The following is a 72089-nucleotide window of genomic DNA, read 5'->3' on the forward strand; positions in this document are numbered from 1 at the left end:
ATTCAGGTACACTTGAAAAGTGTAGCCAAAAGTGAAAAAAATGATGCCTTAGACTACGGCTACGCTTTTTTGGGCTACGGCTACGCTTTTTGGGGTGATTCCTATTCGGTCGTTGCCTATTCTCAAAGGCTACACTTTTCTGCACCAAGGGCTACGCTTTTGGCGTTTGGGAATAGGCTATGCTTTTCAAGTGATGCTGTCCATGACCAAAGGCTACGCTTTTCAGCTTTCGTTCTTCCAGAATAGGCTACGCTTTTCAACGCTACTGCATCACTTGTAAAGCGTAGCCACATTGTATACCATAGCTACTTTTTATAAGCGTAGCCTTAGGTCCCTCTTTTTTTTTTTGTATACTATAGCTACTGTATATAAGTGTAGCCTTAGGTCTCGTTTTTTTTTTCTGTATACTATAGCTACTGTATATAAGTGTAGCCTTAGGTCTCGTTTTTTTTTTGTATACTATAGCTACTGTACATATAAGTGTAGCCTTAGGTCTTTTTTTTTTGTATATATATATATATATTATCTAATAATTATTAATACAACATAATAGTTAATATGATTACATGTATAAATGAATTGAATATTACAAAATAAAAATAAATACATAATTATACTAAATAATTTCTTTATATAATAAAAATTGTCTCTAACCAAAATATATTTATAACATTGATCCAAAAGTACTAGAATGAAGTTAACTGTAAAAATTCATACAACTCAAACTAAAGTAAGCATAGCCATATCAAAACCATAATATCACTTAGCCAATAAAAGTATCTTCTAATAAAAATCATTAGTCAACCATACATGTAAAGATTCTAAATAGCACTCTATCTTAGCCAATAAATCACAATAATAGTCAGCCTAATCTTCATTGCTTAATCTTCATTGTTACCCTGCATAATTATATAGAAAAGTAGTTAAAAAAAATTCATAGTGACATTCGTAATTATAAAAATTAAATGGAACACGTAGTCATAGTAAACCAAGAAAGCATATACTAAAAAAAATAACATGGTCACGGCAGAAGAGGTGAATTCAAGGAATTATGTATTATCTTGTTTCATTCAAACCATAAAAATCTACAGGTGTTTCTTTCTTCCATTTCCTTTAACACAATCCTGATATGTCCCTATAGCATTTTTCATGCACTAATTAACCAGACTTTCACACTTAAATTAGATATAGGGACAAATTCATATGTACCAAGTGCACAAAATCAAAAATACAACCACCAGAATTACACAAACAAATTTCAGCCATAGCAATACAACTTCAGTGTTAATAAAGCCAACAAACATTTTCAGCCATAGCAATTAATGTAAATGCAAGTAAAAAACTATAGAACAAGAAATAGATAAGGACATACCACATCTAAGTTCGGAAAATGTGTTGATCCATGGCCGCTATTCGCATCAATAGGAGACTGTTGGGCGTCTTGTAATAAAGCTTCTAGTTCTTCTGGCCTCATTCCAGGTTTCGATTGCTGCAGTAATAACTTGATCATATTTCGCAACTCATGAATCTCTTCATCTTGTTTTTGCTGTTTGGCCTCTTGTTTTTGCTGTTGGGCCTCCATGTGTCCAAGTTTATCCTTTAGACTGGACACTTCCTCTTTGTGCTGATTCTTGATTTCATTAATTTCAGTATGTTTTTTTAAATCAGTCTTTGTCACAGATCTTCCATACAACCTTACCCGACCTGGTTGTTCTTTCCCGAATAAGGCCTCAAATGCTTCCTCTTCTGTTTCATCAGCAGCTTGGCGGTGTTGGAAGTCTTCCTGCATAGAAGAAACATTTAAAATTGAGTTAGTTACCATATCCTAAATTTGAAATGTAATTATGAATGATTCAATAAACTCTTACAACAGCAGTTTGTGTTTCCTCATCCACTTCTTTCCTCTTCCGACTTCTTCGGGTAGCAATGAACATCTCAAACCTTTTTGTTTCCTCCTTTGTTTCCTTTGTTGCTCGCTGCAAAATAAGATCATACTTCGATTTCTTCCTTCAATTTATGCAAATATAAATTCTAATAAATATAAATCTGCTATTTACCATAGCTACTCGTACTCTTCCGAAATTGATTGGCCCCATGCGATGTGGAAACTTCACATTTTCCTTGTGTTGCTTGTTTCTTTGACTTATTGACTGGAAGTGAATAAAAAGTTAGCATACAGTTACTAAAATGTGCAGCATAATGAGTTAGGAAAATATACTAGCAAGGCTGCATTATTAAGCTAAAGCACTGAACAATACCCAAAAGCAAGCATAAAAGATCTATTTATAATACATTGGAGCACCTGTTCAATTTTTTCACAACTGTAAAAATTCACACTTCACATTATCAAGTAAATTCCAGGGACATATCATCTCGTGTAAAATATGCTTACCCAGACCCCTCATCATTCAATCAATTAATTCCAGTGACCTATGTCGAGTTCAATTTCCCACATAGTAGCATTCTCATTGAACAAGTAAGTATTACCCGGGTATCCCCTAAACCCTGTGAAATTAAAAAAATGAGTGGAGAACTTATAACATATGAATGGAACAAAACTACATAGCTATGAGATCTACAAAGAATAATTATACACATAACACAAGAAACAAAGTATACATGCATATAAGTCAATCCACTAAAAGCAAAATTCAGATGTGGTTTTCATGAGAAAATCTATTACTCAAATTAAATAAAAAAATAATTTGGCAGAAAGTGTTATATCACATTGAAAAATAGAACTTGATAAATGACTATACAAAGGTTTTCAACCACAACTATTTACAGAAGCAACCAAAACCTATGGATAATTCAATTTTTCCAAGTAGTCCACACCACAATTAGTGTTATATCAGTTGCATCCTATACAGAACTGTATCAAATTTATAACTGTTTCCAGATTGAAGGCTTAAAGAATCAGGGTTGAGTTCACAAACTCTTAACTCACTAGAAAGTTCATGAGTATCCAAATTTAGGTCCCCAACTCAAGAAACAGAACAGAACCCCACTTCCAAATCAGAAGCATTAGATGCAGAAAAATTACAAAAGTAAATTCAACGGAAAAAAAAGGAAAAAAGGAGCCATTCACCTTCTCCTCTTCTAAACCATAGATTCAGTATGGTCTAAAAAGCTATTCTGCAATAAGAGATTATGTGTAAGAACTAAAAAGCTAGCTACTCAGATCCTTCATCTGCCAAAATTATTGTATATATTTATATACCAAGAAAAAAAATCATGGGAATTTTGAAAGAAAGAGAAAGAAGCTGTGCATATAACTTTCAGATAAAAAATAATACCTTTGCAATGAGATAAAAAAGTAGCTGGCCAAGTAAAAAGGCATATAGACATCACATATTGCTGAAACACTTAATAAATTTTCTTTTAATAACAATAATTCACATCCAATCAGTAGAGCTGCTTCACATTAATAACTAAATACCATATTGCTCTTTCAATAGTCAAATAGTTTCACATGAAAATTCGATATATATAGTCTTTTACCTGGATTAGAGGATGACTCCAATAATAGATAAATTTTATGAAACCACTTTCTGGTACTTGTGGGGGTCGATTCTTCACCATATCTTCAATAGTATCATAGGGAACGAAGTGCTTTTGCTTAATCTTTCCTTTGAACCGCTTCCAAGCATCTCAAATCGCTTGCATTACCCACTTTTCTCCACTGTCTGGGAGGAGAAACTTGGTCTGCATGATTATAGGTAATTGTTATATGCTCTTGTGCTGAATAAAAAAACTGAAATCAATAATTACCAAGTGTCTTACATTAACATAGTCCTACATGAACTTCTTAGCTTTAGGAGGAACAGCATGCCAACTAGTGTACAAAAGACTAACGAATCTTTTATTTCTACCAATAGTGCCAACAAAACTAGTTAAATTAGAAACACTTTGGTCGGTTGGTCCTACGGGCTGTCCAAGATCAAAAGTGACTTCTTCCCGCTGTTCCATAGTCCTTGCATAAATCTCCTTGCAAGTTATTTTTCCACGGGTTTTCTTTTTCTTTGGCTCTCCTAGTTTCATTCATTGGTCAACATCAGATTATGCTTAATTAACTCGAGCTCAACAAGCATATAAAGCAAACAAGTACACAAATATAAAAATTATAAAAATTATAAATCTGACCTATGTAGTTGATACCATGAAGTGGACAAGTTTTAGCTATTCTAGAAATCGATCAAAGCACACAACTCTTAAGTTCATTCCACATCATGGACTTCACTAAATTACACATTGCAAAACTACATCAATTGCATCCATCAATACACACAAAACTTCAGTTGACTTAACCACTTCAACAAATTCACTAAACTATATTTACCAGCTATATTTACCAACAAATTCAATAAACTATATTTACCAGCTATATTTACCAACTATATTTACCAGCTATACTTAACCACTTCAATCATAGCACACAAACTTTGAATCAACTAACACTATATTTACCAGCTTCAAACAACTAGATCTACCAGTCCAGTTTTTCTATAACAATTTTAAAAAAAAATAAATATTTATCATCAATAGAAACAGAGCAAAACAGTACCTTCTTCATCATCAATGTCCTCCATCACATGTTGATAATAGTCTTTATCAAGTGCCATGCTTTCTTCCCCGTCCTCACTTAGTTCAGTGCTTGGTCCTTCAATTTCCACATCTATCCCATTTTCCTTTAAGAATTCATCAATTATTGTAGCCTTTACTCCTGGCGTCCTCTTACCCTTTTTTAATATTCCTTGCTCCAACATTGCACTTTCATTTTGTGGGGTAGTTTCAGGAGAAGGCAAAGTTGTGTCATCTTGCCCTGTTTTAGTCTCTTCATCTGTGAGTTGAATATTCTGCTGCTGCCCTATGTTGATTGTGAGTTGAGTAGAACTTGAACAACTCCGCTCTTAGCTTAGACTTGTTGACATGTTGACGAGAGGAACTTTTGCATGGTCTAGAAATTTGTGGATAAATCCTCGTTGCAAGTATAGTCTCTAAACCTTCAAAAGTCCTTTCATACAAACGTTTTGGTTATCACAAGTAATAAACCCCTTAAATAAATTGATAATCGAAGTATTCAAACCTCGGGTCGTCTTCTCAAGGAACTGCTGGGAAGTATATTCTTATTATTGGTTATGGAGATTGTAGATTTGGGGTTTCTAGAATGAGGAACGAATATGACAAATAATTTAAATAGCAATTAAAAATAAATAAATAACTGTAAAATAAACTTTTGGCAAGATATGAGAAATTAGAGGTCCTATCCTGGCAATCCTTATCAATGATGATAATAATTGAATCTTAATTCCACTTCGTTAGCCTTTACTAATATAAAGGAAGGTCAAGAGATTAATTGGGTTGATCTTCGGATCCTATTTGTTTCCTAAGAAAAGATTGGGATTATTGAAGTTAAATTCAATTAACAAAGATAACAATTATCAATCATGTTTGAGTTTGATAACTCCAGAGTTACTGATTTCTTAACCAAAATCAAAAGGAGAAGTAAATCTACTGGAATAAAAATATCTTCAAAGTAAAAATAACAATAGCATAAATAAAAGAAATCAATATTAAACTGAAATACCTCAAATAACATTAATAAAAGAGTAATCCGTAACATGAAAGGATTCATAAAGTAACTTGCAAAAGTAAATAAAAGGAATATTGAACCTGATCAAAAGAGATAATCCTAAAAGCGAATAAAAATCCTAAGTCTAAATCCTAATCCTAAAGAGAGAGGAGAGAGCCTCCCTCAAAACTAATTCTAATACATGGGAAGTAAAAATTGGCGAGAGCTCTTTGAATGGATGCATTCCCACACTTTATAGCCTCTAATATGTGTGTTCTGGGCTGAAAACTGGGTCAAAAGCAGCCCAGAAATCGCCCCTGCAATTTTTGTTACGTCCCGGTCGCGGGCAAGTGACGCGGAGGCGTCGTTCATGCGGCCGCACGGGTTGAGGTTCGCAGATGCGATGCGGATGCGTCATTCACGCATTTGCGTCGCCTAACTTCGGCGCAGCTATAGCAAATTATATATCAAATCGAAGCCCCGGACGTTAGCTTTCCAACACAACTAGAACCGCGTCGTTTGGACCTCTGTAACTAACGTTATATCCGTTTGAGTGCAAAGAGGTCAGGCTGGACAGCTTAGCAGTTTCTCCAACTTCTTGTATTCCTTCCACTTTTGCATGCTTCCTTTCCATCCTCTGAGCCATTCCTGCCCTGTAATCTCCGAAAATACTTAGCACACATATCAAGGCATCTAATGGTAATAAGAGAGGATTAATAATAAGCAAATATAAGATCAAAGAAGCATGTTTTCAATCATATCACAAAACCAGGAAGGAAAATGTAAAACATGCAAATAGTATGAATAAGTGGGTAAAGAGTTGATAAAAACCACTCAATTGAGTCCAAGATAAACCATAAAATAGTAGTTTATCAACCTCCCCACACTTAAACAATAGCATGTCCTCATGCTAAGCTCAAGAGAAGCTATAAAGATGAAGAGGAATAGTAGGATGTATGAAATGCAATCCTATCTATATGAATGCAACTACATGAAAAATGTTTCTACCTACTTGGTTTAAAAGTAAACAAGTTCTCCAAGACAAATACAAACTAATTTCCACTAATTCAAATCGTACAATAAAATGCAAGTAAACTTGTAAGAAGACAGCTCATGAAAGCAGGAAACATAGAATCAAGCCTTGAACCCTCACTGGTAGTGTATATCACTCTAATCTCTCAAGTGTATAGGGTTATTCACTCTACTCTTCTCTAGTCATGCTTTCTAAACCTTGTTCTTCATCTAACCAATCAACAAATATTTAATGTACCAATGCAAACATCATGAGGTCTTTTCAAGGTTGTAATGGGGCTGAGGTAAAGGTAAGGATATATGTATAGCCAAGTGAGGTATAATATGAATCTTTAATTAACCTAAGCTCTCACCTAATATACATATACTCTATATACTTTTAAATTCATGCCTAGCTACCCATAATTCCCACTTTTGTATAATTCCCATACTCATGTACCAAATTTTCTTTAATTTTTATCACATGTGCATTGATCTTTTATTAAACTTAATATTGGGGTAATTTTGTCCCCTTATTTATTTACTTATATTATATATATTTTTTCTTTTTCTCTTTTTTTTTCCTCTCTCTCTCTCTCTCTCTTTAAAGCTGAAAAATAAACATAACTTATCAATGCACATAGATTTTTAATTTTTCTGGTCTCACATGAGTAGGTACCTAAATTCCCAATATTTTTTCAGAGTAAAAACTTAATACATTCCTTTATGAACCCATGTTCCCATAATTTCCCCCCACTTAATTGATACAATCTCTATCTTAAGCTAACCAAAGATTCAATTGGTATATTTAATTATTTTTCTGCTTAAGGCTAGTGATGTGGTTATAAAACAGAATAAATGGGGATAAAAAGGCTCAAGGTGGCTAACAAGGGTGATGCAAAAGGTAGGCTATTTGGGATAAGTGAGCTAATAACAAGTAATGACCTCAATCATATGCAAGCATGTAAATACACTAAATAATGGACATATAGAATGGAAAAAATCAAAGATTGCAATTATAGAGAAGAAAACACACAAGAATAAAAATTTATGGTTAAATAATGTAACCATGTAAATAAGCTCAAAATCTCACAGGTTGTGTGTTTTTTGGCTTAAAAACCATGTTCCAAATACAACTTCAAACAAGTTTTAACATAAAAATTTTTCAATTAGTGAAATACTATAAAAATTTCTTGGAAAAGAAAATATTACTTCAACCAAGTAGTAACTGAATGCATAAAATCAAATAAATATGCAAACAAACATGCAAATGCAACAACTAACAAGGAAAATAAAATATTGGTGTTGATAAGAAAATACTAACCCATGGAGATCGGTATCGACCTCCCCACACTTAAAGATTGTACCGTCCTCGGTGCATGCTGAGATGTGCAGGTGGACGGGTTGTTCCAACTGATGCTTTCCTTCAAGGATTGTGCAGATGGACTTGTTTGTCTCCCCTTTTAGAAGTTTTTCCTTTCCCTTCTTTGGTGGCCATCCTGAAGAAAAGAAAAAGAAGAAAAGTAACCAAAAATTAAAGATAGAAAATAAATAAAATATAGGTGTTAATGCCAGATAATAATGGTCTCAATTACATGGAAGCTTCAACATGTACGTGAGAAAAACAATAGAAGCACATGGCATACCAATGGTGCAAAATTTGCAACAATGGGGAAGAGAGTAAGGAAGGAGAGATAATATAAATTCATGTCAATGCAAAAGTAATACAGATATAAAAAATTGGCATTGATTTAAATAATATTACTCAATCAAAATTAAACAAGTCACTAAGCACCAAGAAAATACCAGAAAAGATGTAACAGTGGAATAGGAACATTTGAACACCAATGGTAAAATAATAAAAATATGCAATGAATGAAAGTATGCAAATAAATTAAATAAAATAGAATGGAAGAGAAAAAAATAAGAAAGGAAGAAGAAAGAAATAAGAAAAGAGAAAAAATAAGGATTTGGAAAAGAAAGATATAAGATATTTTGAATGAGTTGCGCGGCGCGAGCGACGCGGCCGCGTGGGCACGCGGTCGCGCGAATTGCGCTTAAACTGATTGACGCGGTCGCGTCGGTCACGCGGTCACGTGACCTATTTTATGCGACTGGCACGAGGGCAGCCTCGCACTCGCACAACTCTTTGTTCAAAATCATTAATTGCCAAATTTTAAGTGATGCGATCGCGTGGGGCATGTGATCGCATGAGTGGGCTTTAGAAGGATATGACGCGGTCGCGTAGGTCACGTGACCGCATGGGAAGGATTATGCGTTCAGCACCAATCCAGCACCACTCTCGCACAACTTTCGGGTGTACACTACTTTGACGTCGAAATCCTGGTCACGCGGCTGCGTGGGGCACGTGGTCACGTGGGAGGCCATTATTCACATATGACGCGGTCGCGTCAGCGATGCGGTCGCGTGGGACGATTTGTGCCATTGGCACGCCTCCAGCGCTGCTCCTGCGTAACTTTCTGTTCATTATTCTCTCCCAATACCTGCGTTTTTTTTATGTAGAATGCAAAATGCAGTATGCAGAATACAATGCTTAATGTGAATGCTATGCATGATTCCAGGTTCAATAAAATAAAAATAAAATTCAAAAACAAACAAAACTAAATAAAATTAAAATTGCAAAAGGAATGATCATACCATGATGGGTTGTCTCCCACCTAGCACTTTTACTTAAAGTGCTTAAGTTGGACATTAGATGAGCTTCCTGTTATGGTGGCTTGTGTTTAAATTCATCCAGAAATCTCCACCAATGTTTGGAATGCCAACAGCCTCCGGGGTTCTAAACTAGGCATGTGAAGCTTCTGAGCAGCTTCAAACAGATTTTCAGGCTCCCGGGGTGATGAATATGAGAATATTTTCCAGGATCCCAAACTTTGGTTCTAAATCCGCCTTCGTTTTGATCTATACATTTCCATCCGGGCGGTTTGGAAATTAGATTCTCACCAAGATGACCAAACATTTTCCGAGATCCATTCGATTGAACGTGATACCAATCCGTGCGCTTCGAGTTGAAGCGTGGAACCTTATTGAACCTTGTGCACCAGCTCTGAGTGCGAGCCATTTCCCTCTTACTCTTAAAGCCGCAGAGAGCTCTAAGCTGGCCATCTGTTTCAAGCAAACCATATTCAAGTGGAAAAGTAAAGATTAAAGCTAAGGATTGTACCCACTTGAAGCTTGTATTAGGTGGTAATGGCCTTGGGATAGGTGTTTTCGGTGGTTCTGTAAGTTCTACTCCCTTGTGCTCTTCTATGAATTCCTCCACTTCTTTGCAAGAATCTTCAAATGCATCTGTGTCCTGATCAAAGTCTTCTATGTCTTCCTCATCACTTGAGTCATAGACTGGAGGTTGAGAGAAGTCTACCTCCGCATCATCTTCGTATTCACTTGGGGAAGATTCTTCGATCTCAGAGAATTCACTTGCGGATGCAAGTTCATTACTAAGAGAGCTAGACTTGTGACTGTCATCATCAAGAGAATTTGCTTCTTGGATTATTCCGTCTGATTCTTCAGAAACGACTTGCCTTGGGGATTGTGCACTATTCTCCTTAGCATCAACTGTAACGTCCTTGATGGAGTTCTCCTCAGCTTTGGATTTCCATGGAGGTTCAGCATCTCCTAGATCTTCAACCAACTCTTCTTCTTGCATAATGACAGCTTCTTCTACTTGTTCTAGTACAAATTCATTCTCTGTCTTGTCCACTGGAGTTTCTAGTATTTCCTTTATGCTACGCTCTTTGTTAGATTGTCCACATGGGGCTGTGGTTGGTCCTTGAATGTTCGAACATCTAGAAGCTAATTGAATTACTGCTTGCTCCAGTTATCGAATGGTTGTTTGAAGTTTATTTACTGTTTCCTTGAGGCGAACCTCTGATTCTCTGGGTGATGGATTTAGACATGAAACATGGGGAAGTGGTGGTGCTTGGGAGTGAGTGGATTGGAACTGGGGTAGGAAAGGATCATACGGTGGCGAATGGTGAAGAGAAGCTTGTGAGTATGGTGGTTCGAGGTTATGTTGAGAGGTTAGTCTATAGGCACGGGGTGGGGCTTGTTGGTAGTCACAAGGTTGTCCATCATATCTTTCAGCTGGGTATGCATTGTAGAATGGTCGTTGTCCGTGATATCTTGGAGGGTGTTGTTGCCTAAAGGGTTGATTAGATCCTCTTGGCTCCATCCATCCTTGATTGGTCCGGCCTTGATGCATATTCCTGCTGTAACTTCTATTTCCTTCAACAAAGTTAGAATCAAACTCAAAGCGAGAGGGGTGAGAGTTCATAGTAGCAAATAAAATTAAAAAGGAAAAACAGAAATAAATAAACAAGTAAAAGAAAAATATTTACTATAACCAATAATAAGGCACACGTTAGCGGTTCCCCGGCAACGACGCCATTTTGATGAGAGGAACTTTTGCGTGGTCTAGAAATTTGCGGATAAATCCTCGTTGCAAGTATAGTCTCTAAACCTTCAAAAGTCCTTTCATACAAACGTTTTGGTTGTCACAAGTAACAAACACCTTAAATAAATTGATAACCGAAGTATTCAAACCTCGGGTCGTCTTCTCAAGGAACTGCAGGGAAGTATGTTCTTATTATTGGTTATGGAGATTGTAGATTTTGGGTTTCAAGAATGACGAATGAATATGACAAATAATTTAAATGGCAATTAAAAATAAATAAATAACTGTAAAATAAACTTTTGGCAAGGTATGAGAAATTAGAGGTCCTATCCTGGCTATCCTTATCAATGATGATAATAATTGAATCTTAATTCTACTTCGTTAGCTTTTACTAATATAAAGGAAGGTCAAGAGATTAATTGGGTTGATCTTCGGATCCTGTTTGTTTCCTAAGAAAAGATTGGGATTATTGAAGTTCAATTCAATTAACAAAGATAACAATTATCAATCATGTTTGAGTTTGATAACTCCAGAGTTACTAATTTCTTAACCAAAATCAAAAGGAGAAGTAAATCTACTAGAATAAAAATGTCTTCAGAGTAAAAACAACAATAGCATAAATAAAAGAAATCAATATTAAACTGAAATACCTCAAATAACATTGATAAAAGAGTAATCCGTAACATGAAAGGATTCATAAAGTAACTTGAAAAAGTAAATAAAAGGAATATTGAACCTGATCAAAAGAGATAATCCTGAAAGCGAATAAAAATCCTAAGTCTAAATCCTAATCCTAAAGAGAGAGGAGAGAGCCTCCCTCAAAACTAATTCTAATTCGTGGGAAGTAAAAATTGGTGAGAGCTCTTTGAATGGACGCATTCCCACACCTTATAGCCTCTAATCTGTGTGTTCTAGGCTGAAAATTGGGTCAAAAGCAGCCCAGAAATCGCCCCCTGTGATTTCTGTTACCTCCAGGTCGTGGGCAAGTGACGCGGAGGCGTCGTCCATGCGGCCGCGCGGGTTGAGGTTCACAGACGCGTCATTCACGCGTTCACGTCGCCTAACTTTGGGGCAGCTATGGAAAATTATATATCAAATCGAAGCCCCGGATGTTATCTTTCCAACACAACTAGAACCGTGTCGTTTGGACCTCTGTAGCTAAAGTTATAGCCGTTTGAGTTCGAAGAGGTCAGGCTGGACAGCTTAGCAGTTTCTCCAACTTCTTGTATTCCTTCCACTTTTGCATGCTTCCTTTCCATCCTCTGAGCCATTCCTGCACTGTAATCTCTGAAAACACTTAACACATATATCAAGGCATCTAATGGTAATAAGAGAGGATTAATAATAAGCAAATATAAGATCAAAGAAGCATGTTTTCAATCATAGCACAAAACCAGGAAGGAAAATGTAAAACATGCAAATAGTATGAATAAGTGGGTAAAGAGTTGATAAAAACCACTCAATTGAGTACAAGATAAACCATAAAATAGTGGTTTATCACACATCCTTGTTCATTTTACGAATTTCTTCGTGGTTCCTTGTAAGTTCATCTACCTCTACGTTTGTAGGCTTAGACTTCTTCAAGCCTTGTGTTGATTTTCCACCCTGCACTCCATTCTTGACTTTCTCAACAGTAGGCATAGTCAATAGCTCTTTTATCTTTTTATTTTCTAGCTGTTGCGGTGGAATGTTTGGCTGTACTTCCAAGGTGGTAGGCGTGGAGTTAGTCCTTTTGCTAATAGAGTCGAATGTGCTTTGCAGATGACTAAAATCCAGCTTCTTTGACGTGGATTTCTTCTGTCCTTTGGTTGCACGCATCTCCAATTGACTTTCTGGTTCATCCACCCTTCGCTCAGATTTCTCCTTGTCATTAGCAGCTGTAGCTTCCATTTCATATTTCTTGCGTTCAGTTACAATCCTTTGTCTCTTAACCTCGAATTGTCTAAGCAAATTCTTACTTGATGTAGCTTTAAGATCAATAAATTCCTTATTCCTACACAAATAAATTAGTTAAGTAGAGTCAATATACCCATCAAAATCAATATAAGAAAAATGTAAGAGACTGACAAATTAACAAAAAAATAAGCATTACTTACAAATAAAAATGTGAAGAAGAAAACTTAAGTATACATATGTACATATTAAGCAATAAATTGCTTAGGATGACCAATCAGAATCAGAATCTCCAATGAAGTCTGCCTCATATTCTTGGGTAGAAGTCACTTGGGGAACCGTTTCAATAACCGTGGGTCGTAAATCAGTCCTCTCCAGAATAAGTTCACCATCATCAGCTGGTATGGCAGGGCTCGTTATACGCTCGTGTTGTTCACTATAGTGTGTTTGACGGGCCTTAGGCTCAGATTCGTCGCTTGTTTTAAATAATCTCTTGGGACAGTTTCCATAACATAATGTTTGTTATGTTCATATGGATCTTGCACATAAAAACATTGATGTGCTTGAGATGCTAGTATAAAAGGTTCATCCTGGAAGCATTTCTTATGGAAGTGAATAAATGTAAGACCATACTTATCTCTCCCAGCATCGTACCACTCACACCGAAATAAGACAACCTTAAAACGCCCAAAATAAGCTAACTCTACTATCTCAAATGACATGCCATAATAAGCTACATTATCTTGGATTGGAGTTTGATCTTTAGCACTTGCAAAGCTTGAAGTTAAAGCAGTTAATGTGACACCACTGTTTTGTGTTTTTCTCCTTGCCTCACATTCCACCGTGCGAAACCTGTATCCATTAATTACATATCCAGAAAATCTTCTTGCAACAGAGCTTGGACCTCGAGATAATTCTTTTAGCCAGAAAGGCACATTTGGATCCCTCGCACGAGTTTCAAACCACTGCGCGAACGTTTTGTTGTGAACTTTTGCTTTTCTCCATTTCGTTCCCCGCTGATTGTTAACCTCTTCCTCATGCTCTCTATAATTAATAATATTTAGGTTTAATCTAAAAAATATGGGTGAACTTGATCGGAGTAAAAAAAAGTTTAATTAAGTTACCTAACATAATCTGCCACTTCTTCACAATTGTTTAATACATACACATGGGCTTGAGCAATTGATTTGTCATCTAGATTAATTGGTTCTCCATTTTCCACACCTAACGAATGACCTTTTTTAGAAAATAACTTTGATGGCACAACTTCGTCTTCGTTAGGATCATCATCATTCCGAGGCCGCTTATTAAGTCTTGTTTGCACACCTCCATGCAAGTATCTTGAGCAGAAAGTTAAGCACTCCTCGGCCAGATATGCCTCAGCAATAGAACCTTCGGGCCGACTTCTGTTGCGAACATATGACTTTAATGTACACATGTACCTTTCCGGAGGATACATCCAACGAAAGTGCACCGGACCTCCCAATCTCACCTCATTTGCTAAATGAATGGGAAGATGAACCATTATGTCAAAAAAACTAGGGAAAAGATCCTCTCAAGCTGGCATAATATTTCCACAATCTCTAACTCCAGTAAATCTATCTCTTCCAGTGTGATGAACTTTTTGCACAAGCGACGAAAAAAGGAACTTAGTCGAATCAACGGAATGGCCACATGATCAGAAAGGATGCTTTTAATCGGTATTGGTAGTAAATAGTGAAGCATAAAGTGAGCATCGTGGGTCTTATACCCAGAAACTTTTCTTTCTCCTAGATGTACATAGTGTGATATATTCGAAGCACTGCCATCGGGTAGCTTTGTTGTCTTCAAAACACCACAAAAAATTGACTTCTCTGCAGCAGTCATAGAAAAGCATGCCTTTGCCAACATTGTTCTTTTGCCATTATTCACCTCCTTTGGTTGAAGATTTTTCCAGATACCCAAATCTTTTAAGTTATATCGAGCATTCAAATGGTCCTTTGTCTTGACTGGGATATCCAAGAGAGTTCCAATTACATTGTCAAGTATATTCTTCTCTATGTGCATGACATCTAAGTTGTGACACAGTGGGTTCTTGTGCCAGTAAGGCAATTCAAAGAAAATTGATCTTTTTTTCCAATTCCATGGGAAACTATTTGATGTACTTTGCTTCTTTCCAAAGACATTCTCAGCATTTTGTAGCATCTCAAAAATTTCGGGTCCTTCTATAACAGGTGGAGGGGGTCTTAAGTCCTGCTTCCCATTAAAAGACCTTGTATTGGTTCTCCATGGATGATCCATGGGTAAAAAGACACGATGGTCCATATAAACTGTCTTCCAACTGTGTTTTAGTTGTAAGCTACTGGTATTTTTGTTGCAACAAAGGCAAGCCAACTTTCCCTTTGTACTCCACCCAGACAACATAGCATAAGCAGAAAAATCGTTGATTGTCCACAAAAGAGCTGCCCGCATTTGAAAGGTCTCATTTTTTGACGCATCATAGGTTTCGACCCCTTTTTCCCACAACAACTTCAAGTCTTCTATCAATGGTTGTAGATACACATCAATGTCTTTACCAGGTGATTGTGGCCCAGGAATAAGCAAAGAAAGCATACAATATTCGGGTTTCATGCACATCCACGAAGGCAAGTTGTATACCATCAGCATCACGGGCCACGTGCTCCATGAAATGTTCATGCTACGAAATGGGTTGAACCCATCACTTGACAAGCCTAGTCTAATATTGCGAGATTCTTTTGCAAATTCTTCATCCATTTCATCAAGATTCTTCCATGCCAAGCCATCAGCAGGATGCTTTAACGTCCCATCTTTTACGCGCTCCTCATAATGCCACCTCAGACTAGCTGCCGTCTTTGAGCACATAAATAATCTCTGAAGTCTTGAAATTATAAGAAAGTATCTCAGAGTCTTTGCAGGAATAGGACGACCTTTCTTGTCAGGTTGGTTCTCGCTATTATCACTAGAATTTTTAGTATATCGAGAAGTTCCACACACACGACATTGTTTTTTATCCTTTAGTTCTTTTCTATACAGGAGGCAATCATTAGGACAAGCATCAATTTTTTTATAATCCAGACCTAAATCTCTTATCATAGACTTTGTCTTATGGAAAGATGAAGGTATGTTAATGTCAGGCATTGCCTCTTTCAATAGCTTAAGAAGTGAAGTAAAGGAGGTATTGCTCCAACCGTGCAAACACTTTAACAAGTACAGACGGATGGTAAAAGATAATGTAGAAAATTTCTTGCAACCCGGGTATAACTCTTGACTTGCCCCATCTATTAAATTGTAAAATTTTTTAGCCTCTTCATTTTGACCTATAGTAACACCCTTAGCATGAGATACATCTCCAAATGCATCATTAAGCAGTCCTTCGATGTCATCATGTGCACCTTCTTCATCATCCGTGTCATCGTCAACCGCCATCCGGATTGCCCATTCGCCATGATTAATCCATGTTCTATATCCCTTAACAAATCCGTCGGCTACTAAATGGTCGAATACCACATCTCTTCTATACCAATTAATGTTACAACACCTCTTACAAGGACATTGAATTTGTCGTCCGTCCGGTTCTCCCTCAGAGTATGCAAAGTCTAAAAAACTAATAACACCATTGATATACTCTTCGCTATACCTCGGTAGATCCATCCAATCCTTTGGCATATCACAAAACCTAATCGATAATTATTAAATTTTTTAGGCGGAAAATTTATAAGGGGTCGCAAAGTGAAGATTAGAAGAATAGAGGAGGCAGGGTGTTATTCGCTACAAAGGGAATGGGCAATGAAAAGGACATTCAAAGCCTTGTAATTAGGTTGGGAAATAGTTCCTAGTCTTACAAGTAATTCTCTAGAAACCCATTGAGGTAAAACAAATAAAGAGAAACATAGAATTTATAGCACACATATAATAAGTTAAATTGCAACTTCAAAACTAACAAATCAAAAGAATTAAAGTATGCATTATACCTTGCCATGACACGATCAACGTTTTGACAAAATCTTCTTGGAAGACCTTAACCAAAAACTTTTGCCTTCAACCTTAACCACGAATAACTGTAACAATTACAGACAAAAAAAATTGTAATTGCCATATCCAACAATTTAACCACGAAATTAGCACAATCATCATTTAGCAAGAATTAAGTTGATATAATCAAACAGATTTGGGACCCAGCAGCAGCAGCAGCAATTAAATCATTCAACAGATAACGGCAAAACAACAAAATTTTAAGTGTATAAATATGGCTATTAATTAAAATTTCATTTAAAGAGAGGAAGTGTCAAGTCAAAGAGTGATCCAGCTGACCCAAGAAAGGAAATGAGCTCAGATTCAATGTAAGGTCCATGCTGATGCACGTGTGGATAAAGATCGCACGAGGCAAAACCTGCATAGCAGTTATATTGGCCGGCTAGCCAAGATTCGCGGAATGGAGCTTGGCTGACAACATAGGATCCAAGAACTAGTTAGTTGGTTAGTATAAATAGGACTCGGTCTCCTCCCACATTCTCGGATTTATGTTTTTGTTTCTATCCTTCTTTTGTTTTTCATTTCAATCTACATATTTAGTATGCTTTTTTTTAAAAAAAAAAAAAGAATAGTTTAACAGGATTACGATTTTCTTCTAAGGATTTATGGTGATCATTGCCAAGTTGCTGAGTACCCCTCTTGGCATTAATCATATAGTAAAGGTAATCATGAAGAGTGAGTTTTTTTTGAAATTTAATCAATTCAATTTTAACCAAACAATAGTTATGCACATATATCATCAACCAACCCAGCAAAAAGCAGAATAAAATTGCCACCCTATTTCCACAAAAGTGTAACATACTGTGGTTTGATCCGTGGATTAATAACTTTTTCAAAATAGTAAACACCTACACCAATTTCGTTCCATTGATGTAGAAAACCTTTACCCCATTAGCCAACAATGTTCCTTTAAGTTATAGTTTAGCAAATTTCCCTCCAATTATTAATAATAAGCTATGGGTTTGAAAAAAGCTGAAATGTAGGAATAGACCAGCATTTCAAGAATCATTAGAGCTAACTCAACTCAATGGAGGAAATTAATTAGCCACTTACAACATTCTTACATTGTGCTCCACATGAGGTTTATATTGAACTATCACAATAAAGTTCATGTCTTAACAATTTTTTCAAACCTAGCACAAACCCTCATGCCAATAACTCACAGAACAAACAGAGTTCAGCAAATAAATAAATAAATAACAAATAAAAAAATCAAACACAAATAATTTTAAACCACAGGTTCTAGCAGAAAGCCAATTACCGCACTAACAGTTTAAAAGAAAAAAAAAGTATCAAAGAGAAACATTTAATCAAGTACAAAAACTTTCAAAACAAAAAGCGTTTCAATATTACACACATAATACATTAAATCATTCACCTATTCAAGAAATCAACTTCAGTCTCAGAAAAGAATTACCATAAGAATCAGCAACTGAGGGAAAAATTGTAGTTTTAGTCAAAAGGGGTATAAGTAACTATAATGTCCCCATTTTTATAGATGAATACCTAGATTTCTACAATGGAGATGTCAAACAATCAGATTTCTACAACTGAAGCATCCTAAACCCAATTCATACCTGAAGTAGAAGATCTTGTGCTTGAAAAAGATAAAGAAGTTGCATAAGACAAATTAAACTCTCTTTAGGGTTATTGCTGAGAAGCACCTGAGATAATATTTATTCTGATGAGGACACCATAAAACTAGCAAGGAATCAGAAATTTCCTTAACAAAGTCCACAAACTCTTTGTATCACTTCTGTACAAAACAGGAATTGTTATTATTAATATTATTAATTTCTTATACTATGTTCTGTATTAATTATTAATTTAAAAAAGCTTTTAAATATATTAGTATATCAATATTTTAATAAATTTTAATTATTAATGTTAATTATATATATTATAGCTTAAATAACATAGTCTTTTTATATTTATATTGCCTTTGTTGAAGGCTCACCTGATATGGCTACATAAACAGGATTGTATATGATTGGTTTTCATGTTAATCAGATTTCTTTCTTTCAATTCAATTTACAATTCATCTCACCTTTCTTCTTCCTCTTCTACTTCTTCTCTACTCCTTGTCTTCTTTTTATTCTTTACATTCTTCACACCATTTCTGTTTCTGGCTAACCAAGAAACTATTCAAACTGCAAGAACTCTATTAGAAATAGGAAGCTGAAAAGAGGAAGCTGAAAACAGAGAAACAGAAGCCAACTTATTTATTGAGAAATCACAAAAACAAAAGCTTATTAACGCTACATTTGGATTCAGTCTCAGAAACAAAGATATAGAGAAAATAGACAAGCTGTATATTAAATCACAGTTCACAAACCCTAAAATACCACACATCTTCATCAACAACAGCATGCATGTTATCAAATTACAGTTCACAAACCCATATTTCAGAGATTAAAAGCCCCAAATTAAAACTCCTAAAATAGGAACCCTAAGCCACTGATCAATTTCAGAAGCGAATAGAAATCAATACATACCTATTCGATGATGTGAGCACAGCGAAGACGATGATGAGAAGCACGGAGATGACGATGGTGAGAGCGACGCAACGACGATGGTGAGGGCGGCACAGCGACGATCAGTGCAAGCGATGGCAAAGAGGAGTGATGACGGTCAATGTGGAGAGTAGTGCAGGTGAGTCGTGAGTGGGAGGCGACGACTCTCAATGGCGAGAGTGAGAGGGTTTCCGCTTGCAGTGAGAGGGTCAATGGCGAGAGTGAGAGGGTCAATGGCGAGACCGAGAGTGAGAGGGTCAATGGCGAGAGTGAAGAGAGTGAGTGGGGGGCAACGATGGTGAGCTATCGAGGGTGACTGAGCTATCGAGGGTTTACGAGGATGAAGGTGACTGAACTATCGAAGGTGACTGAGACTCAAGAAGTTTGCTAAGTTTTACTAAGTGTTAAGGTCATCACTCATCAGTTTGCTTTCAGGAAAAACAAGGAAAAAAATTACTAAGTGTTAAGTTTTTGGCTCTAGAGACATTAGGCATCACTTTTAAAATGCACCCAAAACTTAACAAATAGGCTATCCTTTAAAAGCGTCTCCTTTGATATGAAAAGTGAACCTATAGATATCAACTTACGGCTACGCTTTATAAGTGATATCTTTAATACCTAAGGCTACGCTTTTTAAATGATGCCGCATTTGTGTATCCTTTTCTCTTATAAAAAGGCAACACGGAGAAAAGCGTAGCCTATTCTATGAATAGGCTACGCTTTTCAAATGTAGCCTAAAAAAAGTGTGGCTGAATGGGTATTTTTCTTGTAGTGCATTCTGTGGTTGAGCTTCCTCTTCTTCAACTATGTCTTGTACATCCTCTTCCTCTTCAGCATCTTCCACTTCCACCATATCCTCTGCTGGCACGTGTTCTAGTGGGCTTGGCTCCTCATGGTTCCTCTCCTGTAATGTGGTTTCGAACCTCAAAGTAATGGCATTGATGTCACCTTTGGGATTAGGCAGTGGTTGAGAAGGAATTCCACTGGAGCTTGAAGGTTGATGTGTGGAATTAAGTAATGAATCCATCTGGGAGACGAGAGCTTGTAAAGTGGCAGTCAAGCCATTCAGACTAGAGTTCAGCTGTGCCTGCATATCCTGTTGTCCTTGTGCAAGAGAACGGAGCATCTCATCATTTGATGAAGAATTAGAATAAGTGACCTGAGAAACTTGTTGTTGGTTGTGCTGGGTTCCTTGTGATTGTCTTAGGTGAGGTGCTCTGTAAGGTTGGTTCTGATTCTGCTGTCTGTTGCTGTTATTGTTATTCCACATCTGGTTTCCATTATTGTCTCTGCCTCCTCTGTTATAGTTATCCCTCCAGCCATAGTTAGAATTATCTTTCTAACCTTGATTGGAGTTGTCCTGCCATCCATGGTTATAGTTGCCACCTTGTTGATTGTATCCTTGATTCGGGCGGTCATAGAAGTTGTGAGTGGCTACCACAGTGTTGTCTTCCTATTGGAGCTGCAGACATTCATCAGTATAATGACTATAACCAGCACAGATCCTGCATACTCTTTGTGGGACCAACTGTTGGCTTTGCTGTGGTGGGAGAGGCTGAGCTTGTTATGCTTATTATTGATTCAACTGCATTTATTTCAGTAAGTTGGTCATTTCACATATACTCTGTGTGAGAGCAGTAGTTTCAATGCTAGAAGAAATCTCTGCAACAGTGACGAACGGGATTTTTGCCAGTAAAGAATGTCATAAAAACAGTCGCGTTGTAGATATAGTCTCTAAACCGACAGAAATCCCTTTCGTGCAAACGTTTTGGTTGTCACAAGTAACAAACCCCTTAAAATTGAAAACCGAGTATTTAAACCTCGGGTCGTCTTCTCAAGGAACTGCAGGGAAGTATGTTCTTATTATTGGCTATGAAGATTGCAAATTGGGGTTTCAAGAATGAGGAACAAGTAATTTAATGGTGAGTAAATTAAATGGCAATTAAAAGGAATAAATAACTGTAAAGAAAACTTTTGGCAAGGTACGAGAAATTGGAAGTCCAAATTAGTTATCCTTATCAATAGTAATGAAAGTTGAATCTTAATTCCTCTTAGTTAACCTTTGCTAAAGCAAGGGAAGGTCAATGGAAAAATTGGTTTGATCTTCGAATCCTATTTATTTCCTAAGAAAAGATTGGGATTATTGAAGTTCAATTCAATTGGCAAGATAACAATTATCAATTATGCCGTTGAATTGGATAACTCCTGATTTACTAATTTCTTAACCAAAACCAAAAGGGGAAAAGTAAATCTACTGGAATAAAGATGTCTTCAGAGTAAAAGCAATAATAGCATAAATGAGAGAAAGCAATATTAAACTGGAATACCTCAAACAACATTAATTCAAATAATCCGGAATATAGAAGAATTCATAAATCAAATTGCAAAAGTAAATAATCAACTAAAGTAAAGGAACATTAAACCTGGATCGAGAGTTACTCCTAAAACTACGAGAAGTCCTAAATCCTAATCCTAAGAGAGAGAGAGGAGAGAACCTCTCTCAAAACTAGATCTAAAACATGAGAAGTGGAAATTGGCGAGCTCTCTCTGAATGGATGCATTCCCTCACTTCATAACCTCTGGTCTATGCCTTCTGGACTTGGATTTGGGCCAAAAAGGGCTTCAGAATTTGCTATGAGCGTTTTCTGCAATTCCTGGTGCGTGGCCTCTGTCACGCGTCCGCGTGGGTCACGCGGTCACGTCATTCGGAGCTTTTCCTTGCCACGCGGTCGCGTCAGTCATGCGGCCGCGTCATATGCGTTCTGCTTAAGGCGCGCGGTCGCGTCAGTCATGCGACCGCGTTGCTGCTGATTCGCGCTTGGCACGCGATCGCGTTGTCCATGCGATCGCGTGGATACCAGTTTCTTCAAGGACTCCATTTTGCACTTCCCTTCCATTTTTGTATGTTTCCTTTCCATCCTTTAAGTCATTCCTGCCTTAGAAGATCTGAAACTACTCAACACACTAATCACGACATCAAATGGAATTAAAGGTGATTAAAATAGTTAATTTAAAATCATAGGAAACATGTTTTTCACATACATCACATAATAAGGAAGGGAAAGTAAAACCATGCAATTAACATGAACAAGTGGGTGAAGGATTGAATAAATCACTCAAACTAAGCACAAAATATATCATAAAATATGGGTTTATCAACCTCCCCACACTTAAACAACAGCATGTCCTCATGCTAAATCCAAGGTAATAAGTAAGGTTAAAGTGATGGAATGTCATGCAATGCAATCTAATCTAAATGCAACTATCTAAATGAATGATGCATCATGCAATTCTAATTTATTCACTCATATATAAAGCTTACAGGTAGTTAAATTAATTCACATTCTCAAGGAGTCATATATGTATATATAGCCAAGGTTTAGATAATCAATAAGCATTTTTACAATTGAGATGGGAGAAAAAGCATTTTGTGAACTTGCAAGACAATTAGATAATTCAAACAGAGATAAATGTTTAATGAGCTATTGAACCATCATTGGATTTGTGTTTACTCTCTAGTCACTCAGTGTTTATTGGGTTAATCACTCTATTCCTCTTTTTATTCTTCCTTTCTATAACTTTGTTCTTCATCTAACCAATCAACAATTATAGAATACAGTCATACCAAAAATCATGAGGTCTTTAATTAAGGTTGTAATGGGGCCAAGGTAAAGGTAAGGATATATGTATAAGGCTAAGTGAGCTAATAAGCGAATCCTTAATTAGACTAAGATCTCACCTAACATATATACCTAGTAAAACAAAACTTCTTTACCTATTTTCCCATTATTTTTCCCACTTTTGGATGTTACATGCTCATGTTTCAATTTTTATTTTTATCCCATGTGCATTGCTTTCATTTTTGCATTTGGGGAATTCTTTTTGTATCCCCTTATTAAATACAGAAAAATGACTTTTTTTTAATGCACATGGTAATTTAATCACTTTGATTTCTCATGAGCATGCTTCCCAAAAATTTCTTAGTTTGAGTTATTTTATTCTTTTCAACTCTTCTACCTTTTGTTTTTATCATCCATGTTCCCAATAGGTTTCCCGTATTTAAACTATTCATATTTTTTCTATCTTAAGCTAACCAAGGATTCAACTTGGGATTTTATTTTGTTTTCCTGCTTAAGGCTAGTAGTGTGGCTAATAGAATAAAAAAGGGATTTAAAGGCTAAAGGGGGCTAACAAGGGTGATGTGAAGGTAGGTTATTTTGGGATAAGTGAGCTAAAATCAAATGATGGCCTCAATCATTCTTTTGGTATGTATCTGTATTCTATATTCTATATTCTATAATTGGACATATAGATTAAAACAAAGTAAAGAATACCAGAATATAAAAGAAGGGCGGAACACACAGGAATAAAAATTATGGTTTAAATGTAACCATACAATTAAGCTCAAAACTCACAGGCTATGTGTTCTCTAGCTCAAAAATCATTTATCACTTATGTATGTCATGCAGGTTTAGTTAAAAATTCTCATTATTCTCAATGTAAAAATTATATTGAATGGCTTTTAAGTTCTAGTGTTTCTCCTTGATGAAGTGTTGTTAACTTAACTACATGATGTAATGCTATATATACAAGGTTTATGGATTTAAATCTGTTATGTTCAAGTTCCTAGCTTACTTTTTTTTTATATTTTCAATTTAAACTAAGCTATCTTATGATAAAAAGGGTAAACTATACTAAATAATCCACTAATAAGTTAGAATTGCAAACTAAACTAAATAACTAAGATATGAACTAAAGTGCAAGATGCAGAAATAGAGTAAAAATACATAAAAGCAATGTATAAGTACTCAGAAAATAAAAATAAAAATAAAGAGAAAAATACAAAAAAATATCCAAAATAAAAGAAAAAGAGTTTGTAGTGGTTCACCAAGATAATACGCCGGAGATGGCGACCTCCCCACACTTAAAATGAAGCATCGTCCCTGATGCTCACTCAAGCAGGGTGTGAAGGGGTGTCATCACTGGGAGGGATGGTAGCTGGTGTCTCTGTGGTGGCTGGCTGAATGTCCGGCTACTGGAGAGGAGGGACTGTCTGAATGGGGATCTCAGGATCTACAGCCTGGATCTGCTGGGGTGCTGCCCGCTGGGTGTCTGCCTGCTCCGCCTCTCCCTAGGGATGGGTCTCTGCCTCGGGCGCATCCGCCTCCTCCTCAGATGCCTCAGAAGGTGTGTCAGGCTCGTAGGGGATGTCACCGGATCGTATCATCAGCTTCAGGTGCTCGTAGCGTCACTTGTTGCGACGCTCCATCTGGTCAAGTCGTCGAAACAAGTGGTGCACCAGATGATAGACAGGCTCTGTGGCAGGTGGAGGTGCAGTGGTGGTGGCAGGGGTGGATGGTGCAGCAGTGGAGGAAGAGGGACCGGCAGATGGTGTAGCCGTATCATCAGCAGTAGCAGTCAGGAATGGGGGTCTGTAGCCCAAGGCCAGGAAGTTCCTGCTGTGCGGGATAAGCTTCTTGCAGTCTGTAGCAGGTGGCCTCTCATCAACATCCTCCCATGGCACGTCAGCTCGACGGCCCAGCTGTGTAACCAGATAGGAAAAGGGGAGAGTGCCACGGACGTGGACCCTGGCCATGTAGTGCCGGATAAAGCGTGGTAGGTACAGGTCCTTGCCCTCCATCACACACCAAAGGAGGGTGATCATAGCGACTGGTATCTCAGTCTCATTAGTGCTCGACATAATGTAGTTGCTGAATATTTGATGCCATAGCCGAGCCTCATCGTTCAGGTAAATCCGCTTGATCCCTTTCGACATGGTGGTGTTCTGACCCATGACCCAAGGAACTGACGGGTCAAGGGCAATCCGGGCCTTGACTGCATCCCAGTCAAATCGCATATAGCGCATATCCTCTTCAGCTTTCTGATAGCCATCTGTCTGATAAGTCTTAGGCAGAAGCTTTAGAACCTCTTCTATTGCCTCCTCAGTAACCAGAATTTGCTTCCCTCTGAGGTTCACTGCATCTAGGGAAGTTTTGAAGTAGTTGCAGTAGAATTCCCTAACCCAAGATGCATTAACCTCAGTCAGAGGTCTCTCCAGAAAGAACCAGCCTCGTTGTTTGATCTGATCAGAGGTGTATTGCTGGAGTTCTTCTGGGATCTTCAAAGTCTGCCCAGGTATAGGTTCCTGGAGTTTGCAAACACCGGATACTTCAGCTCACAGTATCGGTTTACAAACTTTACTGGGTCAGTGGCGGGAAGTAGCTGGTCGGCCTTATCCTGCGGGGTAAAGGCTTTCTCCCGCAAGGAGGTGAGGTCGATGATAGACACGGAGGCTTCGCCTCTTTTCCTTTTGCCAGTAGTGGCCTTGCCTTTGCCCCTTCTCTGGGAATCTGACATCCTGAAAAACAGAAAACCAGGATATAATAAAAATAGGAAAGCAAATTGGCAAATAATCAAAGAAAACACAAAGTGGCAAAGGAGCAATAGGATAATGAATATGAGTTAAGTAAAATGTGCATTTAGGATTGTATGTGAGTGAAAAGTCTGAAAAGAGAAATCACAATCCAAAATGTAATTGTATGCAAGTTAAATGGAAAAATTAACATCATGCCTTGGTTAGAATGTTAAAAGAAAGTGAAAGAAAAGCAATAAAAGAAGTTTTGAAAAGGTTAGGTTGGTTAGAGTTAAAATTAGTGAGTTAGTGAAAATTGGGTTAAAGTAAGAGGCATAAGAAAAATAGTCTAAGTAATAAGTAATCACAGGTAGAAGCTATAGGTAACTCATATTCAAACAAGTAAAATATTTTGATGATGATTCAAATAGAGATAAAGAAGGCAAAAATAGGAATCAAACATCAAAAGTACAATTTATGAACCAGGAGATCAAAGAAAATAAGAATGCATGCCTAAGCATTCATGAATTGGTTTGGTGAAATTATAGGAAAGCATAGTTGAAAATGCCAAAACCAAGACATGAACAGAAATATTTCACAGAAATTTGGGCAGCATTCCGGCTAAAATAGGACTTTCCCAAAAAATAAACAGCAAACAAGCAGTTCATATGAATCCAAATTAAAGCTTGCAATTACATATACGGAATATAAACATGAAAGTTCAATGTAAAGAGCAGCAAATGCAGGAAAGTATAGCATATGAACAAGATCACAGCAGCAACAGATTTGCAAATTTGATAAAAACAGAAACAAGAACAGTGCAAATAAACAGACCTAAATCCACTAACCACATCCTAGGCTACCTAACAACCTAAAATCCACTACAACATGCATATCTAACTATCCTAACATGAACAAAAATGGAAAAATAAGAATAAACTATGAATGGATAAAAGAGATTGCGCGTTGCGGAACCTGGAAGGCGAAAGAAGGAGGTTGGGGTACAGAGGTGGCTGGGGTGGTAGCGGTGACGTTCGGCACAGTGGTTGGCAGCGGTGGGCACGGCGGTTGCTGCTGTTAGGGGGTAGGGGCTTTGGGAAGGGTAATGGGAGAAATAGGGGAGAGGGTTGGGGGTTGCGGGTGGTGGTGGAAGCGGCGGGTGCGGTTGGCGGCGGTGGGTGGTGGTTCGCGGAGGGTAGTGGCGGAGATGGGGGGAAGGGAGAAAGAAAGAAGAAGAAAGAAGGGGAGGGAGGAAGGGGGGTAGGTGGCGGCGGTGTCTGGGTGGTGGCGCGGTGGTGGCTGGGTGGTGGTGGTTGAGGGTTGGGGAAGAAGAGAGGGAGAAGAGGAATTGGGGGGAGGGGGCTGCGCGAATGTAGGGTTTCGCCTGACTGGGGGGGTTATTGGTGCACGAAATTGTGATCTCTGGTAATGGCTCCAAAAACTTGGTGCTCTAATGTCAATTCATAATTTGTCACAACTTCGATACAACTAACCAGCAAGTGCACTGGGTCGTCCAAGTAATAAACCTTACGTGAGTAAGGGTCGATCCCACGGAGATTGTTGGTATGAAGCAAGCTATGGTCACCTTGTAAATCTCAGTCAGGCGGATATAAAATAATTATGGAGTTTTCGAAAATAATATAGTAAAATGAGGATAGAAATACTTATGTAAATCATTGGTGAGAATTTCAGATAGGCGCATAGAGATGCTTTCATTCCTCTGAACCTCTGCTTTCCTGCTGTCTTCATCCAATCAGTCTTACTCCTTTCTATGGCTGGCTTTTTGTAAGGATGTCACCGGTGCCAATGGCTACTTTCAATCCTCTCGGGAAAATGGTCCAAATGCTCTGTCACAGCACGGCTAATCGTCTGGAGGCATCACCCTTGTCGATGGTTGCATCCTATTCCTCTCTGTGAAAATGGTCCGATGCGCTGTCACTGCATGGCTAATCATCTTTGAGGTTCTCGATCATACTGGAATAGAATTTACTATCCTTTTGCATCTGTAACTACGCCCAGCACTCGCGAGTTTGAAGTTCGTCACAGTCATTCAATCCCAGAGTCCTACTCGGAATACCACGGACATGGTTTAGACTTTCTAGACTCTCATGAGTGCCGCCATCAATCTAGCTTACACCACGAAGATTCTGATTAAGAGATCTAAGAGATACTCATTCAATCGAAGGTAGAACGGAAGTGGTTGTCAGGCATAAAGAAGTAAGTGATTGATGCATAAATCCACTTCCGGGGCCTACTTGGTGTGTGCTTGGGCTGATCTTGAAGTGTACACGTGGAGAGATCATTCTTGGAGTTGAACGCCAGCTTTTGTGCCATTTTGGGCGTTGAACTCCACTTTGCAACTTGTTTCTGGCGCTGGACGCCAGAATTCGGCAGAGAGCTGGCGTTGAACGCCAGTTTGCGTCATCTAAACTTGAGGAAAGTATAGACTGTTATATATTGCTAGAAAGCCCTGGATGTGTACTTTCCAACGCAATTAGAACCGCGCCATTTTGAGTTCTGTAGCTCCAGAAAATCCATTTTGAGTGCAGGGAGGTCAGAATCCAACAGCATCAGCATTCCTTCTTCAACCTCTGAATCTGATTTTTGCTCAAGTCCCTCAATTTCAGCCAGAAAATACCTGAAATCACAGAAAAACACACAAACTCATAGTAAAGTCCAGAAATGTGAATTTAACATAAAAACTAATGAAAACATCCCTAAAAGTAGCCAGATTCTACTAAAAACATACTAAAAACAATGCCAAAAAACGTATAAATTATCCGCTCATCACAACACCAAACTTAAATTGTTGCTTGTCCCAAAGCAACTGAAAATCAAGTAAGATAAAAAGAAGAGAATTTACTATAAATTTCAAACTATCAATGAAACATAGCTCCAATTAAATGAGCAGGACTTGTAGATTTTTGCCTCTTGAATAGTTTTGGCATCTCACTTTAACCTTTGAGGTTCAGAATGATTGGCATCTATAGGAACTCAGAGTTCAGATAGTGTTATTGATTCTCCTAGTTTAGTATGATGATTCTTGAACACAGCTATTTTATGAGTCTTGGCCGTGGCCCTAAGCACTTTGTTTTCCAGTATTACCACCGGATACATAAATGCCACAGACACATAATTGGGTGAACCTTTTCAGATTGTGACTCAGCTTTGCTAAAGTCCCCAATTAGAGGTGTCCAGGGTTCTTAAGCACACTCTTTTTTTTTGCTTTGGACCTTGACTTTAACCGCTCAGTCTCAAGTTTTCACTTGACACCTTCACGCCACAAGCACATGGTTAGGGACAGCTTGGTTTAGCCGCTTAGGCCAGGATTTTATTCCTTTAGGCCCTCCTATCCACTGATGCTCAAAGCCTTGGGATCCTTTTTATTTACCCTTGCCTTTTGGTTTTAAGGGTTATTGGCTTTTTGCTCTTGCCTCTTGGTTTTAAGAGCTTTGGCTTTTTCTGCTTGCTTTTTATTTCCTTTCTTTTTTTTTTGCTATTTTTTTCGCCTATTTTTTCTGCAAGCTTTGTTCTTTGCTGCTTTTTCTTGCTTCAAGAATCATTTTTATGATTTTTCAGATTATAAAATAACATGTCTCCTTGTCATCATTCTTTCAAGAGCCAACATATTTAACATTCTTAAACAACAACTTCAAAACATATGTGCACTATTCAAACATTCATTCAAAAAACAAAAAGTATTGTCACCACATCAATATAATTAAACTAAGTTCAAGGATAAATTCGAAACTCATGTACTTCTTGTTCTTTTGAATTAAAACATTTTTCATTTAAGAGAGGTGATGGATTCATAGGACATTCATAACTTTAAGACAAAGTTACTAACTACTAATGATCGTGTAATGAAGACACAAACATAGATAAGCACTTTAACATAGAGAAAACGAAAACAGAGAATGTAAGAACAAGGAATGAGTCCACCTTAGTGATGGTGGCATTTCCTTCTTGAGGAACCAATGATGTCCTTGAGCTCTTCTATGTCTCTTCCTTGTCTTTGTTGCTCCTCCCTCATTTCTTTTTTATCTTCTCTGATTTCATGAAGGATGATGGAGTGCTCTTGATGTTCCACCCTTAGTTGTCCCATGTTGGAACTTAATTCTCCTAGGGAGGTGTTGATTTGCTCCCAATAGTTTTGTGGAGGAAAATGCATTTGAGGCATCTCCGGGATCTCATGGTGATGAGATTCATGCGCCTCTTGAGCTCCATGAATGGGCTCTCTTGCTTGCTCCATCTTTTTCTTAGTGATGGGCTTCTCTTCCTCAATGTGAATGTCTCCTTCTATGAAAGCTCCAGCTGAGTAACATAGATGGCAAATAAGATGAGAAAAAGCTAGGCTTGCCCTAGGGGAGGGCTTTTCGGCTATTTTGTAGAGTTCAAGGGAGATGACTTCATGAACTTCTACTTCCTCTCCAATCATGATGCTATGAATCATGATGGCCTGATCCACAGTAACTTCAGATCGGTTGCTAGTGGGGATGATGGAGCGTTGGATGAACTCCAACCATCCTCTAGCTACAGGCTTGAGGTCCAGTCTTCTTAATTGAACCGGCTTGCCTTTGGAGTCAATCTTCCATTGAGCTTCTTCCACACATATGTCCATGAGGACTTGGTCCAACCTTTGATTAAAGTTGGCCATTCTAGTGTAGGGGCGTGCATCTCCTTGCATTATAGGCAAGTTAAACGCCAACCTCACATTTTTCGGACTAAAATCTAAGTATTCCCCCGGACCATGGTGAGATAATTCTTTGGGTTCGGGTTCTTACTTTGATCATGGTTCCTAGTGATCCATGCATTGGCATAGAACTCTTGAACCATTAGGATGCCGACTTGTTGGATGGGGTTTGTTAGAACTTCCCAACCTCTTCTTTGGATTTCATGTCGGATCTCCGGATACTCATTTCTTTTGAGCTTGAAAGGGACCTCGGGGATCACCTTCTTCTTGGCCACAACATCATAGAAGTGGTCTTGATGAGCTTTGGAGATGAATCTTTCCATCTCCCATGACTCGGAGGTGGAAGCTTTTGTCTTCCCTTTCCCTTTTCTAGAGGATTCTCCGGTCTTAGGTGCCATCAATGGTAATGAAAAAATAAAAAGCTTATGCTTTTACCACACCAAACATAGAATTTTGCTCGCCCTCGAGCAAGAGAAGAAAGAATAGATGAAGAAGAAGAAGAAATGGAGGCGAGGGAGAAGGGGTTGTGTTTCGGCCAAGAAGAGAAGAGAGGGTTGTGTTGTGTGAAAATGAAGAAGAATGGAGGACTTTATATAGTGGGGGGAGAGGGTGTTAGGTTCGGCCATTTAGGGTGGGTTGGGTGGGAAATTGATTTTAAATTTTGAAGGTAGGTGGAGTTTATGAGGTAGGTTTATGGGGAAGAGTGGATGGATGTGAGTGGTGAAGTGGTGATAGGGAAGAGAGATTGAGGTGATTGGTGAAGGGTTTTGGGGAAGAATGTTTATGGGATTGTGTGAAAGAGGGGTGAGAGAAAGTGAGTGAAGGTAGGTGGGAATCCTGTGGAGTCCACAGATCTTGAGGTGATCCTGTGGGGTCCACAGATCCTGAGGTGTTCAAGGATTTACACCCTTGCACCAAATTAGGTATGCAAAATGCCCTTGCACACAATTCTGGGCGTTCAGTGCCAGATTGGTGCTTGTTCTGGGCGTTCAGCGCCAGCTCTTCTTCAGGGTGCATTTCTGGCGTTCAGCACCAGAACCATGCTCTATTCTAGCGTTGAACGCCCAAAACATGCTTCTTACTGGCGTTTAAACGCCAGTAAGGTCTTCTTCCAGGGTGTGATTTTTCTTCTGCTGTTTTTGATTCCGTGTTTAATTTTTATATTTATTTTGTGACTCCACATGATCATGAACCTATAAAGAAATATAACTAAGAAAAATATAGTTAGATAAATAAAAATTAGGTTGCCTCCTAACAAGCGCTTCTATAATGTCAATAGCTTGACAGTGGGCTCTCATGGAGCCTCACAGATGTTCAGAGCATTGTTGAGACTCTCCAACACCAAACTTAGAGTTTGGATATGGGAGTTCAACACCAAACTTAGAGTTTGACTATGGGGGCTCTGGTTGACTCTGTTTTGAGATAAGCTTTTTATGCTTCCTCTCCATGTTTACAGAAGGATGACCTTGAGTTGTAAACACAAGGGAGTCCCCATTCAATTGAAGGACTAATTTACCTCTGTCAACATCAATCACAGCTCTTGTTGTGGCTAGGAAGGGTCTTCCAAGGATGATGAATTCATCCTCATCTTTCCCAGTATCTAGGACTATGAAATCAGTAGGGATGTAAAGGCCTTCAACCTTTACTAACACGTCCTCTACTTGTCCATAAGCCTGTTTTCTTGAATTGTCTGCCATCTCTAATGAGATTTTAGCAGCTTGCACCCCAAAGATTCCCAGTTTCTCTATTACAGAAAGGGGCATGAGGTTTATTCCTGAACCAAGGTCACACGGAACCTTAAAGATCATGGTGCCTATGGTACAAGGTATTAAGAACTTTCCAGGATCCTGTTTCTTCTGAGGCAATGTCAGTTGATCCAGATCACTTGGTTCATTGGTGAACAAGGGAGGTTCATCTTCCCAAGTCTCAATACCAAATAATTTGGCATTCAGTTTCATGATTGCACCAAGGTACTTGGTAACTTGCTCTTCAGTAACATCCTCATTCTCTTCAGAAGAAGAATAGTCATCAGAGCTCATGAAGGGCATAAGGAGGTTTAATGGAATCTCTATGGTCTCTAGATGAGTCTCAAATTCCTTTGGTTCCTCAGAGGGGAGCTCTTTATTGATCACTGGACGTCCCAGGAGGTCTTCCTCCTTGGATTCACGTCCTCTCCCTCCCTTACTGGTTCGGCCATGGCAATTAATTCAATGGCCTTGCACTCTCCTTTTGGATTTTCTTCTGTATTGCTTGGGAGAGTACTAGGAGGGATTTCAGTGATCCTTTTACTCAGCTGGCCCACTTGTGCTTCCAAATTTCTAATGGAAGACCTTGTTTCATTCATGAAACTTACAGTGGCCTTGGACAGATCAGAGACTAAGTTTGCTAAATTAGAGGTATTTTGTTCAGAGTTCTCTGTCTGTTACTGAGCGGATTATGGAAAAGGTTTACTATTGGTAAACCTGTATCTTCCACCATTATTAAAGCCTTGTTGAGGATTTTGTTGATCCTTCCATGAGAGATTTGGATGATTTCTCCATGATGGATTATAGGTGTTTCCATAAGGTTCACCTAAGTAATTCACCTCTGCTATTGCAGAGTTCTCAGGATCATAAGCTTCTTCTTCAGAAGATTCCTCTTGAGTACTATTGGATGCAGCTTGCATTCCATTCAGACTCTGAGAAATCATATTGACTTGCTGAGTCAATATTTTGTTCTGAGCCAATATGGCATTTAGAGTACCAATTTCAAGAACTCCCTTCTTCATAGGCGTCCCATTACTCACAGGATTCCTCTCAGAAGTGTACATGAACTGGTTATTAGCAACCATATCAATGAGTTCTTGAGCTTCTGCAGGCGTTTTCTTTAGGTGAATGGATCCACCTGCAGAAGTATCCAATGACATCTTTGATAGCTCAGATAAACCATCATAGAATATATCCAGGATGGTCCATTCTGAAAGCATGTGAGAAGGACACTTTTTGGTCAGTTGCTTGTATCTCTCCCAAGCTTCATAGAGGGATTCACCTTCCTTCTGTCTGAAGGTTCGAACATCCACTCTAAGCTTGCTCAGCTTTTGAGGAGGAAAGAACTTGGCTAAGAAAGCTGTGACCAGCTTGTCCCAAGAGTTCAGACTATCTCTGGGTTGAGAATCCAACCACACTCTAGCTCTGTCTCTTACAGCAAAAGGGAAAGGCATGAGCCTGTAGACTTCAGGATCTACTCCATTAGTCTTAACAGTATCACATATCTGTAAGAATTCAGTTAAGAACTGAAAAGGATCTTCAAATGGAAGTCCATGAAACTTGCAGTTCTGCTGCATCAGAGAAACTAATTGAGGTTTCAGCTCAAAGTTGTTTGCTCCAATGGCAGGAATGGAGATGCTTCTTCCATGTAAATTGGAATTAGGTGCAGTAAAGTCACCAAGCATTCTCCTTGCATTATTGTTGTTGGGTTCGGCTGCCATCTCCTTTACTTGTTCGAAATTTTCAATAAGGTTGTCTCTGGATTGTTGTAATTTAGCTTCTCTTAGTTTCCTCTTCAGATTCCTTTCAGGTTTTGGATCAGCTTCAACAAGAATGCCTTTTTCCTTGTTCCTGCTCATAAGAAAGAGAAGAGAACAAGAAAAGAAGAGGAATCCTCTATGTCACAGTAAAGAGGTTCCTTATTTTTAGTAGAAGAAGAAAAGGAATAGGGGTGAAGAAGAATGAAGAATCCAAACACAAAGGTAAGGATAGGAGCAGTGATGTGAGATGAGGGAGGAAAAATTTCGAAAATAATTTTTGAAAAAGAGTTAGTGATTTTCGAAAATAGTTTTTGAAAAAGGTTAGTAATTTTCGAAAATTAAAATCAAAAATGAAAATAATTAGTTAATCAAAAAGAATTTTTGAAAAAGAGGGAAGATATTTTCAAAAATTAGAGAGTGAGAGAGTTAGTTAGGTAGTTTTTAAAAAAGATAAGAAACAAACAAAAAGTTAGTTAGTTAGTTGAAACAAATTTGAAAATTAATTTTGAAGGGAGCTGTATCACTTATTTTGTTGGACGGGAAGAATTAACGACATATATCTTGGCCGGAAACGAAAGAGTGGTGTGATCTATTTATTTTCCTTTGTTCGGTACACGACAAAAGGGGGCGCTCTCAAGGCGATTGCAGAAATGAACCAGTGGAGATTACGGGGAAAGGTAATTACCGTCGGGGAAGCTAAGTATCGAAGATAGTTTCAGATGGGTGGCACAGTGCGGAAGGAAATAACAAGTCCCAATGGCGGTGAAGCAGTGGATTCTTATCAGGGGAATGGGGTGGCTACGGCCAAAGCTATGAAGGAACAGCCAGTGCGAGACCATAAGAATGCCACAGAGGGGAATGGACCTGTGAAAAGAATTGATGTGCCGGTAGTCGAAGCAAATATGGAATGGTTGGCGAGGAGTTTAGTGGGGCACACGTTACACCCAGTGGACCTCAGATCAGTGAAGACGGTGGTGTCTAAAAATCTGCCCAACATTGTGGATGTTAGGGAGATCGGGCCGTGCAAAGTGCTGGTAATATTTGATACTGTGCAGCATGCGGAGGGAGTGTTTTACATTCAAGATGGATAATTTGTTGCAAGTATTCCATAGGATCTCGTGTTGGGAGGAATCGGAACGGTGTATTACTCGACGAGCGTGGCTGGAGTGCTACGGAATTCCTTTACATGCATGGGCGCCGGAAACGTTCAAGAGAATAGGAGGGCAGTGGGGCAACGTGGTCCAGTGTGATGTAATGACGGGGGAAGGAGCATCGTTTGAAGCAGGGAGGATTCAAGTTGAGACGGGGGTATTCGATGTAATCCGAGAATGGATGCAAATTGTTGTTGGGAAGACGGTGTTTGAGATCTTTGTGAAGGAGGTAGAACCACAGGAGGGCGGTGCGGTCAGCATGGGGAGAAGCAGAAGTGTCTATGCGAAGAATGAAGTTTCTGGCACCGCTGGCACGGCCATGAAGAAGGGGGAGGGTAGTTGGGACCCGGCGGCGGAACTGGTTACTGGTAGGCCTACGGAGGCTGAGCACGGTGAGGACAGAATAGTAATCTCTGATGTGTTATTGAATGATGTGGACGTTGCCTTTTTGAAATTCAAAAAGGATACGGTTGTACCGGATTCAGCTAGTACCAAGGACAGTGAAGTAGCGGGTTTGAAGGGATGTGAGATAGTTCATGAGGGGGAGTCGGAGAATACAGTCACGCAAGTATGGGGAGGGGTGGGAGGAGTTCATGCAAAGTGGGCTGCCCATCCGGATTGGGACCAAGCTGGGACACGGTTGGAGTATTGTAATAGTATGGGCTCGCATTCAATTGGCCCAACACCAACTAAGAACGGAGGGGGGAGGCTGACCGTAAGGGACATGAGTATTGAGAAGGAGCCTGTTGTTGGGCTGGGCCAGGATGGCCTCCTAACTGAAACGGCGTATGGTTTTCTTTCCATTGGAGGCCAAGACGGGTCGGGCGGCCTGAGGATCCGGAGGGATCCACGGGAGCTGTTTGAAGCGGCGCCGATGGAAGGTTTGCGAGGGCTGGGGTGCTCACCAGCGGAGAAGGATCCTGAGGCGAGAGGGTTGCCGCTTAAACTCGGGGATCCGTCGGTGGATAAGAACCCGGAACTAGAGGAGATGGTGGGGGGCGGAGGACCGATCGATGGGGTGGGAGTTGAGCTTGATGGGGGAAGGGTTGCGCAGGAGGGGACGGGAATCAGGGCGGCAGTCCACCGGCAGGAGCAAGGGGCGCAGGATGGGATAAGTGAGGCCGGCTTGCACGATGAGGGATCCCAAGCGGGATTGAGCTGCCTAATGGGGAAGGATGGTACCTCGGGAGCACAGGGAAACGCAGTGAGGGACGTCCCGGAGGTGGCTGCCTGTGGCAATGCCCGGGGGCAGGAGCAGGGGCTAGGCTGGGCACAGTTAGCCATTTAGAAGGCGAGGGGACACAGGAAGAGCAGCGCCAGGAGAATCAAGCAACCTGGGCATTGGCTGTGGAATCAGGAGCGGTTTTATGCGATGAGGAAGAAGATATTATGGCGATTTTGCAAGCACAAAATGAAGAAATAGCAGCTAAGAGAAAACTAGCGAAGCAAAAGGAAAAGGCGAGAAGGAGTCGACCAAAAAATAAAAATAAGGTGAGCAAATCTTTATTTAAATGATTGTGAGCTGTTGGAATATTAGGGGGTGGAGGGGGGACGGTAAATTAAGCATGCTGAAATCTTTGAAAAATAAATATAATTTGAACATGTTGGGATTGCTTGAAACAAAAAAAGAAGTGATTACTAAATATGAGGTCGCAAGGCTTTGGGGATCTAGTACTGCTGGTTGGGAGTTTGTGGAATCTGCAAGAATGGCGGGGGGGTCTGCTATTAATTTGGGATGAAGGAGTGTTTCAAGTAGATCAAAGGTATAAAGGTGAGAGGTGGCTGTGTGTTGAAGGCGTTTTAACAAAGACCAACTTCCGATGTGCTTTCTGTTTGGTGTACGGGGCGCATGGGAGGGAGGCAAAGAGGGGGGTGTGGGAGGAACTGAGCTATGTGGCGGGGTTGTGTCAGATTCCTTTCTGTTTTCTCGGAGACTTTAATGAAATTTTACAAGTAGAGGATCGTAAAGGAGCTACTAGCTTGATGGCGTCATCGGAGGAATTTAAGGAATGGGTGCGAGACATGCAGTTGATAGATTTGCCTCTTACTGATAGGAAGTATACATGGTTTAGGGGGCGTTCCTGTAGTCGGATTGATAGGGTGATGGTTAATGTTGAATGGACTGAGGTGTTTCCGGATATTAGGATTAAGGGTGGCCCAAGGGGGTTGTCTGATCACTGCCCAGTGATCATGGAACTAACAAGAGTAACGGGGCCCCCTAGACCATTCAGAAGTTTAGATGCTTGGTTTACGCATGAGGGATTTCTGAGAATGGTGAAGGATGAGTGGCGAAGCCTCGGAGAAACGCAGTTCCCGTGCAAGCTGATGGCTCTAGCAATACAACTACGGCAATGGCACAAGGATAACTTCCGGGACATGGATAAGAGACTCATGAGGTTTGAGGAGGAGCTCACCAAGCTGGACAATTCAGTCAGTGATGGAGTTTATGATGGTACAACGGAGGCTAGAAGGAAGGCGCTTGTGAGCTTTTGTTCAAAATGGTATATTAGAAAGGAAATGCACTGGAAACAGATGTCTCGGTCTAAGCATGCTGCAAACATGGATAGGAATACCAGATACTTTCATAACATTGCTTCGGCCAGAAGACGGAATAACAGGATTGATGCTCTGATGTTACATGGAAGACTTGTGCGGAATCAAGCGAGAATAAAAGGTGCGATTAGAGGGTTCTACAAGGATTTATATCGACAGGAATATGTTCCGAGGATTGGAATCAGAGATGGGTTAGTAAAGTGTATCCATAGGGATGAGGCTGAAGCTTTAGAAGTGATGCCGACGGATGAGGAAATTAAGGAGGCTGTGTGGGACTGCGAATCTTCCAAGGCCCCAGGGAGTGATGGGTTTAACATGAACTTCATAAAGAAATGCTGGGATGACATTGGGCCGGAATTCACTGCTGCGGTAATGGGGTTCTTTCAAAGTGCGAAATTGCCAAAGGATGTCAATGTAACGTGGGTGACACTAGCTCCAAAGTTTGAAGGTGCAAAGGAGGTGAAGGATTTTAGGCCGATTAGTATGGTGGGGTGTGTGTACAAAGTGATTTCGAAAGTGTTGGTGCACAGGATGCGATCTGTGATGTCGGGACTGGTTGGAGAGACTCAGACTGCATTTGTAAAGGGAAGAAAAATTCATGATGGTGCACTCATAGCCTGTGAGACGGTTCATTGGCTGAAGACTCGGAAAAAGTCAGCAGTCATTATCAAACTGGATTTTCAGAAGGCCTATGACAGAGTGAGATGGGATTTTGTTGACATTGTGCTACAGAAAATGGGCTTCGGCCAAAAATGGAGGAGCTGGGTGAAGGAGTGTGTTACTACGGCCACCATGGCAGTCTTGGTAAACGGGACACCTTCCAAGCCATTCAAGATGGAGAGGGGACTAAGACAAGGGGACCCACTTTCTCCATTGCTATTCGTATTAGTTGTAGATGTGTTGCATAGGATGTTGGGGGAGGCTATGAGGAATGGCCGCATTGCTCCACTGCTGGTAGGGGGAGATCTTATTGAACTGTCACACCTACAATTTGCAGATGACACTATTTTATTCTGCCCGCCGGAGACTGAAACAATTGTAAACTATAAGAGACTGTTACGGTGCTTTGAGTTGGTGTCTGAGCTGAGCATTAACTTTGATAAATCGAATCTGATATCGGTGAACTGTGAGCAAGGATGGATTGATCAGGCATGTGGACTGCTGGGATGCCAACAAGCTTCTCTACCGGTTAGATACTTGGGAGTTTCTCTAGGTGCGAATCCGCGCTTGGTGAAGACTTGGAAACCAATCATTGATAAGGTGGAACAGAAGCTGAGTTTGTGGAAAGCCAAGGTTTTGAATAAATCAGGTAAGCTGGTCCTTATCAAATCGGTGCTGAATAGTCTCCCCATCTACTACCTTAGTCTATACAAGATGCCGAAGGCGGTAGCGGACAAGCTGATTGCTTTACAACGGAACTTTATGTGGTGCAGGGAGAACGGGAACTATGGTATACCTATGGTAAAGTGGGAGATAGTTCAGGCTCCAAAAAAGGTTGGGGGATTGGGGGTTGGTGATGCAGTGCTGAGAAACACAGCGCTTCTGTTTAAGTGGTGGTGGAGGTTTTCAAAGGAGGATTGCCCGCTGTGGAAGAAGATTGTGTGTTCGTGTAATAAGTTGAACCCGGATGTCATGTTAGCAACTCAGCCTTTACCAGTAAAGGGTGGCCCTTGGAAGGACATATGTCAGCTGAATATAAAAGAACCGCGGATTCGTGATAAAGTGGTAAGTGGACTGGCAATGGAAGTAGGCAATGGTATGCAGACTCGATTTTGGGAAGATAACTGGGTTCAAGGTGGTACTCTGAAAGGAAGTCATCCGAGACTCTACTCTATTTCCAGTCAGCAAGGACTTGTCATCGGGGAGTGTGGTTTTTGGGATGGGCTTGATTGGATTTGGAATTTTCAATGGAGGAGGGCACTGTTCCAATGGGAGTTGGAGCTTGTCAATCAACTGCATGAGAGGTTAAGGCCAGTGAGGTTGTCATCAGGTAGGGAGGACAATGTGGTGTGGAAGTTTGAAAATAAAGGTATTTTCTCTACTAGTTCTGTGATCCAGGCTATACAAGCGGAGACATTATCAGCTGAGATAACGAGTTATAGCTTCACGAGTTCCATTTGGAAAGGTTTCGTTCCTCCGAGAATTGAGCTCTTTGGGTGGTTTGTGCTAGTGGGTAGAGTTAACACCAAGGAGCGGCTGACTAAACTAGGAGTCAACATTCTGGGGGATAGTATGTGTGTACTGTGTACCAAGGAATTAGAATCTGTTGAGCATTTATTCCTTAGGTGTGAGGTAACATGGCAGGTGTGGTGCAAGTGGCTGAGGTTACTAGGAAGGGAGTGGGTGATTCCCGGAACTGTTAAAGAAATGTTTGAGAGTTGGCATGGAATGCATAATAGACAACAGGGGAAGAAGATGTGGATGTCAGTGTTCTTTGCAGTGATTTGGAACATCTGGTTGGAACGGAATGCACGAATCTTCAAGAATGCAAGAGCAAGCCTGGAGGTCATACACACAAGGACGTTGATGAGCTACACGGAATGGAGTGGTGGTGATCCTGGGGGAGGATGAGAGTACTGGGGATAGTAGGGGTTGGTTTTTTTGTTGGTAGCTAGTTATGTGTCTTCTTTTTTCTTTTATTTGCTCCACTTTAATGTGTTGAGCTTCCTTTGTTTCAAAAAAAAAAAGAAGATATTTTTGAAAAGATATGATTGAAATTAGTTTTTGAAAAAGATTTGATTTTTAAAATCACAATTAATGACTTGATTCACAAGAAATCACAGTATATGATTCTAGAACTCAAAGTTTGAATCTTTCTTAACAAGCAAGTAACAAACTTGAAATTTTTGAATCAAAACATTAATTGATGATGTTATTTTCGAAAATTATGAGATAAAGATAAGAAAAAGATTTTTGAAAAATATTTTTAAAATTTTCGAAAGTAATTAAGAAAAATGAAAAAAGATTTGGTTTTTGAAAAAGAATTTGAAAAAGATAAGATTTTTAAATTGAAAATTTGATTTGACTCATAAGAAATAATTGAATTTTAAAAATTTTTGAAAAAGTCAAATCTAATTTTCGAAATTTTGAGAGAGAAAAAGGGAAAGATTTTTTTTTTGAATTTTTAATGATGAGGGAGAAAAACACTAAAATGATGCAATGCATGAAGTTTTTAGATCAAAACAATGAATGCATGCAAGAATGCTATGAATGTCAAGATGAACACCAAGAACACTTTGAATGTCAAGATGAACACCAAGAACATATTTTTGAAAAATTTTTAATGCAAGGAAAACATGCAAGACACCAAACTTAGAAATCTTTCATGTTTAGACTCTATGGATGCAAAAATGCACATGTAAAACAAGAAAAGATGCAAAACAAGAAAACATCAAGATCAAACAAGAAGAATTACCAAGAACAACTTGAAGATCATGAAGAACACTATGAATGCATGAATTTTTTCGAAAAATGCAAGATGAATATGCAATTGACACCAAACTTATAACATGACACATGACTCAAACAAGAAACATGAAAAATATTTTTGATTTTTATGATTTTATGATTTTTTTGTATTTTCTTTTAATTAATTAAATTTTTTTTTTGAAAATCATTTTGAAAAAAAGAAAAATAAGGATTCCAAAATTTTTAATATGAATTCCAGGAATCTTATGCTCTTTAGTCTAAAGCTCCAATCAAAGGGTCAGGCATGGCTTAATAGCCAGCCAAGCTTTAGTATGTAACTCAAACATGACACGCCTAACATGCCCTATCCAGAAGAATTGGACATGGCTTTACAGCCAGCCATGCTTCAACATGCTTCATGAAACGTTAGAATTCATTCTTAAAAATTCTGAAGAAAAAATATATTTTTTTTGAAAACATTTTTATTTTAAAATTTTTTTTTCGAAAACAAAGGAGAAATTTTTGAAATATTTCTGAAAAATTTTTGAAAACAAAACAAAAAGAAAATTACCTAATCTGAGCAACAAGATGAACCGTCAGTTGTCCAAACTCGAACAATCCCCGGCAACGGCGCCAAAAACTTGGTGTTGTTGCCGGATCAAAACTTGGCACTGATGTTACCGGACCAAAAGCTTGCCGAAAACTCAAACAATCCCCGGCAACGGCGCCAAAAACTTGGTGCACGAAATTGTGATCTCTGGTAATGGCTCCAAAAACTTGGTGCTCTAATGTCAATTCATAATTTGTCACAACTTCGATACAACTAACCAGCAAGTGCACTGGGTCGTCCAAGTAATAAACCTTACGTGAGTAAGGGTCGATCCCACGGAGATTGTTGGTATGAAGCAAGCTATGGTCACCTTGTAAATCTCAGTCAGGCGGATATAAAATAATTATGGAGTTTTTGAAAATAATATAGTAAAATAAGGATAGAAATACTTATGTAAATCATTGGTGAGAATTTCAGATAGGCGCATAGAGATGCTTTCGTTCCTCTGAACCTCTGCTTTCCTGCTGTCTTCATCCAATCAGTCTTACTCCTTTCTATGGCTGGCTTTTTGTAAGGATGTCACCGGTGCCAATGGCTACTTTCAATCCTCTCGGGAAAATGGTCCAAATGCTCTGTCACAGCACGGCTAATCATCTGGAGGCATCACCCTTGTCGATAGTTGCATCCTATTCCTCTCTGTGAAAATGGTCCGATGCGCTGTCACTGCATGGCTAATCATCTTTGAGGTTCTCGATCATACTGGAAGAGAATTTACTATCCTTTTGCGTCTGTCACTACGCCCAGCACTCGCGAGTTTGAAGTTCGTCACAGTCATTCAATCCCAGAGTCCTACTCGGAATACCACGGACAAGGTTTAGACTTTCCGGACTCTCATGAGTGCCGCCATCAATCTAGCTTACACCACAAAGATTCTGATTAAGAGATCTAAGAGATACTCATTCAATCGAAGGTAGAACGGAAGTGGTTGTCAGGCACGCGTTCATAGGGAATGATGATGATTGTCACGTTCATCACATTTAGGTTGAAGTGCAAACGAATATCTTAGAAGCAGTAGTACTTTGCATTAATCTTTGAGGAACAGCAGAGCTCCACACCTTAATCTATGGAGTATAGAAACTCTACCGTTTGAAAATACATAAGTGAATAGAGGGTAAGCATGGCCTAGTGGCCAGCCTCCCATGGAGGTCTAGAGATCTAAAAATGATCAAAAGATGTTCCAAGATGTTCCAAGATGTCTAATACAATAGTAAAAAGTCCTATTTATAATAAACTAGCTACTAGGGTTTACAGAAGTAAGTAATTGATGCATAAATCCACTTCCGGGGCCCACTTGGTGTGTGCTTGGGCTGAGCTTGAAGTCTACACGTGGAGAGATCATTCTTGGAGTTGAATGCCAGCTTTTGTGCCATTTTGGGCGTTGAACTCCACTTTGCAACTTGTTTCTGGCGCTGGACGCCAGAATTGGGCAGAGAGCTGGCGTTGAACGCCAGTTTGCGTCATCTAAACTTGGGCAAAGTATGGACTAATATATATTGCTGGAAAGCCCAGGATGTCTACTTTCCAACGCAATTAGAAGCGCGCCATTTTGAGTTCTGTAGCTCCAGAAAATCCATTTTGAGTGCAGAGAGGTCAGAATCCAACAGCATCAGCAGTCCTTCTTCAACCTCTGAATCTGATTTTTGCTCAAGTCCCTCACTTTCAGCCAGAAAATACCTGAAATCACAGAAAAAAATACAAACTCATAGTAAAGTCCAGAAATTTGAATTTAACATAAAAACTAATAAAAACATCCCTAAAAGTAGCCAGATTCTACTAAAAACATACTAAAAACAATGCCAAAAAGCGTATAAATTATCCGCTCATCACAACACCAAACTTAAATTGTTGCTTGTCCCCAAGCAACAGAAAATCAAGTAGGATAAAAAAGAAGAGAATATACTATAAATTTCAAACTATCAATGAAACATAGCTCCAATTAGATGAGCGGGACTTGTAGATTTTTGCCTCTTGAATAGTTTTGGCATCTCACTTTATCCATTGAGGTTCAGAATGATTGGCATCTATAGGAACTCAGAGTTCAGATAGTGTTATTGATTCTCCTAGTTCAGTATGATGATTCTTGAACACAGCTATTTTATGAGTCTTGGCCGTGGCCCTAAACACTTTGTTTTCCAGTATTACCACCGGATACATAAATGCCACAGACACATAATTGGGTGAACCTTTTCAAATTGTGACTCAGCTTTGCTAAAGTCCCCAATTAGAGGTGTCCAGGGTTCTTAAGCACACTCTTTTTTTTGCTTTGGACCTTGACTTTAACCGCTCAGTCTCAAGTTTTCACTTGACACCTTCACGCCACAAGCACATGGTTAGGGACAGCTTGGTTTAGCCGCTTAGGCCAGGATTTTATTCCTTTTAGGCCCTCCTATCCACTGATGCTCAAAGCCTTGGGATCCTTTTTATTTAACCTTGCCTTTTGGTTTTAAGGGTTATTGGCTTTTTGCTCTTGCCTCTTGGTTTTAAGAGCTTTGGCTTTTTCTGCTTGCTTTTTATTTCCTTTCTTTTTTTTTTTTGCTATTTTTTTTCGCCTATTTTTTCTGCAAGCTTTGTTCTTTGCTGCTTTTTCTTGCTTCAAGAATCATTTTTATGATTTTTCAGATTATCAAATAACATGTCTCCTTGTCATCATTCTTTCAAGAGCCAACATATTTAACATTCTTAAACAACAACTTCAAAACATATATGCACTGTTCATGCATTCATTCAGAAAACAAAAAGTATTGTCACCACATCAATATAATTAAACTAAGTTCAAGGATAAATTCGAAACTCATGTACTTCTTGTTCTTTTGAATTAAAACATTTTTCATTTAAGAGAGGTGATGGATTCATAGGACATTCATAACTTTAAGACAAAGTTACTAACTACTAATGATCATGAAATGAAGACACAAACATAGATAAGCACTTTAACATAGAGAAAACGAAAACAGAGAATGTAAGAACAAGGAATGAGTCCACCTTAGTGATGGTGGCGTTTCCTTCTTGAGGAACCAATGATGTCCTTGAGCTCTTCTATGTCTCTTCCTTGTCTTTGTTGCTCCTCCCTCATTGCTTTTTGATCTTCTCTAATTTCATGAAGGATGATGGAGTGCTCTTGATGTTCCACCCTTAGTTGTCCCATGTTGGAACTTAATTCTCCTAGGGAGGTGCTGATTTGCTCCCAATAGTTTTGTGGAGGAAAATGCATTTGAGGCATCTCCGGGATCTCATGGTGATGAGATTCATGCGCCTCTTGAGCTCCATGAATGGGCTCTCTTGCTTGCTCCATCTTTTTCTTAGTGATGGGCTTCTCTTCCTCAATGTGAATGTCTCCTTCTATGAAAGCTCCAGCTGAGTAACATAGATGGCAAATAAGATGAGGAAAAGCTAGGCTTGCCCCAGGGGAGGGCTTTTCGGCTATTTTGTAGAGTTCAAGGGAGATGACTTCATGAACTTCTACTTCCTCTCCAATCATGATGCTATGAATCATGATGGCCTGATCCACAGTAACTTCAGATCGGTTGCCAGTGGGGATGATGGAGCGTTGGATGAACTCCAACCATCCACTAGCTACAGGCTTGAGGTCCAGTCTTCTTAATTGAACCGGCTTGCCTTTGGAGTCAATCTTTCATTGAGCTCCTTCCACACATATGTCCATGAGGACTTGGTCCAACCTTTGATTAAAGTTGGCCCTTCTAGTGTAGGGGCGTGCATCTCCTTGCATTATAGGCAAGTTAAACGCCAACCTCACATTTTCCGGACTAAAATCTAAGCATTCCCCCGGACCATGGTGAGATAATTCTTTGGGTTCGGGTTCTTACTTTGATCATGGTTCCTAGTGATCCATGCATTGGCATAGAACTCTTGAACCATTAGGATGCCGACTTGTTGGATGGGGTTTGTTAGAACTTCCCAACCTCTTCTTTGGATTTCATGTCGGATCTCTGGATACTCATTTCTTTTGAGCTTGAAAGGGACCTCGGGGATCACCTTCTTCTTGGCCACAACATCATAGAAGTGGTCTTGATGAGCTTTGGAGATGAATCTTTCCATCTTCCATGACTCGGAGGTGGAAGCTTTTGTCTTCCCTTTCCCTTTTCTAGAGGATTCTCCGGTCTTAGGTGCCATCAATGGTAATGAAAAAATAAAAAGCTTATGCTTTTACCACACCAAACATAGAATTTTGCTAGCCCTCAAGCAAGAGAAGAAAAAATAGATGAAGAAGAAGAAGAAATGGAGGCGAGGGAGAAGGGGTTGTGTTTCGGCCAAGAAGAGAAGAGAGGGTTGTGTTGTGTGAAAATGAAGAAGAATGGAGGACTTTATATAGTGGGGGGAGAGGGTGTTAGGTTCGGCCATTTAGGGTGGGTTGGGTGGGAAATTGATTTTGAATTTTGAAGGTAGGTGGAGTTTATGAGGTAGGTTTATGGGGAAGAGTGGATGGATGTGAGTGGTGAAGTGGTGATAGGGAAGAGAGATTGAGGTGATTGGTGAAGGGTTTTGGGGAAGAATGTTTATGGGATTGTGTGAAAGAGGGGTGAGAGAAAGTGAGTGGAGGTAGGTGGGAATCCTGTGGGATCCACAGATCTTGAGGTGATCCTGTGGGGTCCACAGATCCTGAGGTGTTCAAGGATTTACACCCTTGCACCAAATTAGGCATGCAAAATGCCCTTGCACACAATTCTAGGCGTTCAGTGCCAGATTGGTGCTTTTTCTGGGCGTTCAGCGCCAGCACTTCTTCAGGGTGCATTTCTGGCGTTCAAACGCCCAGATGCTGCCCATTTCTGGCATTCAGCACCAGAACCATGCTCTATTCTGGCGTTGAACGCCCAAAACATGCTTCTTACTGGCGTTTAAACGCCAGTAAGGTCTTCCTCCAGGGTGTGATTTTTCTTCTGCTGTTTTTGATTCCGTTTTTAATTTTTATATTTATTTTGTGACTCCACATGATCATGAACCTATAAAGAAATATAACTAAGAAAAATATAGTTAGATAAATAAAAATTAGGTTGCCTCCCAACAAGCGCTTCTATAATGTCAATAGCTTGACAGTGGGCTCTCATGGAGCCTCACAGATGTTCAGAGCATTGTTGAGACTCTCCAACACCAAACTTAGAGTTTGGATATGGGAGTTCAACACCAAACTTAGAGTTTGGTTGTGGCCTCCCGACACCAAACTTAGAGTTTGACTGTGGGGGCTCTGGTTGACTCTGTTTTGAGAGAAGCTTTTTATGCTTCCTCTCCATGTTTACAGAATGATGACCTTGAGTTGTAAACACAAGGGAGTCCCCATTCAATTGAAGGACTAATTCACCTCTGTCAACATCAATCACAGCTCATGCTGTGGCTAGGAAGGGTCTTCCAAGGATGATGAATTCATCCTCATCTTTCCCAGTATCTAGGACTATGAAATCAGCAGGGATGTAAAGGCCTTCAACCTTTACTAACACGTCCTCTACTTGTCCATAAGCCTGTTTTCTTGAATTGTCTGCCATCTCTAATGAGATTTTAGCAGCTTGCACCCCAAAGATTCCCAGTTTCTCTATTACAGAAAGGGGGCATGAGGTTTATTCCTGAACCAAGGTCACACAGAACCTTAAAGATCATGGTGCCTATGGTACAAGGTATTAAGAACTTTCCAGGATCCTGTTTCTTCTGAGGCAATGTCAGTTGATCCAGATCACTTAGTTCATTGGTGAACAAGGGAGGTTCATCTTCCCAAGTCTCAATACCAAATAATTTGGCATTCAGTTTCATGATTGCACCAAGGTACTTGGTAACTTGCTCTTCAGTAACATCCTCATTCTCTTCAGAAGAAGAATACTCATCAGAGCTCATGAAGGGCATAAGGAGGTTTAATGGAATCTCTATGGTCTCTAGATGAGTCTCAAATTCCTTTGGTTCCTCAGAGGGGAGCTCCTTATTGATCACTGGACGTCCCAGGAGGTCTTCCTCCTTGGGATTCACGTCCTCTCCCTCCCTTACTGGTTCGGCCATGGCAATTAATTCAATGGCCTTGCACTCTCCTTTTGGATTTTCTTCTGTATTGCTTGGGAGAGTACTAGGAGGGATTTCAGTGATCCTTTTACTCAGCTGGCCGACTTGTGCTTCCAAATTTCTAATGGAAGACCTTGTTTCATTCATGAAACTTACAGTGGCCTTGGACAAATCAGAGACTAAGTTTGCTAAATTAGAGGTATTTTGTTCAGAGTTCTCTGTCTGTTACTGAGCGGATGATGGAAAAGGTTTACTATTGGTAAACCTGTATCTTCCACCATTATTAAAGCCTTGTTGAGGCTTTTGTTGATCCTTCCATGAGAGATTTGGATGATTTCTCCATGATGGATTATAGGTGTTTCCATAAGGTTCACCTAAGTAATTCACCTCTGCTATTGCAGGGTTCTCAGGATCATAAGCTTCTTCTTCAGAAGATGCCTCTTGAGTACTGTTGGATGCAGCTTGCATTCCATTCAGACTCTGAGAAATCATATTGACTTGCTGAGTTAATATTTTATTCTGAGCCAATATGGCATTCAGAGTACCAATTTCAAGAACTCCCTTCTTCATAGGCGTCCCATTACTCACAGGATTCCTCTTAAAAGTGTACATGAACTGGTTATTAGCAACCATGTCAATGAGTTCTTGAGCTTCTGTAGGCATTTTCTATAGGTGAATGGATCCACCTACAGAAGTATCCAATGACATCTTTGATAGCTCAGATAAACCATCATAGAATATATCCAGGATGGTCCATTCTGAAAGCATGTCAGAAGGACACTTTTTGGTCAGTTGCTTGTATCTCTCCCAAGCTTCATAGAGGGATTCACCTTCCTTCTGTCTGAAGGTTTGAACATCCACTCTAAGCTTGCTCAGCTTTTGAGGAGGAAAGAACTTGGCTAAGAAAGCCGTGACTAGCTTGTCCCAAGAGTTCAGGCTATCTGTGGGTTGAGAATCCAACCACACTCTAGCTCTGTCTCTTACAGCAAAAGGGAAAAGCATGAGCCTGTAGACTTCAGGATCTACTCCATTAGTCTTAACAGTATCACATATCTGTAAGAATTCAGTTAAGAACTGAAAAGGATCTTCAGATGGAAGTCCATGAAACTTGCAGTTCTGCTGCATCAGAGAAACTAATTGAGGTTTCAGCTCAAAGTTGTTTGCTCCAATGGCAGGAATGGAGATGCTTCTTCCATGTAAATTGGAATTAGGTGCAGTAAAGTCACCAAGCATTCTCCTTGCATTATTGTTGTTGGGTTCGGCTGCCATCTCCTTTACTTGTTCGAAATTTTCAATAAGGTTGTCTCTGGATTGTTGTAATTTAGCTTCTCTTAGTTTCCTCTTCAGAGTCCTTTCAGGTTCTAGATCAGCTTCAACAAGAATGCCTTTTTCCTTGTTCCTGCTCATAAGAAAGAGAAGAGAACAAGAAAAGAAGAGGAATCCTCTATGTCACAGTAAAGAGGTTCCTTATTGTTAGTAGAAGAAGAAAAGGAATAGGGGTGAAGAAGAACGAAGAATCCAAACACAAAGGTAAGGATAGGAGCAGTGATGTGAGATGAGGGAGGAAAAATTTCGAAAATAATTTTTGAAAAAGAGTTAGTGATTTTCGAAAATAGTTTTTGAAAAAGGTTAGTAATTTTTGAAAATTAAAATCAAAAATTAAAATAATTAGTTAATCAAAAAGAATTTTTGAAAAAGAGGGAAGATATTTTCGAAAATTAGAGAGTGAGAGAGTTAGTTAGGTAGTTTTTAAAAAAGATAAGAAACAAACAAAAAGTTAGTTAGTTAGTTGAAACAAATTTGAAAAATAATTTTGAAAAGATAAGAAGTTAGAAAAGATATTTTGAAATCAAATTTTGAAAAAGATGGGATAAGAAGATATTTTTGAAAAGATATGATTGAAATTAGTTTTTGAAAAAATTTGATTTTTAAAATCACAATTAATGACTTGATTCACAAGAAATCACAGTATATGATTCTAGAACTCAAAGTTTGAATCTTTCTTAACAAGCAAGTAACAAACTTGAAATTTTTGAATCAAAACATTAATTGATGATGTTATTTTCGAAAATTATGAGATAAAGATAAGAAAAAGATTTTTGAAAAATATTTTTAAAATTTTCGAAAATAACTAAGAAAAATGAAAAAGATTTGGTTTTTGAAAAAGAATTTGATAAAGATAAGATTTTTAAATTGAAAATTTGATTTGACTCATAAGAAATAATTGAATTTTAAAAATTTTTGTAAAAGTCAAATCTAATTTTCGAAATTTTGAGAGAGAAAAAGGGAAAGATTTTTTTTTTTTGAATTTTTAATGATGAGGGAGAAAAACACTAAAATGATGCAATGCATGAAGTTTTTAGATCAAAACAATGAATGCATGCAAGAATGCAATGAATGTCAAGATGAACACCAAGAACACTTTGAAAACATTTTTATTTTAAAAGTTTTTTTTTCGAAAACAAAGGAGAAATTTTTGAAATATTTCTGAAAAATTTTTGAAAACAAAACAAAAAGAAAATTACCTAATCTGAGCAACAAGATGAACCATCAGTTGTCCAAACTCGAACAATCCCCGGCAACGGCGCCAAAAACTTGGTGTTGTTGCCGGATCAAAACTTGGCACTGATGTTACCGGACCAAAAGCTTGCCGAAAACTCAAACAATCCCTGGCAACGGCTCCAAAAACTTGGTGCACGAAATTGTGATCTCTAGTAATGGCTCCAAAAACTTGGTGCTCTAATGTCAATTCATAATTTGTCACAACTTCGATACAACTAACCAGCAAGTGCACTGGGTCGTCCAAGTAATAAACCTTACGTGAGTAAGGGTCGATCCCATGGAGATTGTTGGTATGAAGCAAGCTATGGTCACCTTGTAAATCTCAGTCAGGCGGATATAAAATAATTATGGAGTTTTCGAAAATAATATAGTAAAATAAGGATAGAAATACTTATGTAAATCATTGGTGAGAATTTCAGATAGGCGCATAGAGATGCTTTTGTTCCTCTGAACCTCTGCTTTCCTGCTGTCTTCATCCAATCAGTCTTACTCCTTTCTATGGCTGGCTTTTTGTAAGGATGTCACCGGTGCCAATGGCTACTTTCAATCCTCTCGGGAAAATTGTCCAAATGCTCTGTCACAGCACAGCTAATCGTCTGGAGGCATCACCCTTGTCGATGGTTGCATCCTATTCCTCTCTGTGAAAATGGTCCGATGCGCTGTCACTGCATGGCTAATCATCTTTGAGGTTCTCGAGCATACTATAATAGAATTTACTATCCTTTTGCGTCTGTCACTACGCCCAGCACTCGCGAGTTTGAAGTTCGTCACAGTCATTCAATCCCAGAGTCCTACTCGGAATACCACAGACAAGGTTTAGACTTTCCGGACTCTCATGAGTGCCGCCATCAATCTAGCTTACACCATGAAGATATTTTGAACTCCACTTTGCAACTTGTTTCTGGCGCTGGACGCCAGAATTGGGCAGAGAGCTGGCGTTAAACGCCAGTTTGCATCATCTAAACTTGGGCAAAGTATAGACTATTATATATTGCTGGAAATCCCTGGATGTCTACTTTCCAACGCAATTAGAAGCGCGCCATTTTGAGTTCTGTAGCTCCAGAAAATACATTTTGAGTGCAGGGAGGTCAGAATCCAACAGCATCAGCAGTCCTTCTTCAACCTCTGAATCTGATTTTTGCTCAAGTCCCTCAATTTCAGCCAGAAAATACCTGAAATCACAGAAAAACACACAAACTCATAGTAAAGTCCAGAAATGTGAATTTAACATAAAAACTAATGAAAACATCCCTAAAAGTAGCCAGATTCTACTAAAAACATACTAAAAACAATGCCAAAAAGCGTATAAATTATCCGCTCATCACAACACCAAACTTAAATTGTTGCTTGTCCCCAAGCAACTGAAAATCAAGTAGGATAAAAAGAAGAGAATATACTATAAATTTCAAACTATCAATGAAACATAGCTCCAATTAGATGAGCGGGACTTGTAGATTTTTTCCTCTTGAATAGTTTTGGCATCTCACTTTATCCATTGAGGTTCAGAATGAATGTCATCTATAGGAACTCAGAGTTCAGATAGTGTTATTGATTCTCCTAGTTCAGTATGATGATTCTTGAACACAGCTATTTTATGAGTCTTGGCCGTGGCCCTAAGCACTTTGTTTTCCAGTATTACCACCGAATACATAAATGTCACAGACACATAATTGGGTGAACCTTTTCAGATTGTGACTTAGCTTTGCTAAAGTCCCCAATTAGAGGTGTCCAAGGTTCTTAAGCACACTCTTTTTTTGCTTTGGACCTTAACTTTAACCGCTCAGTCTCAAGTTTTCACTTGACACCTTCACACCACAAGCACATGGTTAGGGACAGCTTGGTTTAGCCGCTTAGGCTAGGATTTTATTCCTTTAGGCCCTCCTATCCACTGATGCTCAAAGCCTTGGGATCCTTTTTATTTACCCTTGCCTTTTGGTTTTAAGGGTTATTGGCTTTTTGCTCTTGCCTCTTGGTTTTAAGAGCTTTGGCTTTTTCTGCTTGCTTTTTATTTCCTTTCTTTTGTTTTTTTTTGCTATATTTTTTCGCCTATTTTTTCTGCAAGCTTTGTTCTTTGCTGCTTTTTCTTGCTTCAAGAATCATTTTTATGATTTTTCAGATTATCAAATAACATGTCTCCTTGTCATCATTCTTTCAAGAGCCAACATATTTAACATTCTTAAACAACAACTTCAAAACATATATGCACTGTTCAAGTATTCATTCAGAAAACAAAAAGTATTGTCACCGCATCAATATAATTAAACTAAGTTCAAGGATAAATTCGAAACTCATGTACTTCTTGTTCTTTTGAATTAAAACATTTTTCATTTAAGAGCGGTGATGGATTCATAGGACATTCATAACTTTAAGACAAAGTTACTAACTACTAATGATCATGTAATGAAGACACAAACATAGATAAGCACTTTAACATAGAGAAAACGAAAACAGAGAATCTAAGAACAAGGAATGAGTCCACCTTAGTGATGGTGGCGTTTCCTTCTTGAGGAACCAATGATGTCCTTGAGCTCTTCTATGTCTCTTCCTTGTCTTTGTTGCTCCTCCCTCATTGCTTTTTGATCTTCTCTAATTTCATGAAGGATGATGGAGTGCTCTTGATGTTCCACCCTTAGTTGTCCCACGTTGGAACTTAATTATCCTAGGGAGGTGTTGATTTGCACCCAATAGTTTTATGGAGAAAAATGCATTTGAGGCATCTCCGGGATCTCATGGTGATGAGATTCATGCGCCTCTTGAGCTCCATGAATGGGCTCTCTTGCTTGCTCCATCTTTTTCTTAGTGATGGGCTTCTCTTCCTCAATGTGAATATCTCCTTCTATGAAAGCTCCAGCTGAGTAACATAGATGGCAAATAAGATGAGGAAAAGCTAGCCTTGCCCCAGGGGAGGGCATTTCGGCTATTTTGTAGAGTTCAAGGGAGTTGACTTCATGAACTTCTACTTCCTCTCCAATCATGATGCTATGAATCATGATGGCCCGATCCACAGTAACTTCAGATCGGTTGCTAGTGGGGATGATGGAGCGTTGGATGAACTCCAACTATCCCCTACCTACAGGCTTGAGGTCCAGTCTTCTTAATTGAACCGGCTTGCCTTTGGAGTCAATCTTCCATTGAGCTCCTTCCACACATATGTCCATGAGGACTTGGTCCAACCTTTGATTAAATTTGGCCCTTCTAGTGTAGGGGCGTGCATCTCCTTGCATTATAGGCAAGTTAAACGCCAACCTCACATTTTCCGGACTAAAATCTAAGTATTTCCCCCGGACCATGGTGAGATAATTCTTTGGGTTCGGGTTCTTACTTTGATTATGGTTCCTAGTGATCCATGCATTGGCATAGAACTCTTGAACCATTAGGATGCCGACTTGTTGGATGGGGTTTGTTAGAACTTCCCAACCTCTTCTTTGGATTTCATGTCGGATCTCCGGATACTCATTTCTTTTCAGCTTGAAAGGGACCTCGGGGATCACCTTCTTCTTGGCCACAACATCATAGAAGTGGTCTTGATGAGTTTTGGAGATGAATCTTTCCATCTTCCATGACTCGGAGGTGGAAGCTTTTGTCTTCCCTTTCCCTTTTCTAGAGGATTCTCCGGTCTTAGGTGCCATCAATGGTAATGGAAAAACAAAAAGCTTATGATTTTACCACACCAAACATAGAATTTTGCTCGCCCTCGAGCAAGAGAAGAAAGAATAGATGAAGAAGAAGAAGAAATGGAGGCGAGGGAGAAGGGGTTGTGTTTCGGCCAAGAAGAGAAGAGTGGGTTGTGTTGTGTGAAAATGAAGAAGAATGGAGGACTTTATATAGTGGGGGGAGAGGGTGTTAGGTTCGGCCATTTAGGGTGGGTTGGGTGGGAAATTGATTTTGAATTTTGAAGGTAGGTGGAGTTTATGAGGTAGGTTTATGGGGAAGAGTGGATGGATGTGAGTGGTGAAGTGGTGATAGGGAAGAGAGATTGAGGTGATTGGTGAAGGGTTTTAGGGAAGAGTGTTTATGGGATTGTGTGAAAGAGGGGTGAGAGAAAGCGAGTGTAGGTAGGTGGGAATCCTGTGGGGTCCACAGATCCTGAGGTGTTCAAGGATTTACACCCTTGCACCAAATTAGGCATGCAAAATGCCCTTGCACACAATTCTAGGCGTTCAGTGCCAGATTGGTGCTTGTTCTGGGTGTTCAGCGCCAGCTCTTCTTCAGGGTGCATTTCTGGCATTCAAACGTCCAGATGCTGCCCATTTCTGGCATTCAGCGCCAGAACCATGCTCTGTTCTGGCGTTGAACGCCCAAAACATGCTTCTTACTGGCGTTTAAATGCCAGTAAGGTCTTCCTCCAGGGTGTGATTTTTCTTCTGCTGTTTTTGATTCCGTTTTCAATTTTTATATTTATTTTGTGACTCCACATGATCATGAACCTATAAAGACATATAACTAAGAAAAATATAGTTAGATAAATAAAAATTAGGTTGCCTCCCAACAAGCGCTTCTATAATGTCAATAGCTTGACAGTGGGCTCTCATGGAGCCTCACAGATGTTCAGAGCATTGTTGAGACTCTCCAACACCAAACTTAGAGTTTGGATATGGGAGTTCAACACCAAACTTAGAGTTTGGATATGGGAGTTCAACACCAAACTTAGAGTTTGGTTGTGGCCTCCCAACACCAAACTTAGAGTTTGACTGTGGGGGCTCTGGTTGACTCTGTTTTGAGAGAAGCTTTTTATGCTTCCTCTCCATGTTTACAGAAGGATGACCTTGAGTTGTAAACACAAGGGAGTCCCCATTCAATTGAAGGACTAATTCACCTCTGTCAACATCAATCACAGCTCTTGCTGTGGCTAGGAAGGGTCTTCCAAGGATGATGAATTCATCCTCATCCTTCCCAGTATCTAGGACTATGAAATCAGCAGGGATGTAAAGGCCTTCAACCTTTACTAACACGTCCTCTACTTGTCCACAAGCCTGTTTTCTTGAATTGTCTGCCATCTCTAATGAGATTTTAGCAGCTTGCACCCCAAAGATTCCCAGTTTCTCTATTACAGAAAGGGACATGAGGTTTATTCCTGAACCAAGGTCACACAGAACCTTAAAGATCATGGTGCCTATGGTACAGGGTATTAAGAACTTTTCAGGATCCTGTTTCTTCTGAGGCAATGTCAGTTGATCCAGATCACTTAGTTCATTGGTGAACAAGGGAGGTTCATCTTCCCAAGTCTCAATACCAAATAATTTGGCATTCAGCTTCATGATTGAACGCCAGTTTGCATCGTCTAAACTTGGGCAAAGTATGTACTATAATATATTGCTGGAAAGCCCTGGATGTCTACTTTCCAACGCAATTGGAAGCGCGCCATTTTGAGTTATGTATCTCTAGAAAATCCATTTTGAGTGCAGAGAGGTTAGAATCCAACAGCATCAGCAGTCCTTCTTCAACCTCTGAATCTGATTTTTGCTCAAGTCCCTCAATTTCAGCCAGAAAATACCTGAAATCACAGAAAAACACAAAAACTCATAGTAAAGTCCAGAAATGTGAGTTTAACATAAAAACTAATGAAAACATCCCTAAAAGTAGCCAGATTCTACTAAAAACATACTAAAAACAATGCCAAAAAGCATATAAATTATCCGCTCATCAGTTATATTTTTGAATCCACGCAGCCGCGTGGAGCACCCAGTCGCGTGGTTGGGGTGAAAATGGAAGTGACGCGATCGCGTGGGGCGCGCGATCGCATGGAAGGGGTAAAATGCGATCGCGTCGCTGAAAATTGTGCTAAACGCACGAATCTAGCGTCGTTCCAGCGCAACTCTCTGTCTCCTATTGGAAATTGTGCAATCCATGCGACGCGATCGCGTCACTCACGTGGTCGCGTGGGATTGGTTGTGTGCATGTGACGCGATCGCATGGGACATGCGATCGCGTGGGCCATTTTGTGCTAGACGCACAACGGCCGCACGATTCCAGCCTAACTTTCTCGACATTGGATGTTTATGCCGATCTCCAGGTCACACGGCCGCGTGGATGATGCGGTCGCGTGGGAAGTGTAGTTCGCCTTCGACGCGATCGCATGGGGCATGCGGTCGCGTCGCGCACCCTTTTTTTTATATGCAGAATGCGGAATGCAATATGCAGAATGCAGTGCTTGATGTGAATGCTGTTCATGATTCTAGGTTCAATAAAATAAAATAAAATTCAAAAACAAACAAAACTAAATAAAATTAAAATTACAAAAGGAACGATCATACCACGGTGGGTTGTCTCCCACCTAGCACATTTAGTTAAAGTCATTAAGTTGGACATTTGAAGAGCTTTGTGTTATGGTGGCTTGTGTTTAAATTCATCCAGAAATCTCCCCCAGTGCTTGGAATGCCAATAGCCTCCGGGGTCCCAAACTAGGCTTGTAAAGCGTCTGAGCAGCTTCAAACAGATTTTTAGGCTCCCAAGGTGACGAATGTCAGAATAGATTCCAGGATCCCAAGCCTTGTTTTTAAATCTGCCTCCGTCTTGATCTCCAGGTTTCCATCCGGGCGGTTTAAAAAGTAAATTCTCACCATGGTAACCAAACGTTTTCCGAGATCCATTCGATTGATTTTGATGCCAATCCGTGCACTTCGAGTTGAAGCGTGGAACCTTATTGAACCTTGTGCACCAGCTTTGAGCACGAGCCATTTCCCTCTTACTCTTAAAGCCGCACAGATCTCTAAGCTAGCCATCTGTTTCAAGTAAACCATATTCAAGTGAATAAGTAAAGTTAAAAGTTAAGGATTGTACCCACTTGAAGCTTGTATTGGGTGGTAATGGCCTTGGGGAAGGTGTTTCTGGTGGTTCTGTAAGTTCTGCTCCCTGGTAATCTTCTGTGAATTCCTCCACTTCTTTGCAGGGATCTTCAAACGCATCATCACCCCGGTCAAAGTCTTCTATGTCTTCCTCATCACTTGAGTCATAGATGGAAGGTTGAGAGAAATCTACCTCTGCATCACCTTCGTATTCATTTGGGGAAGATTCTTCGATCTCAGAGAATTCACTTGCGGATGCAAGTTTATCACTAAGAAAACTTGACTTGTGACTATCATCATCAAGGGAATTTGTGTCCTGGGTTATTCCGTCTAGTTCTTCATAAACGACTTGCCTTGGGGAATGTGCAATATCCTCCTTAGCGTTAACTGTAAGGTCCTTGGCGGAGTTCTCCTCAGCTTTGGATTCCCATGGAGGTTCAGTGTCTCCTAGATCTTCAACCAACTCTTCTTCTTGTACAATGACAGCTTCTTCTACTTGTTCGAGTACGAATTCATGCTCTGTCTTGTCCACTGGAGTTTCTAATATCTCCTTCATGCCATGCTCTTCATTAGATTGTCCACATGGGGCTGTGGTTGGTCCTTGAATGTTCGCGCGTCTAGAAACTAATTGAATTACTGCTTGCTCCAGTTGTCGAATAGTTGCTTGAAGTTTATTTACTGTTACCTTGAGGCGAACCTCTGATTCTCTGGGTGATGGAATTGGAAATGAAACATGGGGAAGTGGTGGTGCTTGGGAGTGATTGGATTGGAACTGGGGTATGAAAGGATCATACGGTGGCGAATGGTGAAAAGAAGCTTGTGAGTGTGGTGGTTCGAGGTTATGTTGAGAGGATGGTCTATAAGCACGGGGTGGGGCTTGTTGGTAGTCACAAGATTGTCCACCATATCTATCAGCTGGGTATGCATTGTAGAATGGTCGTTGTCCATGATATCTTGGAGGGTGTTGTTGCCTAAAGGGTTGATTAGATCCTCTTGGCTCCATCCATCCTTAATTGGTCTGACCTTGATGCATATTCCTGCTGTAACTTCTATTTCCTTCAATAAAGTTAGAACCAAACTCAAAGCGAGAGGGGTGAGAGTTCATAGTAGCAAATAAAATTAAAAAGTAAAAACAAAAATAAATAAACAAGTAAAAGAAAAATATGTACAATAACCAATAATAAGGCACACGTTAGCAGTTCCCCGACAACGGCGCCATTTTGACGAACGGGATTTTTTCCAGTAAAGAATGTCATAAAAATATTCGCGTTGTAGATATAGTCTCTAAACCGACAGAAATCCCTTTCGTGCAAACGTTTTGGTTGTCACAAGTAACAAAACCCTTAAAATTGATAACCGAGTATATAAACCTCGGGTCGTCTTCTCAAGGAACTGCAGGGAAGTATGTTCTTATTATTGGCTATGGAGATTGCAAATTGGGGTTTCAAGAATGAGGAACTAGTAATTTAATGGTGAGTAAATTAAATGGCAATTAAAAGGAATAAATAACTGTAAAGCAAACTTTTGGCAAGGTACGAGAAATCGGAAGTCCAAATTAGTTATCCTTATCAATAGTAATGAAAGCTGAATCTTAATTCCTCTTAGTTAACCTTTGCTAAGGCAAGGGAAGGTCAAGGGACAAATTGGTTTGATCTTCGAATCCTATTTATTTCCTAAGAAAAGATTGGGATTATTGAAGTTCAATTCAATTGGCAAGATAACAATTATCAATTATGCTGTTGAATTGGATAACTCCTGAGTTACTGATTTCTTAACCAAAACCAAAAGGGAAAAAGTAAATCTACTGGAATAAAGATGTCTTCAGAGTAAAAGCAATAATAGCATAAATGAGAGAAAGCAATATTAAACTGGAATACCTCAAATAACATTAATTCAAATAATCCAGAACATAGAAGAATTCATAAATCAAATTGCAAAAGTAAATTATCTACTAAAGTAAAGGAACATTAAACCTGGATCGAGAGTTACTCCTAAAACTAAGAGAAGTCCTAAATCCTAATCCTAAGAGAGAGAGAGAGGAGAGAACGTCTCTCAAAACTAGATCTAAAACATGAGAAGTGGAAATTGGCAAGCTCTCTCTGAATGGATGCATTCCCTCACTTCATAACCTCTGGTCTATGCCTTCTGAACTTGGATTTGGGCCAAAAAGGGCTTCAGAATTTGCTATGAGCGTTTTCTGCAATTCCTGGTGCGTGGCCTCTGTCACGTGTCCGCGTGGGTCATGCAGTCGCGTCATTCGGAGCTTTTCCTTGCCACGCGGTCGCGTCAGTCATGTGGCCGCGTCATATGCGTTCTGCTTAAGGCGCGCGGTCGCGTCAGTCATGCAACCGCGTCGCTGCTGATTCGCGCTTGGCACGCGATTGCGTCGTCCATGCGATCGCGTGGATACCAGTTTCTTCAGGGACTCCATTTTGCACTTCCCTTCCATTTTTATATGTTTTCTTTCCATCCTTCAAGTCATTCCTGCCTTAGAAGATCTGAAACTACTCAATACTCTAATCACGGCATCGAATGGAATTAAAGGTGATTAAAATAATTAATTTAAAAGCATAGGAAACATGTATTTCACATACATCACATAATAAGGAAGGGAAAGTAAAACCATGCAATTAACATGAACAAGTGGTTGAAGGATTGAATAAATCACTCAAACTAAGCACAAAATATATCATAAAATATGGGTTTATCAAACAGCTTTTGAGTGGCTACGCCTCGGCCTATGATTCTTAGTGGACTCAGCTAAGTTGTTGATCAGCTGCCATGCTTCATCTGCGATTTTGTACTTTTTCATGGAACCATTACTAGCACCATCTAGTGTGGTCCTATCTTGGGGATTCATTCCTTGAGTGAAGTAGCTGATCAATACTAGTCTATCAATCATGTGATGGGGGCATGCGTCTAGAAGGTCCTTAAAACGCTCCCAGTATTCATAGAGAGTCTCTGAGTCACCTTGAACAATGCATGAGATCTCTTTTCTCAGTCTATCTGTGACTTCAGCTGGGAAGTGTTCATACCCAGGGTCGAGCTATCCGACCCGGAATGATTAGCAACAAAGCGACCGACCTCTTCAGGTCAGATCATCCGACCTCTTCTCAAAGAGCTCGGCCAAATCGATAGGAAAGCCCAAAAGGGGCCCAACTCAAGGAACACGACCCAGACCATAAGACGGCCCAAGCCTATAGGGATAATGGCGGTTCCCTTGAAGATAAGCTGACCTCACCCAAAGGATAAGATAAAGATAAGATAACTAACTTATCTTATCTAAAAAAGTCACTCTATACCATTATAAATACACTAGAGCACCCAGGTATAACTCATACTCTGATTCTACACAAAAAACCTGCTAATACCCTTGCTAACTTAAGCATCGGAGTCCCTTGCAGGTACCCCCACCCTCCGGTGACGAAGGATGAGCAGTGCAGCTAGTCCCTCAAGTCGGACACGATAGCTCCGGCCACCACCCACCAGCCGGACACGTCATCTCCGACCAGCACAGAAGATCTCGTCTGAGATCGACCTACAGTTTCAGGTAACCCCCGGAACATTGGCGCCATTGTCGGGGATTCGAAAGTCATCCCGTCACCATGGTGGACGACCATGACAACGATCACAACTCAGATCTGGAAGATAGAACGCCGCACAATAACACGGACACCACAGCAAAAGATACTCCTCAACCTAACAAAAACGGCAATTCACCAACTATGGAAGCCATTGAGGCACTCCAGGATCACTTGAAGCAACTCGAAAAAGGGGCGGAGCATCAACGGGAAGCTGAGAAAAACCTACAAAGGGAAATAAGACGACGCTGGGAATTGGAGGACAAACTCCTAAAAATCGAAGCCGATCTCAAGGCCAAAGATAATCAATCCTCTCATAAGGATAGCTCCCGCAAGGATCAAGATCCATTCACCAAGGAAATCATGAAGACCAAAATCCTGAAGGACTTTAAGCTCCCGGATATGACTTTGTACGATGGCACTACAGATCCCAACCATCACCTCAGCAATTTCAGAAGTAGAATGTACCTCACCGACGCCTCAGATGCAGTTCACTGCAAAGCCTTTCCAACAACTCTAACAAAGACAGCGATTAGATGGTTCGACAATCTACCTCCTAGGTCCATCTCGAGCTTCAACGACTTAGCCAAAATGTTCTTGGCCAGATTCTCCATCCAAAAAGATAAGGCTAAATACGCCCCCAGTCTATTGGGAATCAAGCAAGGAGATCGGGAAAGTCTTCGCAACTACATGGAAAGATTCAACAAAACATGCCTAGAGATACAAAGCCTACCAACAGAGGCCGCCATCATGGGCCTCATCAATAGCCTATGAGAGGGACCTTTTAGCAAATCTATATCAAAAAAATACCCCACATCTCTGAACAAAGTGCAAGAACGAGCGGAGAAATACATCAACATGGAGGAAAATTCTCGACTAGGAGAAACCTCAAAATCCGGATTCCTCTATCCCCCCCGGGTCAAGGATAACGAATCTAAAAGGAAGGAAGATCGACATGGGGAAAAAATTAAAAATACCATAATTACACCCCGCTTCGGATGTCCCTTCTGGATGTCTACAAAGAAGTCCATCACACAGAAAAAATACCCCCAGCTCGACCACTCAAAGGCAAAACAGGAGGAGGAAATCGGACCGAATATTGTGAATACCATCGAATCCGTGGGCATTCCACCAACGAATGTTTTGACTTAAAAAATGTCATAGAAAAATTAGTAAGAGAAGGAAAATTAGATTGGTATCTGGCCACCCGGGACGACGAGCAAAGAAAATGAAGAAGGGACAAGGATGTCAGACGAACCGAGCGATCACCTCGTACGCTAGAAAGGCATGTCCATATGATACATGGAGGGTTTGCAGGAGGAGGAATCTCCAAATCATCTCGCAAAAGATATCTCAAAGAAGTATATCATGTCCAGGGGAAGGAGGAAGCACTCGACATCCCCGCCATTACCTTCACTAAAGAAGACGCATCCAGTGTCATCTCAGGACATGACGATCCCATGGTCATCACCATTATACTGGCAAATGCAAATCTCCACCACACACTGATAGACCAAGGGAGCTCCGCCGACATCTTGTTCAAAACTGCCTTCGATAAGCTCGGCCTAGAAGAAAAAGAACTTAGAGCATATCCGAACAGTTTGTTCGGACTGGGAGACACCCCAGTGCAACCATTCGGATACATCTTATTACATAAAACCTTCAGGAAGGGAAACCAATAAAAAATGCTCAAAACAGACTACATCGTGGTCGACGTAAGCTCTACCTACAACGCCCTAATAGGTCGGACAACATTGAATCAGCTCGGCGCAATAGTCTCGACTCCACATCTGTGCATGAAATTTCCAACTACAGAAGGGATAGCTACAATAAAAGCAGACCAGAAGATGGCACGCCACTGTTACAATGAAAGTCTAAATCTCAGAGGTAGAGGAGAAGAATTCCACACAATTGAACTCGGTGAAGTTCAGAGGCAGGAAGAGCTCCGTCCACAATCCGAAGGTGAAATAGAAAAAATCCAGATCGGAGATATCCCGGACCAAACAACCAATATTAGTACGAACCTAAAGAGTGACATAAAAGAATCAATCATACAGTTTTTACGAGATAATGTCGACCTCTTTGCATGGAAAGCAGCAGACATGCCGGGTATAGATCCCAAATTAATGTGCCACAAGTTAGCGGTCTACCCGGGATCTTGGCCAGTACAACAAAGGCGAAGAAAGCTCGGGCCAAAATGATCCCGAGCTGTTGAAGAGCAGGTACAAGTTCTACTAGTGGCAGGATTCATAAGAGAAGTTAAGTATCCATTATGGCTAGCTAATGTTGTCTTGGTGAAAAAATCAAATGGGAAATGGCGAATGTGCACCGATTACACCGATCTCAACAAAGCCTGCCCAAAAGATCCTTATCCACTCCCAAGTATCGACGCTCTGGTAGATGCCTCCTCCGGATATAAATACCTCTCGTTTATGGACGCATACTCGGGATACAACCAAATCCTAATGTATCTACGCGACCATAAAAAAACTTCATTCTTAACCCCAAAAGTAAACTACTGCTACATTGTCATGCCTTTTGGTCTCAAAAACGCGGGAGCTACTTATCAGATATTAATGAACAAAATCTTTACCGATCAAATTGGAAAAATCATGGAAGTCTATGTGGACGACATGTTAATAAAGACACAAAGTGAGGAGATGCTATTGTCCAAACCTACTCAAGTGTTCGACACTATAAGAAAGCATGGCATGCGACTCAATCCTGCAAAATGCACCTTCGCAGTAGAAGCTGGCAAATTCTTGGGTTTTATGCTCACGCAAAGAGGAATAGAGGCAAATCCGGATAAATGCCGGGCCATACTCGACATGAAGAGCCCGACTTCTGTCAAAGAAGTACAACAACTCAATGGAAGGCTGGCAGCCTTGTCCAGATTTCTAGCCGATTGGCAATAAGATCTCTCCCCTTCTACGCTACTCTAAGGAAAGGAAAAAAGTTCGAATGGACAAAGGAGTGCGAGCAAGCCTTCCAAGATTTCAAAAGATTCTTGGGATAACCACCTATCCTAACTCGGCCAAAGGAAGGAGAACCACTCACATTATACCTCATAGTAGGAAGTCGGGAAGTAGTGTCAGCACTAGTTCGAGAAGACGACAGTGGGCAACAACCCGTATACTTCATCAGTAAAGCATTACAAGGATCCGAGCTAAACTACCAAAAAATAGAAAAATTTGCATACGCCCTCATACTAATATCTCGACGACTTTGTCAATACTTCTAAGCCCACATCATTAGGGTTCGGACTAACCAGCTTAAAAAAAGGATTTTGCAGAAAACAGATCTAGCGGGTAGGATTCTGCAATGGGCAGTCGAGTTGTCCGAATTTGATCTTCAATACGAAGCTCAGACAGCCATTAAGTCACAATACCTGGCCGACTTCATCACAGAATTTACGGACACCCCGGAACCCCCCACAGAATAGAGTCTTTACGTGGATGGTTCCTCAAATAAAACTAGAAGCGGCGCAGGCGTGATAATCGAAAGAGATCAAGGAACCCAAATCGAACTCTCCCTCAAATTTGGGTTCCCTGCCTCAAACAACTAAGCAGAATATGAGGCACTACTAGCTAGTTTGAAGCTGGCTAGAAAGGTTGGAGCTCAAAAGCTTATCATCTTCAATGATTCACAAGTAGTCACTTCACAAATAGCAGGGAGCTACCAAGCCAGAGATCCCACCATGAAGAAATATTTGGACAGAACCAGGGAACAACTCGGACAGATAGGAGAATATGAAGTCCGTCACATACCCCGAGAACAGAATGCCCGAGCTGATGCACTCTCAAAACTAGCCAGCACCAAACTAGGGGACAACAATAGAAGCCTCATCCAAGAAATGCTGCATTCTCCGTCAATCTCGGATGAAGAAAAATCCTAACCATAACAGGTCAGGATCAAGGATGGATGACCCCCATAATTAAATACCTCAAAACAGAAACACTCCCCACAGGTGAAAAGGAGGCAAAGAGGTTAAAACGGGAGGCACAACACTACACTATCATAAATAATACTCTATAAAAAAGAGGGATTTCAATACCATTGTTAAAATGTGTGCCGACTTCCAACACAAAGGAAGTTCTAGAAGAAATACACAGTGGCATTTGTGGCAATCATCTCGGAGCACAAACACTTACTAAAAAAGTACTCCGGGCAGGATTTTACTGGCCAACCCTACAAAAAGAGGCCACAGAGTTCGTAAAGACATGTCCACACTGTCAAAAACATGCCAACTTTCACATCGCCCCCCAAGAGGAGCTCATCACCGAGGCCGCCAACAAGGTCATATTGGCGGGACTAAAACGTAGATTACAGGATGCAAAGGGAGCCTGGGCTGAAGAGCTCCCACAAGTCCTATGGGCATATCGAACAACACCGCATTCCACCACAAAGGAATCACCCTTCCGATTAGCATACGGAATGGAGGCAATGATCCCAGTAGAGATCGAAGAAGGATCGCCTAGAGTGATCCACTATAATGAAGAAGCCAACTCCCAGCTTCAAAGGAAAGAACTCGATCTACTCCCAGAAATTTAAGAAAAATCTCGGATCAGGGAAGAATCACTAAAGCGTCGAATGGCTTCAAGATATAATCAAAAGATGGTGCTATGAGGTTTCGCCAAAAATGACCTCATTCTAATCCAAAACGATATCGGAACAACTCAACCTGGAGAAGGAAAGCTGGCAGCAAACTGGAAAGGACCCTACCGAGTCAGAAGTGCTTGGGAAAGGCTACTACAGACTGTCCGAACTCGATAGACGAGAGCTTCTTATGTCATGGCACGCCTGCAACCTAAGAAGGTACTATAGCTAGGGATGGTAAAGGATCTTAGCATAAGATACACTCTTTTTCCTGAGAAGGTTTTTTAATGAGGCACCAAGCCGAGATCCACAAATTATCCGACTTAAAAGGATAAAAAATCTGCATGTACATATTTGCATTTTCTTTTAAATAAAATATATTAGATGTTCTACAAGTTTTCAAGACGCATTAATCTGAAACTTTCATCGTCCGACTATAAAGCAACAGATCGGCAGAAAGTGAAAAACAAATTCACTGCATGATCACGATAAAGATCAACATATATGAAAACCAAATTCAACTAAAGGTCGACCAAACGAGGATTGAACCCAACTTCTACAAATCGGCAAAGATGAAAACAGAATAATGCAAGAAGTTATCAAAAGTGATCCAGAGAAAGGACCTGACGAGGTCTTGATAAGATGGATTGCTAAATAATAACTTAAAGACTGGCCGACATTAAGAAGTTCGACCAGTCGACCAAAGTTATAAGTAAACCCTGGAAAGAGGTCTGGCCAACCCTATAAAAGAGGATTACTATAACTTAGAAGGGCATGACATGACGAAGTCGGCCCAAAACATAAAGTTATAAAAATTAATCCCTGAAAGAGACCTGAACAAGGTCCAAGAAAGAGGATTACAAAAATAACTTAGAAGGGCCCGACATGACGAAGTCGGCCCAAGACATAAAAGTTATAAAAAATAATCCCTGAAAGAGACCTAAACAAGGTCCAAGAAAGAGGATTACAAAAATAACTAAGAAGGGCCCGACATGATGAAGTCGGCCCAAAACATAAAGTTATATAAGTATTCCCTGAAAGAGACCTGAACAAGGTCCAAGAAAGAGGATTACAAAAATAACTTAGAAGGGCCCGACATGAAGAAGTCGGCCCAAAACATAAAGTTATATAAGTATTCCCTGAAAGAGACCTGAACAAGGTCCAAGAAAGAGGATTACAAAATAACCTAGAAGGACCTGACATGACGAAGTCGGCCCACATAAAGAAGGACCCGACATGACGAAGTCGGCCCACAAAAATGCTAAAAGTAATACCTGGCAGAGACCTCGTAAAAGGTCCAAACAAAACAGGATTACTAGAAATAACTTTAGAAGCCTCAAAGGAATCAAAGCCGCAAGTACAAAAGCAATCCAAAGAGGTCGAGCAACAAAGCTCCAGCACTACCAAAACCTAAAAAGGAAGATAGATAAAGACCGACACGATATTAAAAGCATGAAGTTATAATAAAAACAAGTTCAAAGAGGCTACCCAAATCAGCCCCAAGAACTTGAAAGCTATTTTTTGTTTTCCAAAATAAAGTTGCCAAACAAGCAACTGAAAAAAAGTGTCAACGGTCAGCAACATTACAAAAAGAAAGTTTTTAAAGCCCACAGGCCGGGCTATCTACACAAAACATTTTACATAATCAGGGAAGATCCGAAGGCTTCACGGCAGCACAAGGTGAAGGAGGGCAAGTCTGAAGGGGCACTGCATCCACTGTCCCGTCATCCCGATTTAATATCTGACAGTCAGGCTCTGGTTCGGGATTACTAACCCCAGCGAGAGGAGCTAAAGAAGTCGGCACAACAGTGGCTTTGGTAACCAGCACAGAAAGAGGTTCAACATCATCGTCATCAGGGTCATCAGGGACAATCTTGCCATCCTTTATAATGTTGTCCAGGCTAAAGAGAGTAAGGTCAAGCTCAGGGGCAAGAACTCAAACCTGCTCCTTCAGGTTCTCATAAGCAGTGTTCACGCTACCTACAAGGTGACCCTGGAGCTCGGCATAATCAGCCCGGGCATGCTCCAACTCCTCCCTAAGACGCATCACTTCCCTGTAAGACGTGACATAGCTCTCCTTGTGCCTCAATGCTGTGTCTTCAGCCAACCTCACAGAAGTCGCCAAGGCAATAGAGCTAGCCTTTTCACCCTCCAACTCTTTCTCTAACTTTGCCAACTTCGCATCCAGCTCCTCCTTCAAACCCTTAATCCGATCAAACTCTGACTTAGCCTCCTCCATAAAAGATTTTGTAGCATGAACCGGGATATCCTGAGCAGTTTGAAAAAGAGCTGCACCCATATGTGCCATCTTCACACTGCTCCTAGTGATGAAATCTAGATGGTGAAGAATGGACACATTATTCATCGGAAGTCGACCATAAGGGGCGATCTGATTGTCAACAAACCCAATAGCATCAAAATCAGGGGCATCAAGGTCAAAAGGCTCAACAGACTTTTGTTTCTTCAAAGGAGGACCCGTAGTTTGAGAGGAGGCAACAGCAGAGGATTGGGGTGGATCAACCAAATGAATCGAAGCGGTAGGGATTATCCTCCTTGGACCGGAAGCAGCTGAGACTGGTATCTTAGGGGGAACCTAAGAAGACCCCTCCCCAGCAGCATTGGACAATGCAAGCTGAGCTGCGGTGGCCTTCTTGGCCTTCTTGAATGCCTTCATTGAATCCAAAGTCTTTGCCATCTCTGAAAATTCACATAAACCGACAGGGCCGAGTTATATACAAAAGACAAAGTAAATAAAGCAAAGAACCAAAGAAAGGAAATCGATCACTACCCAGCTCGGCTCGGAGAAGTGAGGGGTCCCCTAAGAATTTCTTGGTATCAAGATAGGGAGGCTCCCCCCAATTCTCCTCCAACACAGTCACAAAGTCCTACTCGACCTCGTCCAACATCTCCCATGAATACCTCGACACAATAACATTCTTTTGCCACTCTAAAGGAAAAGTGGGCTCATCATTCTCATCCAGAAAAAAAGGGGCGAGCTCCTTCAACAGCTCGGACCTTGAAGAAATAGTTCTTAAAATCACGGAGCGACTCGTCATACATAGAAAAAAATTTTTTCCCTTGTGAAGCTCGGAAAGAAACCCAGGCAGCCTTTTTCTTCACTACCCCAGGTTTTGTCAAGACAAACAAATAAAAGAAAAGGGATTGCAAAGCAGGGACGTCAAGTTCACGACACAGCAATTGAAAGATCTTTATAAAGCCCCAAGAATTTGGGTGAAGTTGGGACGAAGCTACATTGCAAGACCACAACAGATTGGTCTCAGAAGGAGTAAAAGGAATAGTGATATTCATCTGGCCAAAAAAGAAATCGTATGCATTGAAAAAAGGACGGTCTCTAGCAACTCGAGTAGAGAAACAAACTCTCTCTTCAGAAGTGGGGGGTACAAGCTCATAATTCTTTTCCTCACTACCACTACTACAAACCCTATGAAATTGCCTAAGCTGCTGACAAAATTCGGAATCAACCAAAGAAACACACAAAAGAACCATCGAATTCACCCAATCAGCCATGCCCTCAGGGACTTGGGAAGATGTCTCAACAATGTTCTTGCGAGAAGACATGAGTTCAACTAGTCCTACAACAAGAAAAGAAGAAAATAGATTACTAACCCAAACATCTCGGACAAAGTCAAAAACAACCTAGAGCAGAACACGACTCAAGCATGCAAACAGATAAAAAGGAAAACCCCAAGACAAGGTCCAGGGGCATCCTTTGGAGGCAGTGACAGAGTAAAGACTCAGGAAAAATCTACAAGGCTAACATCTTGACAAAAACCCTCGACAAAGAAAAAACCCCCTTCCAGACAAACAGCAACATGAAGAGAAAGACAAAGCAAATATAAGAAAGAACATTATCTGCTACAAAGTCTACCAGTAAAGAAAGTTACAAAAGGCGCAGTCTTTTTTACCAAAAGATTATCAAATAGTTCATCGACCCAAAATTCCAAAATATGAAGGCAACAGCCGCAAACAACAAATTGAGCATAACAACGCAAAAAGGTTCAGACTTTCAAACATGCATTTCAAACAAAAATCAGAGTTTTATCAAAAAACCGAAGGCAAAAAGTAAAGAAGCAGAAAGTAGAAACCAAACCTGGAAAAATAGGAGAAAACCCTGAAGAAAGGTTGAGAGCAGAAGCGACAGGGAGAAGAGCCACCCCTCGAACAGAAAGCCTCACAAAAGTAGGAAACAGAAGGCAAAATTCAGAGTCACCCCTCTTCCACAAGAAGCAATAACCAAGCAATGTCGCAGGGAGAAACTATAAACTCTAGGCGAAAACAGAAAGGGAGAAAGAACAGGGAGGTTACGGAGAAGAGAAACCGTTTTTCTTGAGTGTGAAATTCAAAAATAAAGAGGTTAAGAGAAACGGGACAATTAAAAACCAATTAATGAAGTTATTAAAGCCTCGCATATTCCCAAAGATAAGAGCGCTAATGCAAAAGTGCACGCCTTTTAAAGAAGCGAAAGAAAACGTTCCGTATTCAAAAAAGAAAAGCTCTACAAAGATGAAGTCGACAAAATGCTCGAGTTCGACTTCAACAGAGAAGGATCGAAGTCCTAAAACTAAGACTCGACCTCCGAAAAGAAAGACCGAGCTCGAGCAGGGGCACTGTTCATACCCTGGGTTGAGCTATCCAACCCGGGATGATTAGCAACAAAGCGACCAACCTCTTCAGGTTAAATCATCCGACCTCTTCTCAAAGAGCTCGGCCAAATCGACAGGAAAGCCCAAAAGGGGCCCAACTCAAGGAACACGACCCAGACCATAAGGCGGCCCAACCCTATAGGGATAAGTGCGGTTCCCTTGAAGATAAGTTGACCTCACCCAAAGGATAAGATAACTAACTTATCTTATCTAAAAAGGTTACTCTACACCATTATAAATACACTGGAGCACCCAAGTATAACTCATACTCTGATTCTACACAGAAAACCTGCTAATACCCTTGCTAACTTAAGTATCGGAGTCCCTTGCAGGTACCCCCACCATCCGGTGACGAAGGATCAGCAGTGCAGCTAGTCCCTCAAGTCGGACACGACAGCTCCGGCCGCCACCCACCAGCCGGACACGTCATCTCCGACCAGCACAGAAGATCTCGTCCGAGATCGACCTACAGTTTCAGGTAACCCCCGGAACAAGAAGTATTTTTCCAAAAATTCTCTCCTGAGTGTATCCCAATTGGTAACAGTTGCTTCAGGTTGGGAGTAATACCACTCCCTTGCTTTTCCCTCAAGAGAAAATGGAAAGGCAGTTAACAGAATAGAAGTTTCATCTGCACTATTATGCCTAACAGTAGAACAGGCTGTCTGGAAATCCCTAAGGTGCTTAATAGGCTCTTGAGCAGGTAAGCCATGAAACTTGGGCATCAAGTTGATTAGTGCAGTCTTCAATTCAAAATTTTTAGCCAGATTTGGATGATGTACTTGATAAGGTTGCAGTGTAAAATCTGGGGCTCCAGCTTCCTAGAGAGTAATCCTCCTAGGTGCTGCCATGTCTGCACGTGAATCAACTGATTCAGTAGTAAATGAGCTTGTCTCGCTCTCAGATGGTGGTTCAGATTTGCCCTCAGATGAGACTGGTGAATCGATAACAATCACTTCACCACTCTCAGATGCTAACCGACGTCGAGTTCGTCTAATATGTGAAAGAGTTCTTTCAATTTCAGGGTCTAATGGGACTAAACTTGGATCAGGCAATGAACGCGTCATTCAATGAGAAAGACATGAAGCCCACGGTAACAGAAATAGAAATAAAATACGCAAATAAAAATAAAATATGTACACTAATTAATAATCTAGCACACTATTGCAACTCCCCGGCAACGGCGCCAAAATTGGTGCGTGACAGAAGTGAACCAATTAAGAGAATCAAAATACGGAATGCGTTGCAAGTATAACTCTCAAATAGCTAAAGTCTGCCTCACCAATTTAAAAAGGGTTGTCACAAATTTTAGAAATAAAAATACTGGGGGTATGAGTCCCAGGTCGTCTCCCAACGAGTTGCAGGAAAGAGTGCTAATTTATTAATTAGAAATTTTCCAGAAGGTTTGAGTTTGATAATGAATAACTAAGTTAATTGAGAATTAAAGCAATAAAAATAAACTAAGAATAATTATTGATATTCCAAATAAAAGGTCTTGACTGGGGGAATAATTAAGTGGAAGTTCCATCCTTGTTGGAATCTTCTCAAGCGTAGTGTAAAGAGGTTGTTGTTCTCACTACGTTAACCTTTACTGAATAAAGGAAAGTTTAGTGATTAAACTAACTCTTACCGCAAATCCTAGTCCTCTCCCTTGGGAAGGTCCAGCGTTAGCAGATACAGAATTAGCCAACAACGTCCAATTTAACTAGGCACTCGAGCATTCCAACTCAAGTGTCTCCTCTTAATCAACCCCCGTGTCAAGTGGAGGATCTACTCCATTGACATGAAATTAACAATCATAAAAATATAAGAAGATATAATTAAATAAAATTAAATAGAGAATTAAAATTAATTAAAAATAAAAATAATTCTATATATTAATAAACTCAAAACATAACATACTTATTTGAATAGAGTCAATAATCAACTGAAAAGAGTAAAGAATAAGGAAACAAACTAAAGTAGTATCTTCATGGAGGTAATGGCTCTTCAGCATCCAAAATCCAAAGCAAAAGCATAAACTATCAATGTTACACTCATCCAAATTCAGATCTAAAACTAAAGTAATCCTAATGTGATGAATCTAAATGTCTGTGTATGCCAATGGCTCTCTCCTTTTGAGTTTCTGTACGTTCCCTAGCTTTAGTCCGTGTTTTTGGGCTGAAAACTAGGTCAAAATGCGGCCAAAATCGCCCCCAGC

The 72089-nt window shown here is 40.1% G+C and overlaps 1 protein-coding gene and 3 non-coding genes across 4 annotated transcripts; 3 read left to right on the forward strand and 1 right to left on the reverse strand.

The window, feature by feature from the left end:
* Positions 1–14414: 14414 nt before the first annotated feature.
* Positions 14415–16556, reverse strand: LOC112785844 (uncharacterized). Its single transcript, XM_025829267.1, has one exon. The coding sequence runs from the start codon at positions 16554–16556 to the stop codon at positions 14415–14417; it is 2142 nt and encodes a 713-aa protein (XP_025685052.1).
* Positions 16557–33439: 16883 nt separating this feature from the next.
* On the forward strand, positions 33440–33547 carry LOC112788496 (small nucleolar RNA R71). The gene has a single exon (XR_003195857.1). It is a non-coding gene; the product is annotated as a small nucleolar RNA R71 (small nucleolar RNA).
* Positions 33548–48466: 14919 nt separating this feature from the next.
* On the forward strand, positions 48467–48574 carry LOC112787274 (small nucleolar RNA R71). Its single transcript, XR_003194695.1, has one exon. It is a non-coding gene; the product is annotated as a small nucleolar RNA R71 (small nucleolar RNA).
* An 11373-nt stretch (positions 48575–59947) lies between these two features.
* Positions 59948–60055, forward strand: LOC112788473 (small nucleolar RNA R71). The gene has a single exon (XR_003195834.1). It is a non-coding gene; the product is annotated as a small nucleolar RNA R71 (small nucleolar RNA).
* The last annotated feature ends 12034 nt before the right edge of the window (positions 60056–72089 follow it).

The sequence above is a fragment of the Arachis hypogaea genome, chromosome 20, assembly GCF_003086295.3.
Source record: "Arachis hypogaea cultivar Tifrunner chromosome 20, arahy.Tifrunner.gnm2.J5K5, whole genome shotgun sequence".
Taxonomy (NCBI): Eukaryota; Viridiplantae; Streptophyta; class Magnoliopsida; order Fabales; family Fabaceae; genus Arachis; species Arachis hypogaea.

Bases quoted from the DNA above. Each gene is read 5' to 3' on its own strand.
- LOC112785844 (XM_025829267.1), bottom strand. From the start codon at position 16,556: ATGCCAAAGGATTGGATGGATCTACCGAGGTATAGCGAAGAGTATATC.